Raw genomic sequence first — 72,089 nt, forward strand, 5'->3', positions numbered from 1 at the left:
CTTCTTTCGGCTGATGTCATTGAGCCTTGACTACCTGAAAGGCGCTGCGTGCCACTGGGTGACATTCCTGAGGCAGGCCAAAATACGACCTTGGAACTACGGTTCTCTCAGTCCACTTTATGGTGACGCTAAGAATTATAAGATAAGATAAGATAATCCTTTACTAGTCCAACAGTGGGGAAATTTCAGCATGTTACAGCAGCATAGTAATACAGATACAGGATAATACACAGTAATATATTACAGACGTAGACACACATATGCTGAGAAGAGAAGATATACTAGGAGTCCATAGCAGCTAAGGAACAGAAGAAGAAAGAAGGAAGACTTCATAGTCATAATCATTAGTTGCGGAGTGATCTTCACTTGGACTGATGTAGATTATACAGTCTGGTTGTGTTGGAAGGAAGGACCTGCGATAGCTCCTTCTCACACTTGGGGTGAAGCAGACAGTCACTTACGGTGCTGCCAAGTCCCATCAAGGTCTCATACATGGGGTGGGATTTGTTCTCCCGCATGGAGGTCACCACAGACAGTATCCTTCTGTCACCCACCACCTGTATTGGGTCCAGGGGGCTCCCCAAGACAGAGTCTCATAGTTGAAAAAGGCCCTAAGAAGTGGCCCCTGGACTCTGAAGGCCCAATTATAAATTATTGCCACTATTGTACTGAGAAATGGGCTGCAATTTTATAATTTTCATAGACAGAATAGATAGTATAGTTGCAAAGAGAAAATATCCATTTTGTGGGGAGAGATCATAGAGATTAATAATATAGTGTGTGAATTTTGTGAAAGTGAACTCTATGTCTATGTTAGGAAGGACTGGAAAAGAATACTTTGACTTCATTAAGGGAGGAGATTGGAGTCATGTTGTGTCCTGCCTGTTGCAAATCTCACAGATTGCACATACAGAGCATATGACTGTATATACTCCACTCTGAGCTTTTGCTGCATAAGACTAGAATTAAATCAACTGTTTTCCCTTCCTTTGCCAACTACTAATTACACCCAGGGATAGTGAATTACTAGCACTAGTATGGTGGTTGTATCTCTATATCAAGATTGGGTTTTTGTTCCATAACAGTTGTTAGTTATACTTTCATCTGCTTTGTTTACAAGTTACAACACCAAAAACTCCCCATGTATTCTATGGGACGCTTATACCACGGTTGTGAGAGATCATTTTATTGCCTAAGACATTCAGGCTACAAGAAAAACTGAACTCCAAAATGAAAGCCAAATGTTGGATCTCCTGCATAAAGAAGACACCCTGAGGCCTGTGAATGGACCTCAGTGGTCATGTGATACTTTGACCGAGATACAGGTATATAAAAAGGATTGGTGACCTGGCACCCTTAATAATGGAATACAGGGCTCAGTGTGGGAGCCCACTGGGGCAGCTGCAGCTCTTACCCACACACCAACCTACAGTGCAGGTGGTGGTGAGATATACGGAATTGAGGAAAAAAATTGGAATTGGTAGAACACTACTGCAGGTAAGAACTGGATTCCAGTTACGCTCTTTCTGGCATCCAGTTTTTACCTTCAGTAGCGCTCTACCATTTCCCGATTTTTTCCTCACTTTGACCCAGAGTTATCTCTAGTCATGGAGACATGATGAAACCATGTTATATTTGGAAAGGCTGCTTAATTTGGGATACATGTATCTTCACATGTCAAGACAAAAGAACACTAAAGGAAGACCTGTTATATATTATAGTAGCCCTTTTGCAACTTTGCTCAATCCTAGAGTGACCCCCACCCAACTATAGGTCATGGTAGGTAAGTTTGTCCTCGCTACAGGACACTCTAGGCAAATTTGACTGGTGGTTATGTATTGTGGGTTTTGCATTCTTTTCGCAGGTTTTTGTAAATTGTGTGGAAATTTTTTGTCTTTCAGATAAAATAAAATTTGTCCCTATTTATTTATTTCTTTAATAAGGTTACAATGGCCGCCCAAACCTCCTTATTTCTCAGACTGTAGACCAGAGGATTTAACATTGGAACCACAACCAGATAAAGCATCGATAGTAACATGTCCTGGTCTTTAGAGTCTTCAGATTCAGGTTTCATGTACAAGAATATAATAGGTCCATAGAATAATATAACAGTGATGAGGTGGGAGGTGCAGCTGGAGAAAGCTTTCATACGTCCTGCCGAGGAACGGATCTTCAATATGGCGGAGAAGATGAAGACGTAAGAGATTATAGTGAGCAGAAATTGGACAAAGGAAATAAGAATGGCTTCAGAGAACATGAAAACCTTCCTGCTTGTGATGTCTGAGGAGGAAAGAGCGACCACTGAGTTCAGATCACAGAAGAAATTATTGATATCATGTGAAAAACAGAATTGTAATATGGCGGTAAGTATTGTGAGCAATAGAGAATTTAGAGCGCTCACTATCCAAGAAGAGGCCGCCAATACAATGTAGACATTATTCCTCATTATTGTGTGATATAGTAAGGGCTTACATATGGCCACATAGCGGTCATAGGCCATTGACGTCAGCATAAAAATTTCACCATTGGCACATAAGGCAAAGAAAACCATCTGGGTCATGCAGCTAGAAAATGAAATCCTGTGATCCTGGGTCAACGTCATGGCAAGCAATTTAGGAATAATTGTAGAAGTAGACACCACATCCAGTATGGCAAGGTTACACAAGAAGAAATACATTGGTTTATGTAATTTGGGCACAAAACATACCAGAAAAATAATTGTCAAATTCCCCACATCTGCCATTAGATAAATGACCAATATACCCAAAAATAGCTCAAGTTGCTCCAATGGAGACACTGAGAAGGCGACAATGTAAAATTCATTTTCAGAGCTAGAATTTGGACAGTCGTTCATGTTCCTGGCCTGCAGACAGTAATGTGACATGTTTGTGGATATTAGCAATGCATTATGTATTAGGAATCAGGAAAAGATCTCTCTCCATAGAAAATAGTACCAGTATTCGTCAATACCATCTCCAGGTTTTACTCATTTCAAGTCCAAAGCCTTCAATAGTAAGAATATGGTTATGCAAAAATAGTGAGCCTTGTTTCTATAGAGCATGTAATACAACAATCCCTCACTGTCTATTGTAACTATTACATTGTCCTACCCCAATATTGTGCTATGTAAAGTGTTATGGATGTTAAAGCCCCATATACAGAACAACATGTAATACCTATACCTCAGAATCACGTAGAGATGATCTCCAGTCACTTCTCTTTGGCTTTCTGTCTTGGTGTGACCTTTGAGAGTCCATTTTATAATGCTAATGTGGTTGGGGAATTGAGTCCATTGAGAGGATAGGAAAATGCAAAGAGACAATTAACTTAATTTACATTAATTGACTTGGATAATAATAGGAACAAAATAGAATAGGAATAATATCTGTAGAATTTGAGGGGGTCTGTACTGAAACCTCCATATAACTCAATGGGTGAGAACATGAGAACAAACATATCATAAGCAACATGATCATGGAAACTAGAGATGAGCGAACAGTAAAATGTCCGAGGTTCGATATTCGTTTCGAGTAGCCCCTCAATATTCGACTACTCGAATCGAATATCTAACCCTATTATAGTCTATGGGGGGAAAATGCTCGTTTCAGGGGTAGGCAACGTTCGATAAAATTATACTTACCAAGTCCACGAGTGAGGGTTGGGCTGGATCCTCCGTGCAGTCTTCTCCTTGCAGCGTCCCTGCGGCATCTTCCGACAAGCGGACATGCGCAGTCGGCTCTGCCCAGGCCCGATGCCTGGCAGAGTGAATGAAGAGCCGGAAGACGCCGCGGGGAAGCTGCACGGAGAAGACTTCTAAAGGTAGGAGAAGAACCAGCATTGATTGGCCGACTGTGTAGAATTCGGCCAATCAATGCTGGTTCTGCACCGAACTTTTACATTCGAACAGCGAGTGGTACTCGATCGAGTACGAGTATCTCGAATACCGTAGTATTCAATCGAACACCTACTCGATCGAGTACTACTCGCTCATCTCTAATGGAGACCCTATGGCAGATCCTTAATAGTATCATAAATTATTGCTCTGACCACAGGATTACTGGTTTATGAAGTAATAGATTCCTCTAAAAAAGAAGATATCAAACCTGATGAAGTAGCATTCATTCCGAATTGCAGGAAAAATTCGATTCACGGAGAATCTGGATTTCCTCCCGCTTCATGGTAAAAAATTGTATTTTTTCCTAAAATGGCTGCTGCTCCTATTAGGACAGTCAGCAGTCAGTCAGCCCTGTGATGTCACATTTTCTATTGAACTTAGTGCAGGGAGAGATTTGTCAAAATGAATCAGGCGTAGATCAGCCATGATTTCTACCCACCAATGCCTGATGCATCAGATTAAATTGTCCATGCTGCCTCATCCAAGCTGTCACCTCTACGTTATGTCACCTTGCCACTCTGTGGCCTCTTCACTAGGGTTGAGCGATCGTGTTCAGAAAAGATCGGATTCCGATCGGCGATTGAGAAAATTTCACGATCGCCATCGGAATTCCGAACACAATCTTTTTAGATGGGATCGAGATCGGTGATTATTTCCCACAATGCATTGCTACTGGCCAAGCATTGTAGGAAAAGCTAACAATGTTAGCCTTCACACTGAGTATACGCTCCGCTCATTCATTCTAATGGGAGACTAGCTAACATCTCTAGTAGCTACTTACCTGCAGAGATGGCTGGTCCGGTGCCCGGTGTTCTCGTTCTTCTTCTCCTCGCTGGCCCTGCCTCCCAGGTTAGTATTTAAAGAGCTAGTAAGAAGGCAGGGCTTGTAGTTTAGGAGAGTGTGGGTGGGTACAGGGCGGGGAGACGTGACGTCTCCCCTCCCAGTACCCGCCCACACTCTCCTAACCCACGTGGATTCTAACAATTAAAGTGTTCAATTGTTAGATTCCATGCTGTATAGTGAATAGGATTGTTTTTAAAATCCTATCTCCGATTAGTAAAAAAATACCATTGACTTGCATTGGGATTGGAATTGGGATCGAGATCGGGTTCGAATGAAAAATGATCGGAAATCGGATTTCAAAATCGATCCTGAAAAGTCAAGATCGGCTCAACCCTACTCCTCATGCTGCTGGTACCTCCACATTATAACGCTTCTCATGCTGTTTCCACCCTCCCCATTCCATGACTGGGCCACTATTTTGCCTTTTTGGCTTGGTTCACATCATCGTTTATTTGACCCTTCTTCAGATCTGTCAGAAGGAAGGAAAAATGAGATGCACAACGGATCCTGTCTGTGAAGCAGCTGCAAGGCCTGTATGGTCCCATCAGAATTAGCTTATGAATTGGCAACCAAAAGCAGGAGTGGGTACAAAACCTAGAAGACATGCAAAGCAGTATGAATACTTTTGCAAGCCACTGTAGGCACAAATAGGATAGTTTGCATATCACTTTGTGACTTTTTTTTTTTTTTTTTAAATGTAGATTGTGAGCCCCACATAGAGCCCACAATGTACATTTTTCCCTATCAGTATGTCTTTGGAATATGGGATGGAAATCCATGCAAACATGGGGAGAACATACAAACTCCTTGCAGATGGTTTTCTGCCCTTGGCGGGATTTGAACACCAGGACTCCAGCGCTGCAAGGCTGCAGTGCTAACCACTGAGCCACCGTGTGGCCCCCGACATTTTGTCATGAAACTATGTTGTATTAAGAAAGGACACTTAACACTAGAACAACCGGAGGGGTCATTTTGACTCTGTTGCTATTTATTTTTCTTGTAACTTTTATTTATTCTTGCTAGTGTATTTTTTAGGACACAAAAATGAATTGTAAGTTTTTTTTTCAGGAGCCCAGATTGATTGAGCCTCAACGATGAAACAGCCATGCAAAGCGTCGTGACATCAAATCAAGCATTTACTGCAATGCATATCGTAGCGGCCAATTTAGTTAGTCTGAGATGAATCCCAAATTGTTGCTTGTTTTGTTATTACATTCTAGATTTGTAACAAATTCTACTTGCATTTCCTAAATAAACTCCCTCTGCGGGCTTTCCACCATGGCATCAAGTCTTTATTGAGTAGAGGAAGATGGATATAAGGTTGGTGTAGGAAATGTCCATCCGTGGATCCAAACTATCCCTTCGTCGTGCAAATTGGGGTGGTTCTGAAGTTTATAAGTTTATAAATTTATTGTTATAAATCAGGAATCTTATATTGTTGGCTTTGAAGTTGTAATCTTCCATAGTTCCCTGTACAGATCTCCCATTGCTGTTTCTCAGGCTGCTCTCTTGTCTGAAGCCCAACACAAAGGCATTTGGGTTCTTTGCACTAATTGCAATGTAATAGGATATTTACATAACTCATAACACCCGTATATTGAAACCATCATGGAAGGCGCCTACACAAGGACAAGAACACACCGGGCTGATACTCCTTTGGCATCATTATGCAACAACCAAATCTCCGACGTCAAAACCATTCTCTTGTTTAACACCAACGGCGTCTACAAAACAACAGCATCAAAACTCCAAAAATGTAGGCACAAACACAATACATGAGTCTTCACACACTGAAGCCCATTATTCTCAATGGTGTTGGCGCTCATACTAATGTGTCTCATGTACATCACACACATATGTTGATATCTAAACTGAAACACTTATTTTTCTTTGTGCCTCATTCTTAGTAGACTTAAAGTGGGCCATACACATTAGATTTTAGATGGTCAGGGGACGGAGCCTGACCGCTGACTGTGATGGCTGCCTAGACCCACAGCTCCATCACCACTGAAACTGTTGTTACCCATCAGCTACAAACACTCACCAAACTATGGTCAAAATCAGTAGAGATAGAGGTGGTGACCAAGCTGACCGCTCCAAAATGACATCTGAACAAGCAGATATGCAACGCTTCTTGAAGAAACACTCCACATGCTCCTCGGGCTTTCTTCTAAAATGGTGCCAGTTGAAAGACAAGGAGATGCTGACACTGACCTGGAGGTGAGGACTCGCAATCTGTCTGCCACTCATCTGCAATCACAAAAAGCTTTCTTCGTAGAGTCCTCTCGCAGGCTATTGCCCCTGTTCTCTCTGACCTAGCGAACCTGAAGTCCGACATGCAAACAGTGGGCAGAAGAGTGGATGCCCTGGAGAGGTCGCATGTTACGATGTGTTGTGCCCTGTTCAACATCCACCTGGGGTAACCCCTTTTACGTAATCTGGTAAGTATTTGTTCAGATTGAATGCGATAGTCCTGGTCATCCGAACATGGTATTGGTAGCCAAAAAATCTAAAAATGACAATTGTAAGGATTCCCTTTTATATTTTTCCACTCCATACACCCCTCAATATAATCAGATTGTAGTAATTGTGAAAAAGAATCTTCCTATACTAGAGACTGATTACGTTACCAGAAAAATATTGGAAAGAGGGATAAGCTTTGTCCCACGTAAAGGGAATGTACTATGCATGCAATTGTATGTGGATTGTTGTTATGCCCGAATTTGGCATTAATGGAGTTAATGGATACCGATGGGTGTGTTCTCCCTCCGACCCTTTATATTCCATTCGGGCATTTATTTCTATCAGGCTATGAGTAAGGGACCATAAACATTCCGGTCCCGAAACGCGTCAGCTATCTAGCTATGCTCCTGTTTCTCCAAATGGTGATGTAATATCCATGTTTTACCTTTTTATCAAGTAACATTTAAGTTTTATTATACATGGCTTGCTGGAAAAAACTTTTTTTGAGATTCATGGTTTATTAACCCCATGACAGTTGGGTGTTTCCTGCAACCTTATCAGGTCTCAATACATATTTTTTCCTTCCAAGTTGAGCAGTTTTTCTTATTGGTAATGGTAATTTAGTAACCTAGTCATCGAGCAAACTCTGACTCAGACTATACCAATCGAGAACATAGTATTAAAGGGGTTATGCCATAAGAAGCATTTATCCTCCTTCCATAGGATAGGGGATGGATTGCTAATTGGTGAGGGTCCTACCACAGAGATCACCCCCTACCTGCAATGCAAATATTTCAGATACAACTATAATACCCACAACTGTGGTTATCAAGAATACGGCGAGTAAATAGCTCAGCCTGGGCATGTAAACAATATTGGGCACTGCATGCTATTGGAAACAGCTGATCTGCGGGGTCCTAACAGTAACCCCTGCTGATCAGCTCTTTGAAGGGACCGTGGTGCTTTTGCAAGTGCCATGACGCTTTTACTATCAACATAGCACATTATATAATAACATTACACGACAGCTATAAAACAAGCAGCGATATAAATATTGAAGGGGCTCCACACAGTATAATATGCTCCCAGAAGCGGCTCCACATAGTATAATATGCTCCCAGAAGCGGCTCCACACAGTCTAATGCTTCACCCCACCCAGTATAATATGCTGTGGGTGAACATTTGTATTGGTATAATTATAGTGTGTATTTGACCTTTTGCCATTGACAAAAAAAATAAATTCTGGTATTATTATTATTATTTTTTTTTTTTTATTTTGCAGATTAAATAAGGCAAAACTTTCACAATTTGAGTCTTTACTGATGTGCCAATGCCAGTTATGTGCATTTATTCCCTTATTGAACCACTAAGGCCCGGGCACCATGTGGCGTAAACGCCGCAGTTTGGCGATGACAAATGCTGCGGAAAAAAACACTGTGTTTTATAGTCACAGCAAGGTGGATGGTATTCTAGAGAAATCCCGAGAATCCCTCCCAAATCTTATGAAAAAATACGCTCTGCAGAAACACTCCGATTTCCAAAACATGTAAATTATTCCTACGAAAATGCAGGTGGTTGAATTGAATTGAAATTTTGTAACAGCGCCCCATTCTTTGACCTCACGGTGTATGTATATCTTTCATTAATTTTACAATGGCCCCCCAAACCTCCTTATTTCTCAGACTGTAGACCAGAGGATTCAACATCGGAACCACAACCAGATAAAGCATCGATAGTAACATGTCCTGATCTTTAGAGTCTTCGGATTCAGGTTTGATGTACAGGATTAGAACTGGTCCATATAACAATAGAACAGTGATGAGGTGGGAGGTGCAGCTGGAGAAAGCTTTCATACGTCCTGCCGAGGAACGGATCTTCAATATGGCGGAGAAGATAAAGACATAGGAGACAATAATGAGCAGGAATTGTACAAAGGTAATCATGATAACTTCTAAAATCATTAAAATCTTCCTGCTTGTGATGTCTGAAGAGGAAACAGCGACCACCGAATTCAGATCACAGAAGAAATTACTGATATCATGTGAATTACAGAATTGTAATATGGCGGTAAGTATTGTGTGTGATAGAGCATGCAGAATACTAAATATCCATGCGGAGGCCGCCATTACGATGTAGACATTCTTCCTCATTATTGTATTATATAGTAAGGGCTTACATATGGCCACATAGCGGTCATAGGCCATGGCCGTCAGCATACAGATTTCACCATTAGCAAATACAATATAGAAAAACATCTGGGTCAAACAACTAAAAAACGAGATCCCGTGATCTAATGTCAATGTAATAGCAAGCAGCTTAGGAATATTGGTAGAGGTAGACCCAACGTCTAGGATGGCGAGATTACACAAGAAGAAATACATCGGACTGTGTAATTTTGGTACCAAATATACAAGAAAAATTATTGTCAAATTCCCCAAAACAGCCAACAGATAAATGACCAAAATCCCCAAAAATAGCTCAAGTTGTCCCACTGTAGACACCGAGAAGGCGACAATGTAAAATTCATTTCCAGAGCTAGAATTTGGACAGTTCTTCATGTCGCTGGTCTACAGACAGGAATGTGGCACGTTATGATACGTTATGTAGATATGGGCTATCAAAACCCTCCATACATTAGTAATATATTATTTTTTAGCAATCAGGAAAGGAACATCTCTTGAATCAACATCTGCATTAAAAAACAGCATGGAAAACCGCCAATAAATGCTGCATTTTCCCAAAGAAATCTATGTGGATCTACCAGACAATACCATCTAAGGTTTTTCTTATTTCAAGTTCACAACCCTCAATGTGAGGATCGTAGTCATGGAACAATTGTGTATAGTCATAATTACAATGTTTTACCCCAATATTGCGATCTGTAAAGTGTTTTGGTTGTTAATGCGCCATAGAAGGAATACAATGTAACATCTATACCACAGAATCACGTAGAGACGCTCTCCAGTCCTTTCTCTTTGGCTTTCTGTCTTGGTGTAACCCGAGAGAGTCTACTTTATAATGTTAATATGGTTGGGTAATTGGGTCCATGGAGAGGATAGAAAGTAGCAGGAGAGATAATTATCTTTATTACAATAATTAATACCTGTGTGGTAATGTGGGAGCGGGAACAGAGTAGGGTTCGTTTTAGAGATTATAATTGTGGAAGGGTTTACATTAGGAATTGAGATAGGCCTGTCTGAAAAGATGTGTCTTTAGTTTGCTCTTGAAGCTGTAGAAATTGGTTGTTAATCTGATTGTCCAGGGTAGAGCATTCCAGAGAAGTGGTGCAGCTCAGGAGAAGTCTTGTATACGAGCGTGGGAAGTTCTGATAATAGAGGATGTAAATGTTAGGTCATTGAGTGGACGAGGGCATGGGTTGGACATTAGACAGAGATGAAGGAGAAAATGTATAGAGGTACAGTATTATGGAGATCCTTGTGGATGAGGGTGATAAGTTTATATTGTATTCTTATTGTAATGAATAGGCAGCCAAGTCTATTGCCTTGTGCATACTGGCTATTTACTCTTTGCATTCTATTATATTTATACATATTCCCGACCTCTGGTTTACTTTTGACTATTCTCTTGGATTTTGATTCTGTACTGCGCTGCTCAACTGCTATTGACCACTTGTCTAGCTGACCTCCTTTTTGTTTTTGTTTGTTTTGTCTACTTTTTGCGTCATCACTTATATCTGAGAAGGGACTGTCATCCAGTTGTCTTCTGTCACCTAGGGCAGTGAGGCAAGTAGGCAGGGATAGGGGAGGGTTCAGCTTAGGGCTCACTGTCTTGTTGTGCCCCTCCTCCCAGGGTTCAGCAGCAGTTACTGGGGAATTGCATTCAGAATCTTTAAGAATCTTGTGAATACACAAGCTGCAAAGCTTTTTCTCTCTGCACAATAGAAATATGATACATGTGGAGGGAGGCAAAGCATCTAAATTTATAATGGCACAGATTATGAAGTTTAAGATCTCTGCATTCATCTACTCTATCAAAATTTCTCAGACACATTACACCGCTAAACAGAATCCCAAATGCTTCATCACTACTGATCGATGACATCTTAGGAGGAATGAGGAAGAGTTCAAGAAACAAGCTGGAACAAAATATATGACTGGTTTGTTGAACTCTTTGGTCATGGGACACTTTGACCCAGAATCATCTCTCAGTGAAGTCATGATGAAACCATGTTGTGTTTAGATAGGCTAATGAAACTGGGACACTTGTATCTTCACATGTCAAGCCAAAAGGACACTAAAGGAAGACACATTACATTTTACAGTAGCCCACTTGAAACTTTGCTCAATCCTAGAGTGACCACCTCCTCACTATTGGTCAATTCTAGGTAAGTTTGTCCTTGCTATGGATCACTCTAGGCAAATTTGACTGGTGGTATATATTATGGGTTTTGCACTCTTTTCACAGAATTTCGTAAATTCTGTGGAGATTTCTGGCCTAAAATTTGTGAAGTCAGGCACTCATGTAGAACTAGAAGGAATGTGTTTCGAGATGGAGGTGAGGACCACAGGACTGTATATACAGACCTATTGACTTCCTCAAAGTAAAACTCATTAACCCCATAGTACAGGGATCAGCAACATCCAAACCTCTAGCTGTTGTGACATTACAACTTCTTGAATGTTCCAGAGACTCGGGTCAGAGTTTCAAGAACAGACAAGTAAGTTTTCAGGTAGTTTCACAACAGCTGGAGGCTTGGAGGTTTTTTTGGATTAAAAGTTCAAACAATTTTTTCAATTTTTTCATCTTCTTATCCAAGAGCCAGAACTTTTTAATATGTCCATCAACATCACTCTATGAGGGCTTGTTTGTTGTAGGATGGGTTGTGTGTTTTCAATACCCAACATACAATATAACATATAACCTTTATTAACATTTTCTTTGGGGAATGTAATAAAACTACAATTCCACTTTTTTGTGTATGTGATATTTTGTATTATTTATCGTGGGTCACTATGATTATGGCATTATACAATCTGTTTTATTACCTTTACATGCCACTGTGAACATTAGGACTACTAACTATGAGCAACATTTATTCATGTTCCGTGTCCCATTAGATGAATCTAAAGTCTTAACAAACATGTGACCAAATAAAATAAACATGCCAGACATCTGAACCAGTTTATGGTTGTAAATATCTTGGCAAGCTTATTCCGACCTCTTATTTATTAAAAGATTTCTGACCTATCCTCCTCCACTCCCCAAGAACAAACAGATCTTGTCTCAACCGATCAATTTTTCAACTTCCAACATGATGAAACACCCAATTGTATCAGTCTTTAGTTGGTTTATCCCCCAGTCCTTGTAACATAACAGCGAATTTATGATTAATCTCACCTCCTATTGAATGTAAATGGTCTGACAATGTAAATTTTGAGGACTGGAATTGCACTTTCCCCTACCAAGAATTCTTCCATGAATTCAAGGTGTCTCAGCTACTCCCTTAAATGCTCTATGGTGATAAATATGGCGCCCGAGCAGGTCAAGGAAGTCTTGCTTTCTGGTTGCATTCTGCATTCTGTGTATGTGTGAGGGGACACATGTGGCTGCTGGATGTCCTGCACATAACACTCAGTTGTTAGTGTCCCCCATATTACCATGACCATAGGATGTTGCCCCAGGTCATCACACTAGCAGTTGGGACAACGTGTCTCTCTGCAACAAATGCTGTATCGTAGCACCCACCAAGAGGTTTCCATACTGAAACCTTACCAAAACGAAACCTGGATTAGCTTAATACGGTGTGGTTCCAGTCTGTAGAAGACCAAGTGTCTTGCTCACGTCAAGGGCATTTGAAGAAGTACTATAATGTCCTCTTGTATAAAGGCCCATTGTCTAATCAGACCAAACCTGTAATAACTTACATATCTGCCTGGGACAAAACTACACGCCAAGATCTAATGGCAATGGTCAATAAGTGTATTTATTTAATTAATGTTACAATAGCCCCCCAAACCTCCTTATTTCTCAGACTGTAGACCAGAGGATTCAACATTGGAACCACAACCAGATAAAGCATCGATAGTAACATGTCCTGGTCTTCAGAGTCTTCAGATTCAGGTTTCATGTACAAGAATATAATTGGTCCATATAACAATATAACAGTGATGAGGTGGGAGGTGCAGCTGGAGAAAGCTTTCATACGTCCTGCCGAGGAACGGATCTTCAATATGGCGGAGAAGATAAAGATATAGGAGACAATAATGAGCAGGAATTGTGCAAAAGTAATCATGATAACTTCGCAAATCATTAAGATTTTCCTACTTGTGATGTCTGAGGAGGAAAGAACGATCACTGAATTCAGATCACAGAAAAAATTATTGATATCATGTGAATTACAGAATTGTAACATGGCGGTAAGTAATGTATGTGATAGAGAATTTAGGACACTAACCATCCATACGGCGGCCGCCATTACAATGTAGATGTTCTTTCGCATTATTGTGTAATATAGTAAGGGCTTACATATGGCCACATAGCGGTCATAGGCCATTGATGTCAGCAAACAAATTTCACCATTAGCAAATAAGATGAAGAAAAACATCTGGGTCAGGCAGCAAGAAAATGAGATCTTATGATCCTGAGTCAATGTAATAGCAAGCAGTTTAGGAATATTGGTAGAGGTAGACGCCACATCTACAATGGCGAGGTTACACAAGAAGAAATACATCGGACTGTGCAGTTTTGGCACCAAACATACAAGAAAAATTATTATCAAATTCCCCAAAACAGCCAACAGATAAATGACCAAAATCCCGAAAAATAGCTCAAGTTGTTCCATTCTGGATATTGAGAAGGCGACCATGTAAAAATCATTTTGAATGCTAGAATTTGGACAGTCATTCATGTTACTGGTCTGCAGACAGAATGTGACATGTTTGTGAATATTTACACACAGGACATACAAACCAAGAATAATATGGGGCAACACGGTGGCTTAGGGCTCATTCACATCTGCGCCCGGTCTCCGTGCATACAGGTTTCTGTTTCCTGCACAAAACAGAGCAGGAGACGGAAACCTGCAGGACTCTTTCATACCCATTTATTTGAATGGGTTTGAAAGGTGTCCGGCCGTGAGCGCTGGTGAGCATTTTATGCACTCCGCCACAAAGCCGTTTTTTTAAAAAAATTGGACACAGAGTCGGACATGCAGTACTCTGTGTCCGATTTGAACAAAATGGTTTCGCGGCGGAGAGCATGAAACGCTCACCGGCGCTCATGGCCGGACCCGGTCTGATAACTTTCCGTATTTTGCATGCAGAAGACGGAAAGGTCAGAATGGACTCCGGGCGCTAGGTTGAACCTAGTGTTAATGGTTAGCACTGCAGCCTTGCAGTGCTGGAGTCCTGGGTTCAAATCCTGCCAGAAGCAACACCTGCAAGGAGTTTGTATGTTCTCCCCGTGTTTGTGTGGATTTCCTCCCATTTTATAAAGACATACTGATAGGAAAAAATGTACATTGTGATCTCTATATGGGGCTCACAATCTACATAAAAGAAACAAAAATAATAAGTAATAGTTATCCATCTTCTAATAGTTGTTGTCATGTCCTTACAATGGTCCATCAATTTTAGATTGGCCACATCTTTCTGCCAGGACCCAGCAGATTAACTATTTCTCAGAGTGTGCTACCATTATTTGTATGCGCTCCACACTTGCCATACTTTCAGCCTCACAGTAGTGTCCCATCTAAGTCTATGGGACACCACCATAGTGCCAATAACTGGCAAGTGTGGAGTGTATGTAAAGAAGGGGGAGAGGTGCATGCTTTGGAAGACAACTCAACCACCACTATTAAATTGCGGCAAGTAAGCAGCACCAAGCACGGCATGTAAATAAAGGTGGAAGCTGAGGGCTCCAGAAAACAGCTGCTCTGCAGGGGTCCCAACAAGGCTCCAATTATTGGGTGGTGGATAACTCAAAGAATACAGTATGTGAATTTACCCTTAATAAGCCAATTTTATCTTTGCATTTCACTAATTTAAAATTCTGCCATTTGAAGAACATAATCGAGAATAAAGTTCTGAAGCCACACTGAAAAGAGAAGCTATTTTCGAGACTCCTAGACCTTTTATTGTATCTCTTACGCGCAAAATATTTTAAAAATCAGACTTACAGTACTATGTCCAGGGCCCATCATCACTGGAATATTTCTTTCCATGGTTTCCACCATTGGGCAATCAAAATTTCTTGGTGACTACACATTATATTCTCCGCTTGTCACCTGCCGCTTATTGTAATAACAACATGTCTGATATACTGCATAGGACAGCTCCATAGCTATAGATGACCTCAGTGTAGGCCAAAGATAGGCTTGTACCAAAAATAGTTTCCAACAATTTTACTTGTCACTTGTCTGTACAGCACTGTAAGCCTTGCCCCAATATTGTCCTGCGTCAGGTGTTTCATTGGTTGATGCCCCAAATAAATAATATCGCCTACACCTTAGAATCATATAGAGATGATCTCCAGTCAGTTCTCTTTGTCTTTCGGGCTCTTTGTGGCTTGATGGAGCCAATTTTATAAGGTTACTGTTGTTGGGAAATAGAGTCTATGGAGAAGATAGGAAATAGCAGAGGGACAATTAACTGCATTTGCAGTAATTAATTAGGATAATAATAATATGACTAGGAGGAATAGGAATCATAACTGTACAATATGGCTAGTTTATACAACTCACAGGTTAGTTGTGGAGATGAACAAACTGGTTTAGTAACAAGTCATTCCAAATTCAAAAAATCTTGAGTTTGCGGCTTAATACAAAGAGTTTTAGGTATTGCAGCCATTAATCTATTATGCCGCATAGTCTCTTCTGATCCCACAGTACAGAGATAAACAGAGATACATGGGGAGGTTATTATGGTCTGCAATCTAACATAAAAAAAACCAAAATCTTGCGGAGCACAACTAGGCTCTGAGCCGAAGAGCTACCCTGGTGCGAATGAAGCCTGACAGTTAGCATCACTGCCAGGATACTCCACCATCTGGGTGTCTCTGTTAACCTCACAGAGACAGCCTCTGCAGCTCAGAGCAGCCGCTAAAGAAATAGAGTCTAGTCAGAACCTCTGAGCTAGACAAAGACCAACTCAAAGTGTATGTTACTACACTAATTTCTAATGCTAATTTCAGGGCATTTGTGAAACAAAGCAGCTTGCTGCCAGAGAACTAAAGGTGTGATTCTATCTGAGAGGAAATTCTAACTAAGGCCAACTACAAAACAACAGCACAGGAACCAAGCACACAGCAACTCATAATGAGGATCTGGAATGAGGCTAGGGCAGCAGACTAAGCCACCTGCCTCCTTAAATAGGGAACGGGCAGTCCCAACCAACCAGCCTAGCTGCCCACACCAGGCGTACATTGGCTGACACACTTGTCAGTCAGACAACCAACCACGCCCAGCTGCTGCAAGGAATTAACCCCTGCAAAGCAGGGCTGCCATCAAGTAGGGAAGGGTGACAGCCGGAAAAACGCAACAACAGAGGAGAGGGCTGCGACCCGTCCCCTCATCCCCAGCTGCCGCACTGTCCTAACTGAGGTGCTGTAAAATACTTATCAATGCTCACCTTTGTGAGGTCAAAAAGGTACAAAGCTTTGCAGCACTTGGAGACTGTAAATGTCTTGTTCCAGTTGGCAGATATCTCATGCCACAAAGATGACTCTTGTTTGGCATGGCTCCTCTTAGTCAATGTCTCAGCTTCTTCATTTAGAATACGTTCTTTTATTCACTTTTGGGATCTGCAGTGGAGCCTTTGTCATGTTCATCTAGTCCACATTTAAAGGGTTATGTTGAAAAAATGCAAATAAAATAACCAATGAGGCTCCATTTTCCCAGTGGTACATGTTAAACTTTAAGTTGTAGGTGAGATACTTCTTTTTTTTTTTTTTTTTTGTCCATTAGCTATTTTTTTTTTTTTTTTTAATAAAGAAATGATTTCCCTATTATAGGCATCTTATCTTATTGCGGGTTATCATCTCGTACTTGCAATGTTTCTGCTTCTTACTTGAAAAGGTAACCCAGTCACGTTAAGAAAATTGAGACTGGGTTAATGACAAGTCCGTGACCATAGAAAGTTACTGCATCCATGGATGTATCCATTGGTAACCTGTGGGATCGATTTTTCATAACAATACTAATATTTTTCTCCAAAAAGGACCAAGATCCTATGAAGATAGAGTACTAGCGTTCGATATGTCTTATAAGTCAAGACATTAAGATTCTTTCTAAAATCTTGGCAAATAGACTTCCATGCTACCCGTCTGGCCTGATTTCTGAAGTTCAGTTAGATTTATCAAAAGCAGGTCGAGGTTTAGGAACATATATAAGAATTTGGCAATCTAGGACGAGACCAGTCCAGGGACGCGGTTATAAGAAGGAAACAATGATATCTTTTGATGCTAAAAAAAAAACAGATGACCATGTGTCCTGAGACTGGCCGCTCCTTGTACTGCAGAAATTTGAACCTGTAAGGAAATGTTTGAAGTATCAGAACTTTATGGTGAATAAATGAAAAAGGGTAACCAATTGAATGCTGGCCTGTCTCGACTTGGAGGTCCTTTACAGTTCCATTCCTCATCAACAGGGATAGGGAGCTGTGGAAGATTTCCTCAAGATTTTGGAACACAATTCCTTTACTGTGGAGCTTTTGGTGTTTGTTATGGAACACAATTACTTCCTTCTTGATAGGAAAATCTTCCACCAGCTCAGGGGAGTTGCTATGGGGAGCCCCTATACCCTTACTTATGCAAATCTCTACCAGGGCTGGTAGGAGAGGGAGGTGGTCTTTACGGACACTATGGACCAGTAGACCTAGAGTATTCTCCTTTTGCTCTGATTCATTAACATATTCTTATTATGGGATGGCTCTAAAGATGATTTTCATCTTTTTGTATAGATTCTGTACACCAACAATCTGGGATTGTTCTTTACCTGGGAAATGCAAGAATATAACATGACTTTCTTGTATTTGACAAGTACTAAATCCCCTACTGGAAAATTGACAACAAATGTGTTCCTGAAGCCACTGTCACCAACTCTCTTTTATGTTGGGAGAGTTGTCAAAGGGCAGTACCTCCGAACACAATGTAATTGTACTAACATTTTACACTTACGAATAATGGCTGGGGATTTAAGAGGTAGATTCAGGAGATGAGAGTATCCTGAAGCGGTTCTTAAAAAGGCTTTTCATCATGCCCTTAGTTTGGACTGTACCCAGTTACTGAACCCCATAAATTGAGAGACCAACAATAACGATCCCTGAATAATTGCCACCTATGATTCTGGTACAAATGAGATGCAAAATATAATTTCAAGTTTTTGGGACATTGTAAAAAGTGACCCAGATATGGCGTTAGAAGCCAGACCTGAGCCTCCACTACGTGCACACTCCTGTGTTTGTACTGAGTCGGACACTTCCGGGTCCTTCATTGGGAAGACCAGAACCTCCACAATATTTTGCATGGGTTGCTGGTCTCCTCCTGGGCCCGGAACCCTGACTTCCGGGTTCAGGGGGTCAGGCAGCGAGCTATTTAATTCTGACTCTGGCTCCAGCTCGCAGCTGGTTATTCAGATTCCCTGGAATCAATTCCACTCTGTGTTATCCTGTTTGCCCCTGACATGTTTTCCAGCACTCTTACTGTTTACCTGCTGTTTGCCTCCCTGCTTGCCTTCCAGACCTCCTTTCCTTGACCTGCGACTCTGAACCACATGACATCCTGTGTATGACCCGGCTTGCTTGAAGACCACCTCTTCTTGACCTACGACTCTATACCTTGTGATCTCCTGTATATGACTCGGCTTGCTTGACTAGCTGTTTGCTTCATCGTTCTGTATCACGTGACCTTCAGTGTATAACCCGGCTTATTTCACTACCTCCTGTCTCCCTGGAAACTGTGTGACCTCCTGACTACCAACCCGTCTAGTACGACTACTCTGCACTGCATCTGCCATATTCTGACAAACTGCTATTACCGCACTCATCTCTGCTGACCAGCTTCATCTGTTTCTACACCCACTTAGGTCAGTGGTTTTCGGGTTTCTGGGTCCTGCTATGACTTGGGGTACGTTGTGCTTGTGACGTCCTCTGGACGGCTGCGGTTCTGGGTCCTAGAATTTACCAGTCCATCTCCACCATCAGGAGCTCTGGTAAAGACCTCTGGGGCCTGGTTCTACTCCGGTTTGGAGGGCGTTGGATGCTCAGTGCTGTTTTGCATCTTTTTGCAGGGGAGTCTGGTTGACCAGGACTAATTGTCCATTCTATACTGTATTTGGTTCCTAACATATGAGTTCTATGGTCTACACCAGCCATTACGTTTAGAAGAGTTCCTAATGTAAGAGACAGACTGGTGCACAGTCATTTGACGCCATCTTGTTACATCAGATGAGTAAAAGTCTAGTGGGTACCTATTCATATGGTAGCTATAAGGCTTGCAATTTTGTCTGTAGAGGTAAAACTTTTGCTTTCTAGATGACCGTCAAAATACACCATCTTAAAAGCTTTAACTGTAAGACTTCAGGTGTGGCATAACTCATCATCTGCTCATGCGGACTCCAGTATGAGGGTAAAACCATAAGGGAGTTCTGCAGGAGGATCAGGGATCACATTAGTGATTGCTGCAATATTCAATGGTATATAATCTGCTATTGAACCCACCTCTGCTTTGCTGTCTGAATTCTCCCTTCGATCATCTGCTGTAATATTTAGAGATGAGCGAACACTAAAATGTTCGAGGTTCGAAATTCGATTCGAACAGCCGCTCACTGTTCGAGTGTTCGAATGGGTTTCGAACCCCATTATAGTCTATGGGGAACATAAACTCGTTAAGGGGGAAACCCAAATTCGTGTCTGGAGGGTCACCAAGTCCACTATGACACCACAGGAAATGATACCAACACCCTGGAATGACACTGGGACAGCAGGGGAAGCATGTCTGGGGGCATAAAAGTCACTTTATTTCATGGAAATCCCTGTCAGTTTGCGATTTTCGCAAGCTAACTTTTCCCCATAGAAATGCATTGGCCAGTGCTGATTGGCCAGAGTACGGAACTCGACCAATCAGCGCTGGCTCTGCTGGAGGAGGCGGAGTCTAAGATCGCTCCACACCAGTCTCCATTCAGGTCCGACCTTAGACTCCGCCTCCTCCGGCAGAGCCAGCGCTGATTGGCCGAAGGCTGGCCAATGCATTCCTATGCGAATGTAGAGACTTAGCAGTGCTGAGTCAGTTTTGCTCAACTACACATCTGATGCACACTCGGCACTGCTACATCAGATGTAGCAATCTGATGTAGCAGAGCCGAGGGTGCACTAGAACCCCTGTGCAAACTCAGTTCACGCTAATAGAATGCATTGGCCAGCGCTGATTGGCCAATGCATTCTATTAGCCCGATGAAGTAGAGCTGAATGTGTGTGCTAAGCACACACATTCAGCACTGCTTCATCACGCCAATACAATGCATTAGCCAGTGCTGATTGGCCAGAGTACGGAATTCGGCCAATCAGCGCTGGCTCTGCTGGAGGAGGCGGAGTCTAAGGTCGGACCTGAATGGAGACTGGTGTGGAGCGATCTTAGACTCCGCCTCCTCCAGCAGAGCCAGCGCTGATTGGCCGAATTCCGTACTCTGGCCAATCAGCACTGGCTAATGCATTGTATTGGCGTGATGAAGCAGTGCTGAATGTGTGTGCTTAGCACACACATTCAGCTCTACTTCATCGGGCTAATAGAATGCATTGGCCAATCAGCGCTGGCCAATGCATTCTATTAGCTTGATGAAGCAGAGTGTGCACAAGGGTTCAAGCGCACCCTCGGCTCTGATGTAGCAGAGCTGAGGGTGCACAAGGGTTCAAGTGCACCCTCGGCTCTCCTACATCAGAGCCGAGGGTGCGCTTGAACCCTTGTGCAGCCTCAGCTCTGCTACATCAGAGCCGAGGGTGCGCTTGAACCCTTGTGCACACTCTGCTTCATCAAGCTAATAGAATGCATTGGCCAGCACTGATTGGCCAGAGTACGGAATTCGGCCAATCAGCGCTGGCCAATGCATCCCTATGGGAAAAAGTTTATCTCACAAAAATCACAATTACACACCCGATAGAGCCCCAAAAAGTTATTTTTAATAACATTCCCCCCTAAATAAAGGTTATCCCTAGCTATCCCTGCCTGTACAGCTATCCCTGTCTCATAGTCACAAAGTTCACATTCTCATATGACCCGGATTTGAAATCCACTATTCGTCTAAAATGGAGGTCACCTGATTTCGGCAGCCAATGACTTTTTCCAATTTTTTTCAATGCCCCCAGTGTCGTAGTTCCTGTCCCACCTCCCCTGTGCTGTTATTGGTGCAAAAAAGGCGCCAGGGAAGGTGGGAGGGGAATCGAATTTTGGCGCACTTTACCACGCGGTGTTCGATTCGATTCGAACATGGCGAACACCCTGATATCCGATCGAACATGTGTTCGATAGAACACTGTTCGCTCATCTCTAGTAATATTCAATGGTATATAATCCTGTATTTCACCTCTGCATGATTACTGAACTATATCCTAGCATTTCATCCAGGCTGTATATTTTTTGCACTTCCATGTCTTCTTATCTGCACTAGTGTCAGTCTTTTGATCATCAATGATTTTATTGCTGTTCTGGCCAAGTGTTTACTTGGATCCACACTGCCAGTCTCCTCATGTGTCACAGTTTGTAGATTAATTAGTTAACGACTTAAATTAGTGCTAGTCTGAAGCTGTGCTTTCCTATATAAGTAGATATAGCTTATGGGGTGCATCTCATATGCGGGGGCATCTCATCTGCAGCATGCATCTTAACCAAATTGCATCTTAACCGAAGTGCAGATTAACCAAAGTGCACTTATACATGGCACGGAACAGGCTAACCATGGCAGAACACCAGGTAAATTTCAACCTAAAACAACAAGTTTTACCACATGGTATCCTGTAGCTGCATTGTCTCTTACTATCTTAGCCATTGGCTTCCTGCAGATCTCTCCTTCACCTCTACCACCAGCACACACCATCCATATCAGTCCCTCTCTTCTTCCTTCTCCCATGTACAACTCTCACACACTTTTCACACTCTGTAATCACCCCTTTACTTCTTTTAGCAGTGACACCAAACATAAGCGCCCACATAAATCCCTGAACCACCTTCTGTCTCTGTCCATTCTGCTCCTCCTAGCTGCTGGGGACATCTCTCCTAACCCCGGGCCTCCTTCCTTCACTAACTCTTCTCCCTGCACACATAGAAGGCCTACAAACCTCATCAATATTTACCGTGTTCCTTCCCCTCATCTCTCCCCTGTCTCTTTTAACTGCTCTCTCTGGAACGCCCGCTCAGTGTGTAACAAACTAGAATACATTAATGACTTATTCCTTAGCAAATCCCTTGGCCTGCTCGCCCTTACTGAGACTTGGATCCAGCAGGCAGATACGGCCTCCCCTGCTGCTCTGTCTCATGGTGGCCTACAATTCGCTCACACCTCTAGGCCTGATAATAGGCAGGGTGGTGGGGTAGGCTTACTTCTGTCACCGCAGTGCATTTTTCAGTCCATTCCCCGGGTCCCCTCACTCACATTCTCCTCATTTGAAGTCCATGCTATCAGACTTTTCCGCCCACTCTCCTTACGTGTAGCCATGATCTACCACCCACCTGGCTCACCCTACCAATTTTTGGACCACTTTGCTTCTTGGCTTCCCCACTTTTTATCCAGTGACATTCCTACCCTCATCATGGGTGACTTTAACATCCCTATTGCCCCCCCTCACTCCTCGGCTGCCTCACAGTTTCTCTCATTAACCACTTCTCTTGGTCTCTCACAATGTTCTTCTTCCGCCACACATATAGATGGTAACACGATTGATCTAGTCTTCCATCGACTCCTCACAGTCTCTAAATTTTCTAACTCTTCTCTGCCGCTCTCTGACCACAACCTTCTATCTCTCACCATCAGTGCTCTCTCCCCTTCACAAGACGCCCCTACCCATCACACATATAGGAACTTGCGTGCTATTGACACCCAGCACCTCTCAGATACTCTACAGTCCTCCCTGTCCCCCATCTCTTCAATCTCCTGTCCCAATCTGGCCACCAGTCACTATAATGAAACCCTCAAAAATGCATTGGATGAGGTTGCTCCCCCCTCCACTCGTAAAGTCCCACATAGGAGGCAGCAACCCTGGCACACGCCACAGACACGATTTCTCCAGCGATGCTCTAGGTGTGCCGAACGTCTCTGGCGAAAATCACGCTCACCTGCAGATTTCCTCCACTTCAAGTTTATGCTTAAAACATATAGCTCTGCCCTTTACCTCGCCAAACAAGACTATTTCACCGCCCTCATCTCTTCTCTCTCCAGCAACCCTAAAAGGCTTTTTGAAACCTTTCACTCCTTACTCACACCCAAGGAACAGACGCCATTCACAGACCTTAGTGCTGATGACCTGGCCATGTATTTCCATGATAAAATTGATAAGATCCGTCAGGAAATTACTGCCCAAGCCCCAGGTGGCATTGACTCCCACACCTACGATAGTACTGATCCCCTCACCAGCTGCACTTCAGACTGTCCATTCTCATCTTTTGAACCTGTTACAGAAGAGGAAGTCTCCCAGCTACTTTCTTCATCTCGCCCCACAACCTGCAGTAGTGACCCTTTCCCCTCACACCTTCTCCAATCTCTGTCCCCTGCTGTCACTACTTACCTTACTAAAATATTTAACCTTTCTCTCTCTTCTGGAATCTTCCCATCCTCCTTCAAGCATGCTGTTATAACCCCGCTACTGAAAAAACCCTCCCTGGACCCATCCTGTGCTGCTAACTATCTGCTTGACCCCTTACAATCTGGTTTTCGCGCTCTGCACTCTACTGAAACAGCTCTCATAAAAGTCTCTAATGATCTACTAAAGGCTAAATCCAATGGTGACTTCTCTCTTCTTATTCTTCTGGACCTCTCTGCAGCTTTTGACACTGTTGACCATCAACTTCTCCTCACTATGCTCCGCTCAGTCGGCCTCAATGACACTGCACTCTCCTGGTTCTCTTATCTCTCAGGCCGCACTTTCAGTGTATCATTCGCGGGCTCTGTTTCCTCCCCTCTTTCCCTTGCTGTTGGGGTTCCTCAGGGCTCGGTCCTCGGCCCCCTGCTCTTTTCTCTCTACACAGCCCCCATTGGACAAACAATCGCCAGATTTGGCTTCAGGTACCATCTTTATGCTGATGACACCCAATTAAACACATCTTCCCATGACATCACCCCTGCACTCATACAGAACACCAGTGACTGTCTCTCTGCTGTCTCTAATATCATGTCCTCGCTCTATCTGAAACTAAATCTCTCTAAGACTGAACTACTACTGTTTCCACCATCTAACAGATCTGTCCCTGATATATCCATTGCAGTCTCAGGCCTTACTACACTCACCGGCCACTTTATTAGGTACACCATGCTAGTAACGGGTTGGACCCCCTTTTGCCTTCAGAACTGCCTCATTTCTTCGTGGCATAGATTCAGCAAGGTGCTGGAAGCATTCCTCAGAGATTTTGGTCCATACTGACATGATGGCATCACACAGTTGCCACAGATTTGTCGGCTGCACATCCATGATGCGAATCTCCCGTTCCACCACATCCCAAAGATGCTCTATTGGATTGAGATCTGGTGACTGTGGAGGCCATTGGAGTACAGTGAACTCATTGTCATGTTCAAGAAACCAGTCTGAGATGATTCCAGTTTTATGACATGGCATTGCATTATCCTGCTGAAAGTAGCCATCAGATGTTGGGTACATTGTGGTCATAAAGGGATGGACATGGTCAGCAACAATACTCAGGTAGGCTTTGGCGTTGCAACGATGCTCAATTGGTACCAAGGGGCCCAAAGATTGCCAAGAAAATATTCCCCACACCATGACACCACCACCACCAGCCTGAACCGTTGATACAAGGCAGGATGGATCCATGCTTTCATGTTGTTGACGCCAAATTCTGACCCTACCATCCGAATGTCGCAGCAGAAATCGAGACTCATCAGACCAGACAACGTTTTTCCAATCTTCAATTGTCCAATTTCGATGAGCTTGTGCAAATTGTAGCCTCAGTTTCCTGTTCTTAGCTGAAAGGAGTGGCACCCGGTTTGGTCTTCTGCTGCTGTAGCCCATCTGCCTCAAAGTTCGACGTACTGTGCGTTCAGAGATGCTCTTCTGGCTACCTTGGTTGTAACGGGTGGCTATTTGAGTCACTGTTGCCTTTCTAGCAGCTCGAACCAGTCTGGCCATTCTCCTCTGACCTCTGGCATCAACAACGCATTTCCGCCCACAGAACTGCCGCTCACTGGATGTTTTTTCTTTTTCGGACCATTCTCTGTAAACCCTAGAGATGGTTGTGCGTGAAAATCCCAGTAGATCAGCAGTTTCTGAAATACTCAGACCAGCCCTTCTGGCACCAACAACCATGCCACGTTCAAAGGCACTCAAATCACCTTTCTTCCCCATACTGATGCTCGGTTTGAACTGCAGGAGATTGTCTTGACCATGTCTACATGCCTAAATGCACTGAGTTGCCACCATGTGATTGGCTGATTAGAAATTAAGTGTTAACGAGCAGTTGGACAGGTGTACCTAATAAAGTGGCCGGTGAGTGTATAACTCCTAGGCAGCATGCCCGCTGCCTCGGGGTCATATTTGATGCAGACCTTTCCTTCACCCCTCATATTGAATCACTCGCACGTTCATGTCACCTCCACCTCAAAAACATCTCCAGAATACGCCCTTTCCTTACCAGAGATACATTAAAGACACTTATTGTCTCTCTGATTCATTCTCGCCTTGACTACTGTAACTCCTTACTAATCGGTCTTCCCCTCACTAAACTCTCCCCTCTACAATCTATTCTGAATGCAGCGGCCAGGCTCATCTATCAGGCTAGACGCTACAGCGATGCCTCTGGTCTGTGCCAGTCACTACACTGGCTGCCTATTCAATATAGAATAAAATATAAAGTTATCCCCCTCATCCACAAGGCTCTCCATAATGCCGCACCTCCCTACATTTCCTCCCTCATCTCTGTCTACCGCCCAACCCGTGTTCTCCGCTCACTCAATGACCTAACACTTACATCCTCTATTATCAGAACCTCCCACGCTCGTGTACAAGACTTCTCCCGAGCTGCACCACTTCTCTGGAATGCTCTACCCCGGACAATAAGATTAACTCCCAATTTCTACAGTTTCAAACGCAAACTAAAGACACATCTTATCAGACAGGCCGATCACAATTCCTAATGCACAAAATTGTCTGAACACTGTATAAGCAATGCCGCCCCTGCTACCTCTTGTGTCACCCCCTCTACCTCATAGATTGTAAGCTCTTGCGAGCAGGGCCCTCAGTCCCATTGTGTGAAATGACGTTCTTTGTTATGTATGTCTGTCTGTATCTGAACCCTATAAATTGTACAGTGCTGCGGAATATGTTGGCGCTATATAAATAAAATGTATTATTATTATTATTATTATTATTGATGTGTTGAGAAAAACCCCTCTTATGTTGCTCGCCCTGTATGTGAGAACACTGGTGATCCAAGACACTTACAGTTTCAAGTTATCAAAAAAGTGTATCCTGCACCTCATTGACAGGACTTAGCTCGCAAAGTTTTGCAGAGAGAGGCCCGTTGGATTTTTTTGTTGTACAACCTCAATCCCAATGGTTTGAATGAGAACATACCATTTACATCCTTCCTGCCTTGCCCTGTTGTGGGTGGTAGGAGGGCAGGCGCAGTATCAGCTCCATCATCAGCTACTAGACATAGAGCAGGAGTTGAACCAGCAGGTGGGGCATAGTTGGAGTGCACCCTGCAACCTGTCGTTGAAGATCCGCTGGACTATTGGGCAGCCAAACGGGATTTGTGGCCACAACTGGCCGAATTTGCCCTGGAAAAGTTGTCCTGCCTGGCTAGTAGTGTAGCATCAGAGCATATGTTTAGTGCAGCTGGGGCCATAGTTACCACAAGGAGAACTCGCCTGTCCACTCAAAATGTGGAGAGACTGACCTTTGTCAACATGAATCAGGCATAGATCAGCCAGGATTTCCAGCAACCAATGCCCCATGCATCAGATTAAATGATCCATGCTGCCTCACCCAAATCTTGACAGAAGAGACCAGCTAATATTCTGATGCCGCCACCCGCCTGATGCTACACATCTGATGCGAAGTGCTCCTTCTTACAGTGACCATCGTCAGCGAGTACTGTTTGTGCTGCCCACCTCCCTATTCTGTCACCCAGGTCACTCTATGGCCTCATTAGGCTGCTGTCACCTCCACATTATGTCACATTGCCACTTTGGGGCCTCCTCATGCTGCTGACACCTCTCCTCTCTATCACCAGGTTACTTTATAACCTCCTATGGCTGCTGCCACCTCCGCATTATGTCTCCTTTGACACTCTGTTTTCACCTAAGGCTGCTGCCACCTTCACATTACTCCATGACTGGGCCACTATTTTGCCTTTTTGGCCTGGTTTGGCTTTTTGGCCTGGTTTTGGCCTGTCTGTGCAGCAGCTGTAAGGCCTGTTTGGTCCCATCAGAATTGGATTATGATTTGGTTGCCAAAAGCAGGAGTGGGTACAAAACTCAGAAGACATGCAAATATTCCATTCACGTGTCATCTCTGTTTCGGTTCCACTCCTGTTTTTTTTGGCATCAGCAATACTGATGGATTACCGAACAAATCCTGACCGAGTGAAGGCAGATGCTCAACAGACAGGATCAGTTTTTTTTTTTTGGGGGGGGTTAGTGTTCTGACAGATGACAGAAAGGACAAAATAATCAGTGCTGTCAACACAAACTTACTACTGATACCCTCACCACTCTATCAGGGGGGGCTCTACTTGTATAAGCATTAGAGATGAGCGAACACTAAAATGTTCGAGGTTCGAAATTCGATTCGAACAGCCGCTCAATGTTCGTGTGTTCGAACGGGTTTCGAACCCCATTATAGTCTATGGGGAACAGATACTCGTTAAGGGGGAAACCCAAATCCGTGTCTGGAGGGTCACCAAGTCCACTATGACACCCCAGGAAATGATGCCAACACCTCTGGAATGACACTGGGACAGCAGGGGAAGCATGTCTGGGGGCATCTAACACACCAAAGACCCTCTATTACCCCAACATCACAGCCTAACAACTACACACTTTACACACTCAATACCACCTCTCTGACAGTAGGAAAACACCTTGAAACATGTGTATTTGGCACTTGCAGTGAGGAGAGCTTGTCACCAGCAGTGAATTTGGCCCTTGTAGTAAGTTGAGGTTGGCACCAACATTTGTTTTGAAAATCAGGGTGGATTGAGCCTCTAACCAGCAGAGTTTGGGCAAATTCATGGTGGAGGGAGCCTCTAAAAACCCCAGTTTGGACCAATTCATGGTGGAGGGAGCCTCTAAAAACCCCAGTTTGGACCAATTCATGGTGGAGGGAGACTCTAAAAACCCCAGTTTGGACCAATTCATGGTGGAGGGAGCCTCTAAAAACCCCAGTTTGGACCAATTCATGGTGGAGGGAGCCTCTAACCAGCCCAGTTTGGGCAAATTCATGGTGGAGGGAGCCTCTAACCAGCCCAGTTTGGACCAATTAATGGTGGAGGGAGCCTCTAACCAGCCCAGTTTGGACCAATTAATGGTGGAGGGAGCCTCTAACCACCCCAGTTTGGACCAATTCATGGTGGAGGGAGCCTCTAACCAGCCCAGTTTGGACCAATTCATGGTGGAGGGAGCCTCTAAAAAACCCAGTTTGGACCAATTCATGGTGGAGGGAGCCTCTAAACAGCCCAGTTTGGGCAAATTCATGGTGAAGGGAGCCTCTAACCACCCCAGTTTGGACCAATTCATGGTGGAGGGAGCCTCTAAACAGCCAAGTTTGGACCAATTCATGGTGAAGGGAGCCTCTAAAAACCCGTTTGGACCAATTCATGGTGGAGGGAGCCTCTAAAAACACCAGTTTGGACCAATTCATGGTGGAGGGAGCCTCTAACCAGCCCAGTTTGGGCAAATTCATGGTGGAGGGAGCCTCTAACCAGCCCAGTTTGGACCAATTAATGGTGGAGGGAGCCTCTAACCAGCCCAGTTTGGACCAATTAATGGTGGAGGGAGCCTCTAACCACCCCAGTTTGGACCAATTCATGGTGGAGGGAGCCTCTAACCAGCCCAGTTTGGACCAATTCATGGTGGAGGGAGCCTCTAACCACCCCAGTTTGGACCAATTCATGGTGGAGGGAGCCTCTAAAAAACCCAGTTTGGACCAATTCATGGTGGAGGGAGCCTCTAAACAGCCCAGTTTGGGCAAATTCATGGTGGAGGGAGCCTCTAACCACCCCAGTTTGGACCAATTCATGGTGGAGGGAGCCTCTAAACAGCCAAGTTTGGACCAATTCATGGTGAAGGGAGCCTCTAAAAACCCGTTTGGACCAATTCATGGTGGAGGGAGCCTCTAACCAGCCCAGTTTGGGCAAATTCATGGTGGAGGGAGCCTCTAAACAGCCCAGTTTGGGCAAATTCATGGTGGAGGGAGCCTCTAACCAGCCCAGTTTGGACCAATTCATGGTGGAGGGAGCCTCTAACCAGCCCAGTTTGGGCAAATTCATGGTGGAGGGAGCCTCTAAACAGCCCAGTTTGGGCAAATTCATGGTGGAGGGAGCCTCTAACCAGCCCAGTTTGGACCAATTAATGGTGGAGGGAGCCTCTAAACAGCCAAGTTTTGGGAAATTCATGGTGGAGGGAGCCTCTAACCAGCCCAGTTTGGACCAATTCATGGTGGAGGGAGCCTCTAACCAGCCCAGTTTGGACCAATTCATGGTGGAGGGAGCCTCTAAACAGCCCAGTTTGGGCAAATTCATGGTGGAGGGAGCGTCTAACCAGCCCAGTTTGGACCAATTAATGGTGGAGGGAGCCTCTAAAAACCCCAGTTTGGACCAATTCATGGTGGAGGGAGCCTCTAACCAGCCCAGTTTGGGCAAATTCATGGTGGAGGGAGCCTCTAAACAGCCCAGTTTGGGCAAATTCATGGTGGAGGGAGCCTCTAACCAGCCCAGTTTGGACCAATTAATGGTGGAGGGAGCCTCTAAACAGCCAAGTTTTGGGAAATTCATGGTGGAGGGAGCCTCTAACCAGCCCAGTTTGGACCAATTCATGGTGGAGGGAGCCTCTAACCAGCCCAGTTTGGACCAATTCATGGTGGAGGGAGCCTCTAAACAGCCCAGTTTGGGCAAATTCATGGTGGAGGGAGCGTCTAACCAGCCCAGTTTGGACCAATTAATGGTGGAGGGAGCCTCTAAACAGCCAAGTTTTGGGAAATTCATGGTGGAGGGAGCCTCTAACCAGCCCAGTTTGGACCAATTAATGGTGGAGGGAGCCTCTAACCAGCCCAGTTTGGACCAATTAATGGTGGAGGGAGCCTCTAAACAGCCAAGTTTTGGGAAATTCATGGTGGAGGGAGCCTCTAACCAGCCCAGTTTGGACCAATTCATGGTGGAGGGAGCCTCTAAACAGCCCAGTTTGGGCAAATTCATGGTGGAGGGAGCCTCTAAAAAACCCAGTTTGGACCAATTCATGGTGGAGGGAGCCTCTAATTAGCCCAGTTTGGACCAATTAATTGTGGAGGGAGCCTCTAACCAGCCCAGTTTGGACCAATTAATGGTGGAGGGAGCCTCTAACCACCCCAGTTTGGACCAATTCATGGTGGAGGGAGCCTCTAAAAACCCCAGTTTGGACCAATTCATGGTGGAGGGAGCCTCTAACCAGCCCAGTTTGGGCAAATTCATGGTGGAGGGAGCCTCTAAACAGCCCAGTTTGGGCAAATTCATGGTGGAGGGAGCCTCTAACCAGCCCAGTTTGGACCAATTAATGGTGGAGGGAGCCTCTAAACAGCCAAGTTTTGGGAAATTCATGGTGGAGGGAGCCTCTAACCAGCCCAGTTTGGACCAATTCATGGTGGAGGGAGCCTCTAACCAGCCCAGTTTGGACCAATTCATGGTGGAGGGAGCCTCTAAACAGCCAAGTTTTGGGAAATTCATGGTGGAGGGAGCCTCTAACCAGCCCAGTTTGGGCCAATTCATGGTGGAGGGAGCCTCTAAAAAACCCAGTTTGGACCAATTCATGGTGGAGGGAGCCTCTAAACAGCCCAGTTTGGGCAAATTCATGGTGGAGGGAGCCTCTAACCACCCCAGTTTGGACCAATTCATGGTGGAGGGAGCCTCTAAACAGCCAAGTTTGGACCAATTCATGGTGAAGGGAGCCTCTAAAAACCCGTTTGGACCAATTCATGGTGGAGGGAGCCTCTAACCAGCCCAGTTTGGGCAAATTCATGGTGGAGGGAGCCTCTAAACAGCCCAGTTTGGGCAAATTCATGGTGGAGGGAGCCTCTAACCAGCCCAGTTTGGACCAATTCATGGTGGAGGGAGCCTCTAACCAGCCCAGTTTGGGCAAATTCATGGTGGAGGGAGCCTCTAAACAGCCAAGTTTGGACCAATTCATGGTGAAGGGAACCTCTAAAAACCCGTTTGGACCAATTCATGGTGGAGGGAGCCTCTAACCAGCCCAGTTTGGGCAAATTCATGGTGGAGGGAGCCTCTAAAAAACCCAGTTTGGACCAATTCATGGTGGAGGGAGCCTCTAATTAGCCCAGTTTGGACCAATTAATTGTGGAGGGAGCCTCTAACCAGCCCAGTTTGGACCAATTAATGGTGGAGGGAGCCTCTAACCACCCCAGTTTGGACCAATTCATGGTGGAGGGAGCCTCTAAAAACCCCAGTTTGGACCAATTCATGGTGGAGGGAGCCTCTAACCAGCCCAGTTTGGGCAAATTCATGGTGGAGGGAGCCTCTAAACAGCCCAGTTTGGGCAAATTCATGGTGGAGGGAGCCTCTAACCAGCCCAGTTTGGACCAATTAATGGTGGAGGGAGCCTCTAAACAGCCAAGTTTTGGGAAATTCATGGTGGAGGGAGCCTCTAACCAGCCCAGTTTGGACCAATTCATGGTGGAGGGAGCCTCTAACCAGCCCAGTTTGGACCAATTCATGGTGGAGGGAGCCTCTAACCAGCCCAGTTTGGGCCAATTCATGGTGGAGGGAGCCTCTAAAAAACCCAGTTTGGACCAATTCATGGTGGAGGGAGCCTCTAAACAGCCCAGTTTGGGCAAATTCATGGTGGAGGGAGCCTCTAACCACCCCAGTTTGGACCAATTCATGGTGGAGGGAGCCTCTAAACAGCCAAGTTTGGACCAATTCATGGTGAAGGGAGCCTCTAAAAACCCGTTTGGACCAATTCATGGTGGAGGGAGCCTCTAACCAGCCCAGTTTGGGCAAATTCATGGTGGAGGGAGCCTCTAAACAGCCCAGTTTGGGCAAATTCATGGTGGAGGGAGCCTCTAACCAGCCCAGTTTGGACCAATTCATGGTGGAGGGAGCCTCTAACCAGCCCAGTTTGGGCAAATTCATGGTGGAGGGAGCCTCTAAACAGCCAAGTTTGGACCAATTCATGGTGAAGGGAGCCTCTAAAAACCCGTTTGGACCAATTCATGGTGGAGGGAGCCTCTAACCAGCCCAGTTTGGGCAAATTCATGGTGGAGGGAGCCTCTAAAAAACCCAGTTTGGACCAATTCATGGTGGAGGGAGCCTCTAATTAGCCCAGTTTGGACCAATTAATTGTGGAGGGAGCCTCTAACCAGCCCAGTTTGGACCAATTAATGGTGGAGGGAGCCTCTAACCACCCCAGTTTGGACCAATTCATGGTGGAGGGAGCCTCTAAAAACCCCAGTTTGGACCAATTCATGGTGGAGGGAGCCTCTAACCAGCCCAGTTTGGGCAAATTCATGGTGGAGGGAGCCTCTAAACAGCCCAGTTTGGGCAAATTCATGGTGGAGGGAGCCTCTAACCAGCCCAGTTTGGACCAATTAATGGTGGAGGGAGCCTCTAAACAGCCAAGTTTTGGGAAATTCATGGTGGAGGGAGCCTCTAACCAGCCCAGTTTGGACCAATTCATGGTGGAGGGAGCCTCTAACCAGCCCAGTTTGGACCAATTCATGGTGGAGGGAGCCTCTAACCAGCCCAGTTTGGACCAATTCATGGTGGAGGGAGCCTCTAACCAGCCCAGTTTGGGCCAATTCATGGTGGAGGGAGCCTCTAAAAAACCCAGTTTGGACCAATTCATGGTGGAGGGAGCCTCTAAACAGCCCAGTTTGGGCAAATTCATGGTGGAGGGAGCCTCTAACCACCCCAGTTTGGACCAATTCATGGTGGAGGGAGCCTCTAAACAGCCAAGTTTGGACCAATTCATGGTGAAGGGAGCCTCTAAAAACCCGTTTGGACCAATTCATGGTGGAGGGAGCCTCTAACCAGCCCAGTTTGGGCAAATTCATGGTGGAGGGAGCCTCTAAACAGCCCAGTTTGGGCAAATTCATGGTGGAGGGAGCCTCTAACCAGCCCAGTTTGGACCAATTCATGGTGGAGGGAGCCTCTAAACAGCCAAGTTTTGGGAAATTCATGGTGGAGGGAGCCTCTAACCAGCCCAGTTTGGGCCAATTCATGGTGGAGGGAGCCTTTAAAAAACCCAGTTTGGACCAATTCATGGTGGAGGGAGCCTCTAAACAGCCCAGTTTGGGCAAATTCATGGTGGAGGGAGCCTCTAACCACCCCAGTTTGGACCAATTCATGGTGGAGGGAGCCTCTAAACAGCCAAGTTTGGACCAATTCATGGTGAAGGGAGCCTCTAAAAACCCGTTTGGACCAATTCATGGTGGAGGGAGCCTCTAACCAGCCCAGTTTGGGCAAATTCATGGTGGAGGGAGCCTCTAAACAGCCCAGTTTGGGCAAATTCATGGTGGAGGGAGCCTCTAACCAGCCCAGTTTGGACCAATTCATGGTGGAGGGAGCCTCTAACCAGCCCAGTTTGGGCAAATTCATGGTGGAGGGAGCCTCTAAACAGCCAAGTTTGGACCAATTCATGGTGAAGGGAGCCTCTAAAAACCCGTTTGGACCAATTCATGGTGGAGGGAGCCTCTAACCAGCCCAGTTTGGGCAAATTCATGGTGGAGGGAGCCTCTAAAAAACCCAGTTTGGACCAATTCATGGTGGAGGGAGCCTCTAATTAGCCCAGTTTGGACCAATTAATTGTGGAGGGAGCCTCTAACCAGCCCAGTTTGGACCAATTAATGGTGGAGGGAGCCTCTAACCACCCCAGTTTGGACCAATTCATGGTGGAGGGAGCCTCTAAAAACCCCAGTTTGGACCAATTCATGGTGGAGGGAGCCTCTAACCAGCCCAGTTTGGGCAAATTCATGGTGGAGGGAGCCTCTAAACAGCCCAGTTTGGGCAAATTCATGGTGGAGGGAGCCTCTAACCAGCCCAGTTTGGACCAATTAATGGTGGAGGGAGCCTCTAAACAGCCAAGTTTTGGGAAATTCATGGTGGAGGGAGCCTCTAACCAGCCCAGTTTGGACCAATTCATGGTGGAGGGAGCCTCTAACCAGCCCAGTTTGGACCAATTCATGGTGGAGGGAGCCTCTAACCAGCCCAGTTTGGGCCAATTCATGGTGGAGGGAGCCTCTAAAAAACCCAGTTTGGACCAATTCATGGTGGAGGGAGCCTCTAAACAGCCCAGTTTGGGCAAATTCATGGTGGAGGGAGCCTCTAACCACCCCAGTTTGGACCAATTCATGGTGGAGGGAGCCTCTAAACAGCCAAGTTTGGACCAATTCATGGTGAAGGGAGCCTCTAAAAACCCGTTTGGACCAATTCATGGTGGAGGGAGCCTCTAACCAGCCCAGTTTGGGCAAATTCATGGTGGAGGGAGCCTCTAAACAGCCCAGTTTGGGCAAATTCATGGTGGAGGGAGCCTCTAACCAGCCCAGTTTGGACCAATTCATGGTGGAGGGAGCCTCTAACCAGCCCAGTTTGGGCAAATTCATGGTGGAGGGAGCCTCTAAACAGCCAAGTTTGGACCAATTCATGGTGAAGGGAGCCTCTAAAAACCCGTTTGGACCAATTCATGGTGGAGGGAGCCTCTAACCAGCCCAGTTTGGGCAAATTCATGGTGGAGGGAGCCTCTAAAAAACCCAGTTTGGACCAATTCATGGTGGAGGGAGCCTCTAATTAGCCCAGTTTGGACCAATTAATTGTGGAGGGAGCCTCTAACCAGCCCAGTTTGGACCAATTAATGGTGGAGGGAGCCTCTAACCACCCCAGTTTGGACCAATTCATGGTGGAGGGAGCCTCTAAAAACCCCAGTTTGGACCAATTCATGGTGGAGGGAGCCTCTAACCAGCCCAGTTTGGGCAAATTCATGGTGGAGGGAGCCTCTAAACAGCCCAGTTTGGGCAAATTCATGGTGGAGGGAGCCTCTAACCAGCCCAGTTTGGACCAATTAATGGTGGAGGGAGCCTCTAAACAGCCAAGTTTTGGGAAATTCATGGTGGAGGGAGCCTCTAACCAGCCCAGTTTGGACCAATTCATGGTGGAGGGAGCCTCTAACCAGCCCAGTTTGGACCAATTCATGGTGGAGGGAGCCTCTAACCAGCCCAGTTTGGACCAATTCATGGTGGAGGGAGCCTCTAACCAGCCCAGTTTGGGCCAATTCATGGTGGAGGGAGCCTCTAAAAAACCCAGTTTGGACCAATTCATGGTGGAGGGAGCCTCTAAACAGCCCAGTTTGGGCAAATTCATGGTGGAGGGAGCCTCTAACCACCCCAGTTTGGACCAATTCATGGTGGAGGGAGCCTCTAAACAGCCAAGTTTGGACCAATTCATGGTGAAGGGAGCCTCTAAAAACCCGTTTGGACCAATTCATGGTGGAGGGAGCCTCTAACCAGCCCAGTTTGGGCAAATTCATGGTGGAGGGAGCCTCTAAACAGCCCAGTTTGGGCAAATTCATGGTGGAGGGAGCCTCTAACCAGCCCAGTTTGGACCAATTCATGGTGGAGGGAGCCTCTAACCAGCCCAGTTTGGGCAAATTCATGGTGGAGGGAGCCTCTAAACAGCCAAGTTTGGACCAATTCATGGTGAAGGGAGCCTCTAAAAACCCGTTTGGACCAATTCATGGTGGAGGGAGCCTCTAACCAGCCCAGTTTGGGCAAATTCATGGTGGAGGGAGCCTCTAAACAGCCCAGTTTGGGCAAATTCATGGTGGAGGGAGCCTCTAACCAGCCCAGTTTGGACCAATTCATGGTGGAGGGAGCCTCTAACCAGCCCAGTTTGGACCAATTCATGGTGGAGGGAGCCTCTAAACAGCCCAGTTTGGGCAAATTCATGGTGGAGGGAGCCTCTAAAAAACCCAGTTTGGACCAATTCATGGTGGAGGGAGCCTCTAATTAGCCCAGTTTGGACCAATTAATTGTGGAGGGAGCCTCTAACCAGCCCAGTTTGGACCAATTAATGGTGGAGGGAGCCTCTAACCTGCCCAGTTTGGACCAATTAATGGTGGAGGGAGCCTCTAACCACCCCAGTTTGGACCAATTCATGGTGGAGGGAGCCTCTAACCAGCCCAGTTTGGACCAATTCATGGTGGAGGGAGCCTCTAACCAGCCCAGTTTGGACCAATTCATGGTGGAGGGAGCCTCTAAAAAACCCAGTTTGGACCAATTCATGGTGGAGGGAGCCTCTAAACAGCCCAGTTTGGGCAAATTCATGGTGGAAGGAGCCTCTAACCAGCAGAGTTGTGGGAAAGCAGGGTGGAGGGAGCCTCTAACCAGCAGAGTTGGTGGAAATCAGGGTGGAGGGAGCCTCTAACCAGCAGATTTGGGGGAAATCATGTTGGAGGGAGCCTAGTATTAGCAGAATTGTGCAACGCTTATGGTGGATGAGTATGAGGATGCGGAGGAATTGGAGAGGTTGAGTACAGACATGGAGTTTCATGTTGGGGTGCTTTACACAGGTGGGCACAAAAATGAAGGCTCTATCCAGTGGTGGTTCATTTTTATCAAAGTGAGCCGGTCGGCACTCTCAGCTGACAGACGGGTGCGCTTGTCAGTGATGATGCCACCGGCTGCACTGAACACCCTCTCAGATAGGACGCTGGCGGCAGGACAGGACAGCACCTCCAAGGCATATAGGGCAAGTTCAAGCCACAGGTCCAACTTCGACACCCAATACGTGTAGGGCGCAGAGGGGTCGGAGAGGACAGGGCTGTGGTCGGAAAGGTATTCCCGCAACATGCGCCTATACTTCTCACGCCTGGTGACACTAGGACCCTCCGTGGCGGCACTTTGGCGAGGGGGTGCCATCAAGGTGTCCCAGACCTTAGACAGTGTGCCCCTCGTTTGTGTGGACCGGTGAGAACTTGGTTGCCTACTGGAGGAACTGCCCTCCCTGCCGCCAACGTCACATGCTGGAAACATCTCCATCATATTCTGCACCAATTGCCTGTGGCAAGCATTGATGCGATTGGCCCTCCCCTCTACCGGAATAAAAGACGAGATGTTGTTTTTATACCGGGGGTCAAGGATAGCAAAGATCCAGTACTGGTTGTCCTCCATGATTTTGACAATACGCTTGTCGGTTGTAAAGCACCCCAACATGAACTCAGCCATGTCTGCCACAGTGTTAGTTGGCATGACTCCTCTGGCCCCACCGGAAAGTTCAATCTCCATTTCCTCCTCATCCTCCATGTCTACCCATCCGCGCTGCAACAATGGGACGATTCGAAGTTGCCCGGAAGCCTCCTGTATCACCATCACATCATCGGACAACTCTTCTTCCTCCTCCTCCTCCTCCTCCTCCTCCATTAAACGCAGTGAAGCGGACAGATGTGTGGACCTACTCTCCAGCTGTGACGGATCGGATGCTATCCCTAACTCCTCTGTGTGATCTGAGTTATCCCTGATGTCAATCAGGGATTCTCTCAGAACACACAAGAGCGGGATTGTAAGGCTCACCATCGCATCCTCAGAGCTCACCCTCCTTGTGGACTCCTCAAAGACCCGTAGGATGTCACAAAGGTCTCTCATCCATGGCCACTCATGGATGTGAAACTGAGGCAGCTGACTTTGTGGCACCCTAGGGTTTTGTAGCTGGTATTCCATCAAAGGTCTCTGCTGCTCAACCACTCTATTCAACATCTGAAACGTTGAGTTCCAGCGTGTGGGGACGTCGCACAAAAGCCGGTGTTGTGGCACATGCAGGCGTTGCTGGAGAGATTTTAAGCTAGCAGCGGCTACTGTCGACTTGCGAAAGTGGGCGCACATGCGCCGCACTTTCACCAGTAGCTCTGGAACATTGGGGTAGCTCTTTAGGAAACGTTGCACCACTAGGTTGAAGACGTGGGCCAGGCATGGAACATGTTGGAGTCCGGCAAGCTCCAGAGCTGCTACCAGGTTCCGGCCGTTATCACAAACGACCATGCCTGGGCCCAGGTGCAGCGGCTCAAACCATATTGCCGTCTCATCGAGGAGGGCATCCCTCACCTCGGAGGCAGTGTGCTGTCTGTCCCCCAAGCTGATCAGCTTCAGCACAGCCTGCTGACGTCTACCAACGCCAGTGCTGCAACGTTTCCAACTCGTAGCTGGGGTCAATCTAACAGCGGAGGAGGAGGCGGTGGCGGAGGAGGAGGCGGTGGCGGAGGAGGAGGCGGTAGAGGAGGAGGAGGAGGGGGGTGTTCTTCTCGTGTCCCTGCCAGGAATGTTAGGCGGGGAGACGAGGTACACCGGGCCAGTTTGGGAAGCAGTCCCAGCCTCAACTACATTCACCCAGTGTGCCGTCAGTGAAATGTAGCGTCCCTGTCCGCATGCACTTGTCCACGCGTCGGTGGTCAAGTGGACCTTTGTGCAAAGCGCGGAACTAAGGGCCCGCCTGAAGTTGAGTGACACGTGCTGGTGCAAGGCGGGGACGGCACACCGGGAGAAGTAGTGACGGCTAGGGACGGCATAGCGAGGTGCCGCAGTTGCCATCAGGTCCAGGAAGGCGGGAGTTTCAACAAGCCGGAACGCCAACATCTCCTGGGCCAGCAGTTTAGCGATGTTGGCGTTCAAGGCTTGCGCGTGTGGGTGGTTAGCAGTGTATTTCTGCCGCCGCTCCAATGTCTGAGAGATGGTGGGTTGTTGTAAAGAAACGCCTGATGGTGCCTTTGATGGTGCAGGAGAAGGAGATAAGACAGGACCAGGGGAGGATGAGGTAGAAGTCAACAAAGTGGCGGAGGCAGATGAAGTGGTGTCCTGGCTCGTCCTCTGGAGTGCATCGCCAGCACAGTCAGCAGTGGCAGTGGCAGAGGCAGAGGCAGTGGCAGAGGCAGTGGCAGTGGCGTGAACGGCAGGCGGCCTTTGTCCTGCCGTTGCTGCCTGCCACTGATTCCAGTGCTTGGATTCCAAATGACGGCGCATTGAAGTGGTGGACAGGTTGCTCTTCTCAGAGCCCCTAATCAATTTCGAGAGGCAAATTGTGCAGACAACACTATATCTGTCCTCGGCGCATTCCTTGAAAAAACTCCACACCTTCGAGAAACGTGCCCTCGAGGTGGGAGTTTTTCGGGGCTGGGTACGAACTGGAACATCTTGGGAGATTCCGGGTGTGGCCTGGCTTCGCCTAAGCTGCTGACCTCTGCCTCTGCCTCTAGCTACCCTTTTTGGTGCTGCACCTGCCTCAACATCCACACTACTTTCCCCGCTTGACATCCCCCCTGTCCAGGTCGGGTCAGTGTCCTCATCATCCACCACTTCCTCTTCCAACTCCTGTCTCATCTCCTCCTCCCGCACAATGCGCCGGTCAACTGGATGCCCTGACGGCAACTGCGTCACATCATCGTCGATGAGGGTGGGTTGCTGGTCATCCACCACCAAATCGAACGGAGATGGAGGAGACTCTAGTGTTTGAGCATCTGGACACAGATGCTCCTCTGTTAGGTTCGTGGAATCGTGACGTGGAGAGGCAGGTTGAGGGACAATGAAAGGAGCGGAGAACAGCTCTGGGGAGCAGGGACAGTTTGGGTTATTGTTCTGTAAAGCTTCGGAATTTTGGGAGGAAGGAAGACAAGACTGTTGGGTAATAGGAGGAGAGGAGGCAGAGTCTGACTGGCTGCTGGACAATGTGCTGTAAGCGTTCTCTGACAGCCATTGCAAGACCTGTTCCTGGTTCTCGGGCCTACTAAGGTTTGTACCCTGCAGTTTAGTTAATGTGGCAAGCAACCCTGGCACTGTGGAGTGGCGCAATGCTTGCTGCCCCACAGGAGTAGGCACGGGACGCCCTGTGGCTTCACTGCTACCTTGCTCCCCAGAACCATTCCCCCGACCTCGCCCACGGCCTCGTCCACGTCCCTTTCCGGGAGCCTTGCGCATTTTGAATTCCTAGTTAGAAATTGGCACTGTATACCAGTAGTAAAAATTGTGGGTGCACGTAACCCCAATATATTCTTTGAATTCCCAGTCAGACACTGGCACTATATGGCAGTAGCAAGAAATGAGGGTATTTGTATTCCCAATATACTCTTTAAATTCCCAGTCAGACAATGGCACTGTATACCAGTAGTAAAAATTGTGGGTGCACGTAACCCCAATATATTCTTTGAATTCCCAGTCAGAAACTGGCACTATATGGCAGTAGCAAGAAATGAGGGTATTTGTATTCCCAATATACTCTTTGAATTCCCAGTCAGACAATGGCACTGTATACCAGTAGTAAAAATTGTGGGTGCACGTAACCCCAATATATTCTTTGAATTCCCAGTCAGAAACTGGCACTATATGGCAGTAGCAAGAAATGAGGGTATTTATAACCCCAATATATTCTTTGAATTCCCAGTCAGACAATGGCACTGTATACCAGTAGTAAAAATTGTGGGTGCACGTAACCCCAATATATTCTTTGAATTCCCAGTCAGAAACTGGCACTATATGGCAGTAGCAAGAAATGAGGGTATTTGTATTCCCAATATACTCTTTGAATTCCCAGTCAGACAATGGCACTGTATACCAGTAGTAAAAATTGTGGGTGCACGTAACCCCAATATATTCTTTGAATTACCAGTCAGAAACTGGCACTATATGGCAGTAGCAAGAAATGAGGGTATTTGTATTCCCAATATATTCTTTGAATTCCCAGTCAGACAATGGCACTGTATACCAGTAGTAAAAATTGTGGGTGTATATAGCCCCAATTCTACTGCTAGGGGACTTGCAGGGTATTTCTGGGGTGAAGGTGGGGGGGCACACCGTTGGAACGGGTATCGGGGTATATATCGGGTATACGGGAATACACTGACAGTGTATTCCATTCAGGATCCTGGGAAAGCTGGGTTGCGGCGATTGAGCCCGTCAGTGCCACGTTACACTGACAAGCTTCTCCCTGGAATTTAGCTCTTACAAGAGCTGTTGTGGTTGTCTTCTCCTTCCTATCCTAGCCTGTCCCTGCCTACCCAGAATCTAAGCCCTAGCTAGCTGGACGGAAACCTCCGTCCCCGGTGAATTGCAAGCTCAGAATGACGCGAAGCTGGGCGGCGCTGTTCTTTTAAATTAGAGGTCACATGTTTTCGGCAGCCAATGGGTTTTGCCTACTTTTTTCAACGTCACCGGTGTCATAGTTCCTGTCCCACCTACCCTGCGCTGTTATTGGAGCAAAAAAGGCGCCAGGGAAGGTGGGAGGGGAATCGAGTAATGGTGCACTTTACCACGCGGTGTTCGATTCGATTCGAACATGCCGAACAGCCTAATATCCGATCGAACATGAGTTCGATAGAACACTGTTCGCTCATCTCTAATAAGCATTTAATGGAACAGGTTCTGTAGATATCTGTGTGGAATCTCGTGATTTTGCGGCCGCAACATCACAGCCGCAAAATAGCGCGGCGCATACGATCCCCGCTCCCATTGAAATCAATGGGAGCGTGAACGGGCCGTAAAAGGTCACGCGGCGTCTACGTGCCACATCATGCGGCACGTTACACCCTGTGAACCCTCCCTTAAAGTTTTGGGCCTGATATTTTTATATGGGGTTTGAAAATATAAGATAAGATAAGATAATCCTTTAATAGTCCCACAGTGGGGAAATTTCAGCATGTTACAGCAGCATAGTAATACAGATACAGGATAATACACAGTAAGGGTGAATTCACACTGAGTAAACGCTAGCTTATTCTGAACGTAAAACACGTTCAGAATAAGCGGCGTCTAAAGCAGCTCCATTCATTTCTATGGGAGCGGGGATACGAGCGCTCCCCATAGAAATGAATGGGCTGCTTCTTTCACTCCGTGCAGTCCCATTGAAGTGAATGGGGAGTGCCGGCGTATACGGCAAGCTCTGCTCATGCCGGAGCGTACACGCCGGCACTCCCCATTCACTTCAATGGGACTGCACGGAGTGAAAGAAGCAGCCCATTCATTTCTATGGGGAGTGCTCGTATCCCCGCTCCCATAGAAATGAATGGAGCTGCTTTAGACGCCGCTTATTCTGAACGTGTTTTACGTTCAGAATAAGCTAGCGTTTACTCAGTGTGAATGCACCCTAATATATTACAGACGTAGACACATATATGCTGAGAAGTGAAGATATACTAGGAGTCCATAGCAGCTAAGGAACAGAAGAAGAAAGAAGGAAGACTTCATAGTCATAATCAATCATTAGTTCTGTGTGCGGAGTGACCACCGGGGTCGGAGCACTTCTCCGTTTACTAACTATGTAGGTGTACTCTTTTTATAAAGACTGTGCGCCTTGAAAAAGCCACAACCAACTTCACCACAATTTAACATTTGCAAATCACCCTGTAATGGGCTCTCCTAGGTTGACAGCTGATGCTTCACATTATACATTGTGATCTTAGGCTTGTGTAGAGTTCTAAAGAGAAGATCTGATCTGATCAGTGGTGGCAAAGGAAGCAGGTACTTGTACCAGATGATATTATAGTGCCCATATTTATTTTATTAATGTTACAATAGACCCCCAAACCTCTTTATTCCTCTGGTGTATTATTATGATTAATACAATACTAACAGTGACCAACTAGTACAGTGGGATGGATGACCCTTACAATCTATGAGGGAAGAGGGATAGAGACAGTAGATGAAGGTGGAATGTTAGTGTTATTGGAGGTTGTAGGCCTTGCTGAGGTCTGCAGAGTGAGTCTTCAGGGCCTTCTTGAAGTTTGTGATTGTTGGGGTCAGCCATACGTCTCTAAGTAATGAGCTCCAGACTATGGGGTTGTACAGGAGAAATCTTGGAGGCGGTTGTGTGAAGAGGGGATAAGAACAGTGCGGAGTAGGACTTTGGAGGATCTGAGGCAATGGACCTGTGGGACTGGGGTAAGTGTGGTTCCCTTAACTTTGATAGATGGATCAGGAGTCGAGGGGCTGTACAGGGTGGGGCAAAGATGATGAACTCCGTCTTTTCCATGTTGAGTTTGAGAAAGCGGGAGGAGAGAAAGGAGGCTACAGCTGCTAAACAATCTGGAACTGGACAACAGAGAGGTAATGTCTGGTCCAGAGAGATATATTTCAGTTTCACCAGCATAGCAATGGTATTGAAAACCATGAGATTCTATGAGTTAGCCCAGGCTGAGGGTGTAGATGGAGAACAGGAGGGGTCCTAGGACGGAGCCTTGTGGGACACCTACGGAGAGAGGGCATGGCGAGGAGGTGGTATGAGAGTGGGAGACGCTGAATGTGCGGTTGGTGAGTTATGAGGAGATCCAAGAAACGGCCAGATCTGTGATGCCAAGGGATGAGAGTATTTTTTTGTATTCCCCTTATTGTAGCTCTGTGAGTTATAAAAATACATCACTTTACTGCTTTCATCTCAAGGAGAATTTAGGGTAAAAGTACCGTAAAATGTTGCATTTTGAATTACTTTCCATGGAATATATTTAGGACAGTGTCTAACCCCATAAAAGTTGTAGGAGATGAGGTCAAGCTATTTACTGCCCTGTCTACAGCCAAATACCAACTACTAGTACTTGACCACTATATATATATATATATATATATATATATATATATATATATATCGAAGACATATACAATTTCCACAGCCACATTACAGAGAATAAGGGGTTTCTCTAAAAGTTTCTATCCTTTAGCCAAACTCATACGACTATAAACATCAGTAGTAGTGACTATGAACAGAGTCAACATTTATTGGTCTTCTATGTTCGATTAGATGAATCCACAGTAGTAACATACATGTGGCCAAATAAAATAAAAATGGCAGACATCTGAGCCAGTTTATGGCTGTAGATATCATGGCAGACACATTGACAGACATATTCCAACCTCTTATTTAGTAAAAGGTTTCTGACCTGTCCTCCTCCAGTACCCAGGAATAAACTCATCTTGTATCAACCATTAAACTTTTCAACTTCCGACACGGTGGAACATCCGTCTGTGCCTGTTTTAATTCATTTACCCTCCAAGTCTTTGTAGCACAACAGAGAATTTATGGTTAATCTCAGCTCCCATTAAATGAAAAATGTAGAACTTTTTCCCAATCTCAAGAAATTGCATTGACCCCTCTTCCAAGCACTCTAGGTGTCCCAGCTGCTCTCATAAATGCTCAACAGTGATAAATCAGGCAACAGAACGAATCAAGGAAATGTTGCAATCTAGCAGACATTCATGGGAAACATATGCTGTGTGGGAAGGAGAGACACCACATGTGGCTACAGGACGTCCTGAACATATCGCTCAGGGCTCATTCACATCTGCGCCCGGTCTCCGTTTATACAGGTTCTGTTTTGGGCAGAAACGGAAACCTGCAGGCATTTTTCTAACCCATTCAAATGAATGGGTTTGAAAAGTGTCCGGCCATAAGCGCCAATGAGCGTTTTGTGCTCTCTACGGCGAAACCGTTTTTTTTTTTTAACCGGACACAAAGTCAGACATGCAGGACTTTGTGTCCAGTTTAAAAAAAACAGTTTTGCAGCAGAGAGAATAAAACGTTCACCGACGCTCACAGACGGACCCAGTCTGACAAATTTCCGTCTTCTGCCTGCAAAAGACGGAAACCTGAGTATGGAGACCGAATGCTGGTGTGCACCCAGCGTCAGCTGTTAGTTTTCCCCATATCACTAGAGATGAGAGAACAGTAAAATGTTTGAGGTTTGATATTCGTTTCGAGTAGTCCCTCAATATTCGACTATTCGAATCGAATATCGAACCCTATTATAGTCTATGGGGGGGAAATGCTCGTTTCAGGGGTAGGCAACATTCGATCAAATTACACTTACCAAGTCCACGAGTGAGGGTCGGGCTGGATCCTCCGAGAAGTCTTCTCCTAGCAGCGTCCCCGTGGCATCTTCCGGCTCTGAATTCACTCTTCCAGGCATTGGGCCTGGGCAGAGCCGACTGTGCATGCCCGCACTACAAGCGGACATGCTCAGTCGGCTATGCCCAGGCCCGATGCCTGGCAGAGTGAATGAAGAGCCGGAAGACGCCACGGGGAAGCTGCACGGAGAAGACTTCTAAAGGTAGGAAAAGAACCAGCGTTGATTGGCCGACTGTATAGCATTCGGCCAATCAATGCTGGTTCTGCATCAAACTTTTACATTCGAATAGCGAGTGGTACTCGATTGAGTACGAGTATTTCGAATAACGTAGTATTCAATCGAATACCTACTCGATCGAGTACTACTCGCTCATCTCTACATATCACTACTAGTACTGATGGTCATATTTGATGGTTCCCCAGATCATCACACTACAAGTTGGGAAATGTGTCTCTCCACAGCAAAGGGTGGATCGCAACACTCACCATGAGGTACGGGCAGAGACAAGGGCGTGTAATGAAGGTGACACCTGTGTCTGGATGGTGGAAAAAGTAGCAGGCCATCATGCTTAACAGCAGATGACACAATACTTACTACTGGCAGCCTGTTTGGGCCATCTGAGACTGTATGTGCATGTCCTCACGTAACCACAGCTGAATCGAACATTCTGCTTCCATCAGTCCAATGAGGTGCCCGCTTTCAAAGTCTTTAAACTGAGACAAATGTCTTTGAGTATGTTATAGAGGCATGTCTAGCCGTCAACTTTTTCTTACCAGGAGGTACAATGGCTAAAAGTAGCCCAAGAGATTTTTGTTATAGGGAACCGGCGGAAGTACTTCAATGTCCTCTTGTAGAAAGGTCTGGTGTCTAATTAGGCAAAACATATGATAATTTACATATATGCCTGCCAAGTTCTATAGCAAGCCAACATTTCTATCTAGGCGCTATATTCTTTTGTTGTTGTCAATAAGTGTATTTATTTAATTAATGATAAAATAGCCCCCCAAACCTCCTTATCCCTCAGACTGTAGACCAGAGGATTCAACATCGGAACCACAACCAGATAAAGCATCGATAGTAACATGTCCTGATCTTTAGAGTCTTCAGACTCAGGTTTCATGTACAAGAATATAATTGGTCCATATAACAATATAACAGTGATGAGATGGGAGGTGTAACTGGAGAAAGCTTTCATACGTCCTGCCGAGGAACGGATCTTCAATATGGTGGAGAAGATAAAGACATAAGAGACAATAATGAGAAGGAACTGTGCAAAGGAAATCACTATAACTTCACAAATCATCAAAATCTTTCTGTTTGTGATGTCTGAGGAGGAAAGAGCGACCATTGAATTCAGATCGCAGAAGAAATTACTAATATCATGAGAATAACAATATTGTAATATGGCGGTAAGTGTTGTGTGTGATATAGCATTTAGAACACCAACCATCCATGCGGCGGCCGACATTACTATGTAGACGTTCTTTCTCATCATGGTGTAATATAGTAAGGGCTTACATATGGCCACATAGCGGTCATAGGCCATTGATGTCAGCAAACAAATTTCACTATTAGCAAATACGATAAAGAAAAACATCTGGGTCATACAGCTAGAAAATGAGATCTTATGATCCTGAGTCAACGTAATAGCAAGCAGTTTAGGAATATTGGTAGAGGTAGACCCAACATCTATAATGGCGAGGTTACACAAGAAGAAATACATCGGACTGTGCAGTTTTGGAACCAAACATACAAGAAAAATTATTGTCAAATTCCCCAAAACAGCCAACAGATAAGTGACCAAAATCCCAAAAAAATAGCTCAAGTTGTTCCATTCTGGATATTGAGAAGGCGACCATGTAAAAATCACTCTTAGAGCTGGTATTTGGACAGTCATTCATGTTACTGGTCTGCAGCTAGAAATGTGACATGTTCATGAATATTATTATTATTATTATTATTATTATTATTATAGAATAATTGATGTCCTGTCCTTAAGATAGTCCATCAATTGTAGATTGGCAGGGTCTGACTATCAGGACCCAACAGATTAACAGTTTCTAAGAGCGTGCCACCATTGTCTTCATGTGCTCTACACTTGCCATAGTTTGGTCCTGCATGGTGTCCCATTCAAGTCTATTGGACACCTCCATAGTGTCGATCACTGCCAATATTAAAAGTATTGCAAGTTTGGAGCACCTGTAAACAATGGTTGGAGCTGCATGCTCTAGGAAACATACAAACCACCACAATTAAAGTCCGGCAAGTAAGCTGCACCATGCTGGCCCAAAGTCAGGCTATCAATTGTTGGAAGTTGGATAACTTCTTGAATAAAATCAATAACTGCAGTTTTTTCTCCAAAAAATACTATGTAAGAATTTATCCTTAATAAGTCAATTTTCTATTCACCTCTTGCTCACTGTAATAACAACATACCTCATGTACAGCATAGGACAGCTCCATAGTCACAGGTGACTTCTAAGGAATATATTTTCCAACAATTTTACTTGGCAGTATAGCACTACAAGTATTACCCCAATTGCTGTCAGATGTTTCAGAAGTTGATCCCCCCAAGTAAATAATATCGCCCACACGTTAGAATCACGTAGAGATGATCTCCAGTCAGTTCTCTTTGTCTTTCAGTCTCTGTGTGGCTTGAGAAAGCCTATTTTATAACGTTAATGTTTTGGGGAAATCAAGTCCATTGAGAGGATAGAAAATAGCGGGAGGGACAATTAAGTGTATTTGTAGCAATTAATTAGGATAATGATAATATGACTAGGAGGAATAGGAATAATAACTGTAGAATGTGGGGAGTTTGTACAGCTCAAGGGTTGGTAATGGAGATCAACAAACCATTTTGTCATAAGGCATTTCAAGTAGGGTTGAGCCGATCTTGGCTTTTCAAGATCGATTTTAAAATACGATTTCCGATCATTTTTCATTCAAACCCGATCTCGATCCCAATTCTGATCCCAATGCAAGTCAATCAGATTTTTTTTTATTAATCGGAGATCGGATTTTAAAAGCAATCCTACCCCCTGGTGTCCACTTACCTCCAGAGATGGCTGGTCCTGTGCCCCGTGCCTTCATTCTTTGCCTCGATGCTGCTCTACGCTGCTTTTCTTCCTTTGCTGCCCCCTCTCTGCCAGGTTAGGAGAGTGTGGGCGGGTTAGGAGAGTGTGGGCGGGTACTGGGAGGGGAGACGTCACGTCTCCCCGCCCTGTACCCGCCCACACTCTAAGCCACAAGCCCCGCCTACCTAGCGCTTTAAACACTAACCTGGGAGGCGGGGCAGTGAGGCAAGAAGAAGGAGGGCACCGGAGCAGCCATCTCTAGAGGTAAGTAGCTGCTACAGATGTTAGTTTAGCCTTCCATTCGAATGAATGGAGGCAGCCAGTGCGCAGGGGGTTAAGGCTGTGTGTCGGCTGCTTCCATTCATTCCTATGGAACTACAGCAGAGCCTTCACACTGAATATACAGCGTATACTCAGTGTGAAGGTTAAGCAAAGCATTGTGGGAAAAATCACCGATCTCGATCCCACATAAAAAGATCGTGTTCGGAATTCCGATGGCGATCCTGAAATTTTCTTGATCACCAATCGGAATCCGATCTTTTCCGAACACGATCGCTCAACCCTAATTTCAAGTCATTACAAATTCCAAAAAAATCTCGAGTTTGTTGGTGAATGCAACTTTGGTTTTTCTCCACTCATTATTCACTATTCTTTTGTGTAGTCTTTTCTGATCCCACAGTATAATAAACGAAGGCACAACGGCAGGTGCGGTAAAATACACATCGATGCTCACATTTCCGCACTTTCACTCTCAGCGTTTGTTGCTCAATTGTGGTCCTTTTCCGGCATTCTAGGTGTCATCAGTGGCTCACGGGAGAATAGTAACATGGGACGTGCTGTCTTCATGAGGCTTGCATGTTTCCTGTGGTCCATGACATCATATAGGAGGATGGAAGAGGCCAGAAAAAGACATTGATGGATCGTAGACATCACAAGGGAGTCCAGGAGAGGTTAGGGAAAATTAATATCAATGTTTAATACTTGACTGAAGAGACACCAGATGTAATAAGAGCACTTTTGCTTCAAACAAAACAAATTCAGTCTGAAAGATGCGGAAAGTTTCGACTCCAGACAATTGCTGCCTTTGGCTATGACTGTGCTGTAAAACATATCACTAAGTGCTGGTAATAAATCAGAGGAGAAGCTCAGACAAGATGGCCGCTTACATAATCATGTACAGAAAGTAGGATTTAAAAAATAATTACAATCAGAAAATAAAATCATTAGTAAAATGTGATATATCTCACAATTCGGTTTTAATAAATAAGAAAATAATCAATACATTCTGTTTGGAAACCTGATGCAACAGATAACTCAGTAAGTCCTGGGCTACTAGAATCTCCAATTGCTGAGGAAAAAACAGTCCTGGATGTGCTATGCTGTCCTAACTGGAGCAGAACCAGGCCCCGGAGTTCTTCACCAGAGCTCCTGATGATGGAGTTGGACTTGGTAACAGTCCAAGGTCTGGACTCACAACTACCCAGAGAGTGACACACACCCAGCGAAACCCAAGTAAGAGGACCCAGAAGGACCTAGACACTGACCTTAGTCCAAGAAGGCAGGAAGGAATGTAGTAGTAGATGAGCAAATCCATGGTCAAGCAAGTGAAAAATAAAACGACCTGGGCGCTTGCGCAGTAGCATGCGGCTTCTACTACGGCTACTGCGCATGCGTCCAGGTCATTTTTTTTTTCTCAAAATCCGTTTGCCAGCGCTGGAGGAGGACGGGACCGGAGGACATCAGAGGAAGAAGAGGCGTGGATGAAGATGAAGACACTCCCTGAATGCCCGCCCAGCGTGCACATTCGGTAAGTAGAGCACATTCTTTTTTAGGTTATTTTGTTAAAACGGGGGGGGGGGGGGGGGTAGTTTAATATAACATTTACGGTGCCTGAATAGCCTTTTTAAAGGCTATTCACGCATATGTGGGGCTCTATCAGCATGATTTTGCTGATAGAGCCCCTTTAAGCAAGATCATAATTTGGTTTACTCTAGTAATGGCTTTGTAAACACCGAGGTAAACAGTTCACCACCTGGAAGCTAAACAAATCCCTGAAGCCAAAAATATCAGTTGGAAGATTTGGTTGTAGCTAGAGATGAGCGAATGCCGTTCGATCGAATAGGTATTCGATCGAATATCATGGCGTTCGATGTATTCGTTCACAATCGAATACAAGGCCGCATACACAGTAAAAATTTGTGTCCCCTCCCACCTTCCCTGGCACGTTTTTTGCACCAATAACTGTGCAGGGCAGGTGGGACAGGAACTACAACAACGGAGGCAGTGAAAAAAATTGAAAAAACCATTGGCTGCCGAAAACATGAAACTGTTATGGTCAGCAGGATTTATTAAAAAAAAACTTAAATGAAAACCCTGCGGAGCCCTCTGGGCTATGGCTGCTAAAAACCTGGTGTGAACACTGACTAACAGTTCCTGTCACTGCCAGCTAAATTAAAGGACCAGGTGCGCTCTGTTAACATTCACAGAGGCCTGTGCAGTCAGCGCAGCCGCACAAATAAACAATCTGGCTAGCCTGAACTCCAGGACAAGCCAGAGACCAAGGAAACCCTGTGTGTGGTAGTTCCACCCAACCACCCAGGCAACTACTGCCAAGCCCACTCCCAGTCACCCTGTCTGAGAAGTAAAGCTAGCTGCCCCTACTGACTTTTACCACACACACAAGGCAGCATGCTGCCTGACTAATAATGGCATTGCTAGCTCAGGGGTCATTTACTAGCTAGGGCAAACTAATAATATTTCTGGCAGGAAACCAAGCGCACACACACATCAATTCAGGTTTTGGAATGCAATCATAGAGCGCCGAGCGTCCAGACCAGCCCCCTTATATAGGCAAGGGGCGGTCACCAGCAAATAGCCCAGCTGCCCAATCCGAGCGTCTATTGGTCAACTCCTATGTCGATCACCCCGTCGACCACGCCCCGCTGCTGCAAGACAGATTAACCTCTGCAACCCTGGATTGTGCAGAGTAACAGGCAGCGGCGCCCATATCATGGCCGCAGTTACTGCACAATCCTAACATTGACCTCCCATTCATAAGAACGGCCGCCGCCCTATTCGTGTCATTCCAGAGATTCAGTCAGCAAACAATTTACTCTTCCTCATCCTTCTCATCCTCCTCCTCCTTCGCCTACAACCCCAGCCCCTAATTCTGCATGTGAATTAATATATATATATATATATATATATATATATATATATATATAAATATTTCCATTATCTCCCCCAACCCCAGGGAGTTGCAACCTTTTAAGGCTCCAGCCCAAGGGGTTGAAATCTAATTTTTAGGGCTCACCCCCAAGAGCCTGAAATCTAATTTTTTAGGGGTCACCCCAAGGGCCAAAAAATGAAACACTGCTGCTGCATCGCTCTAGTCACCCCAAGGGCCAAAAAATGAAACACTGCTGCTGCATGGCTCTAGTCACCAAAAGGGCATAAAACACTGCTTTTTAAAGGCTGTACTCACTCCAAGGGCCAAAAACACTGTATTTTAAAGGCTCTACTCACTCCAAGGGCCAAAAACACTGCTTTTTAAAGGCTGTACTCACTTCAAGGGCCAAAAACACTGCTAGTGCAAGGCTCTACTCATGCCAACGGCCAAAAACACTGCTTTTTAAAGGCTCTACTCACTCCAAGGGCCAAAAACACTGCTGGTGCGAGGCTCTACTCATGCCAAGGGCCAAAAACACTGTATTATAAAGGCTCTACTCATGCCAAGGGCCAAAAACACTGCTTTTTAAAGGCTCTACTCACTCCAAGGGCCAAAAACACTGCTGGTGCGAGGCTCTACTCATGCCAAGGGCCAAAAACACTGTGTTTTAAAGGCTCTATTCACGCCAATTGCCAGAAACACTGTATTTTAAAGGCTCTACTCATGCCAAGGGCCAAAAACACTGCTAGTGCAAGGCTCTACTCATGCCAACGGCCAAAAACACTGCTTTTTAAAGGCTCTACTCACTCCAAGGGCCAAAAACACTGCTGGTGCGAGGCTCTACTCATGCCAAGGGCCAAAAACACTGTGTTTTAAAGGCTCTATTCACGCCAATTGCCAGAAACACTGTATTTTAAAGGCTCTACTCATGCCAAGGGCCAAAAACACTGCTAGTGCAAGGCTCTACTCATGCCAACGGCCAAAAACACTGCTTTTTAAAGGCTCTACTCACTCCAAGGGCCAAAAACACTGCTGGTGCGAGGCTCTACTCATGCCAAGGGCCAAAAACACTGTATTATAAAGGCTCTACTCATGCCAAGGGCCAAAAACACTGCTTTTTAAAGGCTCTACTCACTCCAAGGGCCAAAAACACTGCTGGTGCGAGGCTCTACTCATGCCAAGGGCCAAAAACACTGTGTTTTAAAGGCTCTATTCACGCCAATTGCCAGAAACACTGTATTTTAAAGGCTCTACTCATGCCAAGGGCCAAATACACTGTATTTTAAAGGCTCTACTCACGCCAAGGGCCAGAAACACTGCTGGTGCAAGGCTCTACTCACACCAAGGGCCAAAAACACTGCTTTCTAAAGGCTCTACTCATGCCAAGGGCCAAATACACTGTATTTTAAAGGCTCTACAAACTCCAAGGGCCAAAAACACTGCTAGTGCAAGGCTCTACTCACTCCAAGGGCCAAAAACACTGCTTTCTAAAGGCTCTACTCATGCCAAGGGCCAAAAGCACTGTAGTTTAAAGGCTCCACTTATGCCAAGGGCCAAAAGCACTGTAGTTTAAAGGCTCCACTCACTCCAAGGGCCAAAAACACTGCTGCTATAAGGCTCTACTCACTCCAAGGGCCCATAACACTGCTTTCTAAAGGCTCTACTCATGCCAAGGGCCAGAAACACTGCTGGTGCAATTCTCTACTCACTTCAAGGGCCAAAAACACTGCTTTTTAAAGGCTCTACTCACGCCAAGGGCCACAAACATTGTATTTTAAAGGTTCTACTCACACCAAGGGCCAAAACACTGCTGGTGCAAGGCTCTACTCACTCTAAGGGCCAAAAACACTGCATTCTAAAGGCTCTACTCATGTCAAGGGCCAAAAGCACTGTAGTTTAAAGGCTCCACTCACTCCAAGGGCCAAAAACCCTGCTGTTGCAAGGCTCTACTCACTCCAAGGGCCAAAAACACTGCTTTCTAAAGGCTCTACTCATGCCAAGGGCCAAAAGCACTGTAGTTTAAAGGCTCCACTTATGCCAAGGGCCAAAAGCACTGTAGTTTAAAGGCTCCACTCACTCCAAGGGCCAAAAACACTGTATTTTAAAGGCTCTACTCACGCCAAGGGCCCAAAACACTGCTGGTGCAAGGCTCTACTCACTCCAAGGGCCCAAAACACTGCTTTCTAAAGGTTCTATTCATGCCAAGGGCCAAAAGTACTGTAGTTTAAAGGCTCCACTTACTCCAAGGGCCAAAAACACTGCTGGTGTAAGGCTCCACTCACTCCAAGGGCCAAAAACACTGCTTTCTAAAGGTTCTATTCATGCCAAGGGCCAAAAGTACTGTAGTTTAAAGGCTCCACTCACTCCAAGGGCCAAAAACACTGCTTTTTAAAGGCTCAACTCACCCAAAGGGCCAACAATTTCTGCTGGTGCAAGGCTGAACTAAGTTAAAGGGCCTAAAACTCTGCAGGTAGAAGGCTGAAGTCACCTGAAGGGCCTCAATGTCTGCTGGTAGCTCAGCTTAAGGGCATGTAACTTAATTTGGAAGGGCTCATGTTAAGGGCTAGAGAAGTTAATTTTGGAAGGTCTTACCACATCACACACACACATCCACAATTACAGTTCAGGGTGGGTACTGAAGGATTTCCCATTGCCTATTCCATCTGTGGTTGTCATGGGCAACGTGATTTAAAGGGGTGCTTGTTAATGTTTGTTGAGCTTAAATTGGGGCTTTGTGTCCATCCATTTGGGGAGTAAAGAAGGTTTCCAGATATTTTCCCACTCTGATAGAGGTTTTTTTGAATGTGGAAGGTGTGTAGTTGTTAAGCTGTGATAGTGGGGTAATACAGGGACTTTGGTGTGTTAGATGCCCCCAGACATGCTTCCCCTGCTGTCCCAGTTGCATTGCAGAGGTGTTGGCATCATTTGCCGAGGTGTGATAGTGGACTTGGTGACTCTCCTGAGTCGAATGGTGGGATCCCCTGAAACAAAGCATTTTCTCAAATAGACTATAATGGGGTTCGATATTCATTCGAATAGTCGAATATTGAGATGCTATTCGGAACGAATAACAAACATCGAATATTTTTCTGTTCGCTCATCTCTAGTTGTACCTATTGGTTTATCAATTAGAATTCAAACTAAGGGTCCCTTAGGATAAGTGTGGTCCATCATGGCCCATATCAAAGAGATGATTCTAGCCCAGAATCTGGAAGCACACAACCAATGTGTGTAGCAAGGCATTCCTTACAGGAATGTGAGTGGTCCAAATTTTCTATTCTCACTGTATCATAAAAGGCAATTTGATCTGTAGGTAATTGGTTTATTAATCTGTAATAATGTACCAGTTGAGCTGTTTAGGATACTCCAGTATTAATCAATTTGCCCCACTGAGTTTTTGTACATTCTAAGGAATATTGCAGTAGATTACTTTGGATTTTAGATGGAAGAGGTGGAATACGTTGGGGAAAGATGTGAAGTACTTCATCAGATTTAAGGAGTTTATTGCCAAAAAGTTTTGCCTTGTACAGTTTAGAGGTCATGATGACACCTATTAACTTCTGGTCATTCCAATTTAGGGTAGCCAGATGCTCCATCTCCAGCTTGAAAAATGTTGGGCAAAAGGAGCAACCCTTAGAGTGTTCTACACTATGTTTTATAGATACTATCCTAGGAGCCCTGACAGTGTCATAAACTATGTTTTATAGATAGCATAGACTTTATATAGGAAAAAAGTGGGGGGCACTCACCCAAATGACGATAATTTTCTTAAAAAATTATTTAAACTTTTATTGAAGCATATTATTTAAAAACAGAGCCAGAAGGCAGAAGTGACCTTCAATGGCGTTGGCAACAGCCGTTTTGCACCAATACAAGTGCTTTCTCAAGCCTAGTATGTGGACACATATTTTTTAAGAAAAAGATCGTCATTTGGGTGAGTGCCCCCCACTTTTTTCCTATATAAAGTCTATGCTATTTTGTCTCTTTTTGGGATGTTGATCACCACTCTGAAGATCCTTATGTGACCAGTTATATATACATGATGTTGGACTGCTGGAATAAGGAGCGATAGTGCCACTGTTTTTTTCAGAACTATATATGTTTTATAGATAGGTTCCTAGAGCACTGACAGTGTTCTACACTATGTTTTATAGATAGGTTCCTAGGAGCACTGACAGTGTTCTACACTATGTTTTATAGATAGGTTCCTAGGAGCCCTGACAGTGTTCTACACTATGTTTTATAGATAGGTTTCTCGGAGCCCTGACAGTGTTCTACACTATGTTTTATAGATGGGTTCCTAGGAGTCCTGACAGTGTTCTACACTATGTTTTATAGATAGGTTCCTTGGAGCCCTGACAGTGTTCTACACTATGTTTTATAGATAGGTTCCTGGGACCCCTGACAGTGTTCTACACTATGTTTTATAGATAGGTTCCTAGGAGCCCTGACAGCGTTCTACACTATGTTTTATAGATAGGTTCCTAGGAGCCCTGACAGTGTTCTACACTATGTTTTATAGATAGGTTCCTAGGAGCCCTGACAGTGTTCTACACTATGTTTTATAGATAGGTTTCTAGGAGCCCTGACAGTGTTCTACACTATGTTTTATAGATGGGTTCCTAGGAGTCCTGACAGTGTTCTACACTATGTTTTATAGATAGGTTCCTTGGAGCCCTGACAGTGTTCTACACTATGTTTTATAGATAGGTTCCTGGGACCCCTGACAGTGTTCTACACTATGTTTTATAGATAGGTTCCTAGGAGCCCTGACAGCGTTCTACACTATGTTTTATAGATAGGTTCCTAGGAGCCATAAGAGTATTCTACACTATGCTTTATGGATAGGACCACTAAGAATATCCTATATTATGTTTCATAGATAGGATGCCTAAAAATATTTTACACTATGTTTTATAGGATGCCAATTTAAACCAACTTAAGGTGTGGTTCATACCAAATTTGGAACCTGAGTTGCCAAACCCGAACACAAAGTGACTCTTGAGAGGTTCGCCCATCTCTAATAATGAATTATAGTCATCAATCAATAACATTTTTAATTAATTTCTGTAAGATTCCGCAAGATTATATGACATCCTCTCTTAGAATACATGCTAAAAGCATACAATATATTGAAAATTGATTATTGATGGGGTTGAGCGATCGGAATCGGAAAAGATTGGATTCCGATCTGCGATCGAGTAAATTTCACGATCGAGATCAGAATTCTGATCCCGATCTTTTCCACCGGGATTGAGGTCGGAGGTTATCTCAAGATCGGCTCAACCCTAAAAGTGACTTTTCCCATAAAGGAGCATTGACTAGGGTTGAGGATCGGGATCAGAAAAGATCGGATTCCGATCAGAGATCGAGCAAATTTCACGATCGGGATTGGGATCGGCTGGAAAATGATCGGAAATCAGATTTTAAAATCGATCCTGAAATCTCAAGATCAGCTCAACCCTAATTATTGACAAAAACTGTAATGACTAGAGATGAGCGAACAGTGTTCTATCGAACTCATGTTCGATCGGATATTAGGCTGTTCGGCATGTTCGAATCGAATCGAACACCGCGTGGTAAAGTGCGCCATTACTCGATTCCCCTCCCACCTTCCCTGGCGCCTTTTTTGCTCCAATAACAGCACAGGGTAGGTGGGACAGGAACTACGACACCGGTGACGTTGAAAAAAGTAGGCAAAACCCATTGGCTGCCGAAAACATGTGACCTCTAATTTAAAAGAACAGCGCCGCCCAGGTTCGCGTCATTCTGAGCTTGCAATTCACCGGGGACGGAGGTTTCCGTCCAGCTAGCTAGGGCTTAGATTCTGGGTAGGCAGGGACAGGCTAGGATAGGAAGGAGAAGACAACCACAACAGCTCTTGTAAGAGCTAAATTCCAGGGAGAAGCTTGTCAGTGTAACGTGGCACTGACGGGCTCAATCGCCGCAACCCAGCTTTCCCAGGATCCTGAATGGAATACACTGTCAGTGTATTCCCGTATACCCGATATATACCCCCGATACCCGTTCCAACGGTGTGCCCCCCCACCTTCACCCCAGAAATACCCTGCAAGTCCCCTAGCAATAGAATTGGGGCTATATACACCCACTATTATTGCTACTGCCATATAGTGCCATTGTCTCACTGGGAATTCAAAGAATATATTGGGCTTACATATAACTTCAATTCCAGGGAGAAGCTTGTCAGTGTAACGTGGCACTGACGGGCTCAATCGCCGCAACCCAGCTTTCCCAGGATCCTGAATGGAACACACTGACAGTGTATTCCCGTATACCCCATATATACACCCCAAATCACCGTTCCAACGGTGTGCCCCCCCACCTTCACCTCAGAAATACCCTGCAAGTCCCCTAGCAATAGAATTGGGGCTATATACACCCACAATTTTTGCTACTGGTATATAGTGCCATTGTCTGACTGGTAATTCAAAGAATATATTGGGGTTACGTGCACCCACAATTTTTACTACTGGTATACAGTGCCATTGTCTGACTGGGAATTCAAAGAATATATTGGGGTTATAAATACCCTCATTTCTTGCTACTGGTATATAGTGCCATTGTCTGACTGGGAATTCAAAGAATATATTGGGGTTACGTGCACCCACAATTTTTACTACTGGTATACAGTGCCAGTTTCTGACTGGGAATTCAAAGAATATATTGGGGTTACAAATACCCTCATTTCTTGCTACTGCCATATAGTGCCAGTTACTGACTGGTAATTCAAAGAATATATTGGGGTTACGTGCACCCACAATTTTTACTACTGGTATACAGTGCCATTGTCTGACTGGGAATTCAAAGAATATATTGGGGTTATAAATACCCTCATTTCTTGCTACTGCCATATAGTGCCAGTTTCTGACTGGGAATTCAAAGAATATATTGGGGTTACGTGCACCCACAATTTTTACTACTGGTATACAGTGCCATTGTCTGACTGGGAATTCAAAGAATATATTGGGGTTATAAATACCCTCATTTCTTGCTACTGCCATATAGTGCCAGTTTCTGACTGGGAATTCAAAGAATATATTGGGGTTACGTGCACCCACAATTTTTACTACTGGTATACAGTGCCATTGTCTGACTGGGAATTCAAAGAATATATTGGGGTTACGTGCACCCACAATTTTTACTACTGATATATAGTGCCATTGTCTGACTGGGAATTCAAAGAATATATTGGGGTTACGTGCACCCACAATTTTTACTACTGGTATACAGTGCCATTGTCTGACTGGGAATTCAAAGAATATATTGGGGTTATAAATACCCTCATTTCTTGCTACTGCCATATAGTGCCAGTTTCTGACTGGTAATTCAAAGAATATATTGGGGTTACGTGCACCCACAATTTTTACTACTGGTATACAGTGCCATTGTCTGACTGGGAATTCAAAGAATATATTGGGGTTACGTGCACCCACAATTTTTACTACTGGTATACAGTGCCAGTTTCTGACTGGGAATTCAAAGAATATATTGGGGTTACAAATACCCTCATTTCTTGCTACTGCCATATAGTGCCAGTTTCTGACTGGGAATTCAAAGAATATATTGGGGTTACGTGCACCCACAATTTTTACTACTGGTATACAGTGCCATTGTCTGACTGGGAATTCAAAGAATATATTGGGGTTATAAATACTCTCATTTCTTGCTACTGGTATATAGTGCCATTGTCTGACTGGGAATTCAAAGAATATATTGGGGTTACGTGCACCCACAATTTTTACTACTGGTATACAGTGCCATTGTCTGAATGGGAATTCAAAGAATATATTGGGGTTATAAATACCCTCATTTCTTGCTACTGGTATATAGTGCCATTGTCTGACTGGGAATTCAAAGAATATATTGGGGTTACGTGCACCCACAATTTTTACTACTGGTATACAGTGCCATTGTCTGACTGGGAATTCAAAGAATATATTGGGGTTACGTGCACCCACAATTTTTACTACTGGTATACAGTGCCATTGTCTGACTGGGAATTCAAAGAATATATTGGGGTTATAAATACCCTCATTTCTTGCTACTGGTATATAGTGCCATTGTCTGACTGGGAATTCAAAGAATATATTGGGGTTACGTGCACCCACAATTTTTACTACTGGTATACAGTGCCAGTTTCTGACTGGGAATTCAAAGAATATATTGGGGTTACGTGCACCCACAATTTTTACTACTGGTATATAGTGCCAATTTCTAACTGGGAATTCAAAATGCGCAAGGCTCCCGGAAAGGGACGTGGACGAGGCCGTGGGCGAGGTCGGGGGAATGGTTCTGGGGAGCAAGGTAGCAGTGAAGCCACAGGGCGTCCCGTGCCTACTCCTGTGGGGCAGCAAGCATTGCGCCACTCCACAGTGCCAGGGTTGCTTGCCACATTAACTAAACTGCAGGGTACAAACCTTAGTAGGCCCGAGAACCAGGAACAGGTCTTGCAATGGCTGTCAGAGAACGCTTACAGCACATTGTCCAGCAGCCAGTCAGACTCTGCCTCCTCTCCTCCTATTACCCAACAGTCTTGTCCTCCTTCCTCCCAAAATTCCCAAGCTTCACAGAACAATAACCCCAAATGTCCCTGCTCCCCAGAGCTGTTCTCCGCTCCTTTCATTGTCCCTCAACCTGCCTCTCCACGTCACGATTCCACGAACCTAACAGAGGAGCATCTGTGTCCAGATGCTCAAACACTAGAGTCTCCTCCATCTCCGTTCGATTTGGTGGTGGATGACCAGCAACCCACCCTCATCGACGATGATGTGACGCAGTTGCCGTCAGGGCATCCAGTTGACCGGCGCATTGTGCGGGAGGAGGAGATGAGACAGGAGTTGGAAGAGGAAGTGGTGGATGATGAGGACACTGACCCGACCTGGACAGGGGGGATGTCAAGCGGGTAAAGTAGTGTGGATGTTGAGGCAAGTGCAGCACCAAAAAGGGTAGCTAGAGGCAGAGGCAGAGGTCAGCAGCTTAGGCGAAGCCAGGCCACACCCGGAATCTCCCAAGATGTTCCAGTTCGTACCCAGCCCCGAAAAACTCCCACCTCGAGGGCACGTTTCTCGAAGGTGTGGAGTTTTTTCAAGGAATGCGCCGAGGACAGATATAGTGTTGTCTGCACAATTTGCCTCTCGAAATTGATTAGGGGCTCTGAGAAGAGCAACCTGTCCACCACTTCAATGCGCCGTCATTTGGAATCCAAGCACTGGAATCAGTGGCAGGCAGCAACGGCAGGACAAAGGCCGCCTGCCGTTCACGCCACTGCCACTGCCTCTGCCACTGCCACTGCTGACTGTGCTGGCGATGCACTCCAGAGGACGAGCCAGGACACCACTTCATCTGCCTCCTCCACTTTGTTGACTTCTCCCTCATCCTCCCCTGTTCCTGTCTTATCTCCTTCTCCTGCACCATCAAAGGCACCATCAGGCGCTTCTTTACAACAACCCACCATCTCTCAGACATTGGAGCGGCGGCAGAAATACACTGCTAACCACCCACACGCGCAAGCCTTGAACGCCAACATCGCTAAACTGCTGGCCCAGGAGATGTTGGCGTTCCGGCTTGTTGAAACTCCCGCCTTCCTGGACCTGATGGCAACTGCGGCACCTCGCTATGCCGTCCCTAGCCGTCACTACTTCTCCCGGTGTGCCGTCCACGCCTTGCACCAGCACGTGTCACTCAACATCAGGCGGGCCCTTAGTTCCGCGCTTTGCACAAAGGTCCACTTGACCACCGACGCGTGGACAAGTGCATGCGGACAGGGACGCTACATTTCACTGACGGCACACTGGGTGAATGTAGTTGAGGCTGGGACTGCTTCCCAAACTGGCCCGGTGTACCTCGTCTCCCCGCCTAACATTCCTGGCAGGGACACGAGAAGAACACCCCCCTCCTCCTCCTCCTCTACCGCCTCCTCCTCCGCCACCGCCTCCTCCTCCGCCACCGCCTCCTCCTCCGCTGTTAGATTGACCCCAGCTACGAGTTGGAAGCGTTGCAGCACTGGCGTTGGTAGACGTCAGCAGGCTGTGCTGAAGCTGATCAGCTTGGGGGACAGACAGCACACTGCCTCCGAGGTGAGGGATGCCCTCCTCGATGAGACGGCAATATGGTTTGAGCCGCTGCACCTGGGCCCAGGCATGGTCGTTTGTGATATCGGCCGGAACCTGGTAGCAGCTCTGGAGCTTGCCGGACTCCAACATGTTCCATGCCTGGCCCACGTCTTCAACCTAGTGGTGCAACGTTTCCTAAAGAGCTACCCCAATGTTCCAGAGCTACTGGTGAAAGTGCGGCGCATGTGCGCCCACTTTCGCAAGTCGACAGTAGCCGCTGCTAGCTTAAAATCTCTCCAGCAACGCCTGCATGTGCCACAACACCGGCTTTTGTGCGACGTCCCCACACGCTGGAACTCAACGTTTCAGATGTTGAATAGAGTGGTTGAGCAGCAGAGACCTTTGATGGAATACCAGCTACAAAACCCTAGGGTGCCACAAAGTCAGCTGCCTCAGTTTCTCATCCATGAGTGGCCATGGATGAGAGACCTTTGTGACATCCTACGGGTGTTTGAGGAGTCCACAAGGAGGGTGAGCTCTGAGGATGCGATGGTGAGCCTTACAATCCCGCTCTTGTGTGTTCTGAGAGAATCCCTGATTGACATCAGGGATAACTCAGATCACACAGAGGAGTTAGGGATAGCATCCGATCCGTCACAGCTGGAGAGTAGGTCCACACATCTGTCCGCTTCATCGCGTTTAATGGAGGAGGAGGAGGAGGAGGAGGAGGAAGAAGAGTTGTCCGATGATGTGATGGTGATACAGGAGGCTTCCGGGCAACTTCGAATCGTCCCATTGTTGCAGCGCGGATGGGTAGACATGGAGGATGAGGAGGAAATGGAGATTGAACTTTCCGGTGGGGCCAGAGGAGTCATGCCAACTAACACTGTGGCAGACATGGCTGAGTTCATGTTGGGGTGCTTTACAACCGACAAGCGTATTGTCAAAATCATGGAGGACAACCAGTACTGGATCTTTGCTATCCTTGACCCCCGGTATAAAAACAACATCTCGTCCGGTATTATTCCGGTAGAGGGGAGGGCCAATCGCATCAATGCTTGCCACAGGCAATTGGTGCAGAATATGATGGAGATGTTTCCAGCATGTGACGTTGGCGGCAGGGAGGGCAGTTCCTCCAGTAGGCAACCAAGTTCTCACCGGTCCACACAAACGAGGGGCACACTGTCTAAGGTCTGGGACACCTTGATGGCACCCCCTCGCCAAAGTGCCGCCACGGAGGGTCCTAGTGTCACCAGGCGTGAGAAGTATAGGCGCATGTTGCGGGAATACCTTTCCGACCACAGCCCTGTCCTCTCCGACCCCTCTGCGCCCTACACGTATTGGGTGTCGAAGTTGGACCTGTGGCTTGAACTTGCCCTATATGCCTTGGAGGTGCTGTCCTGTCCTGCCGCCAGCGTCCTATCTGAGAGGGTGTTCAGTGCAGCCGGTGGCATCATCACTGACAAGCGCACCCGTCTGTCAGCTGAGAGTGCCGACCGGCTCACTTTGATAAAAATGAACCACCACTGGATAGAGCCTTCATTTTTGGGCCCACCTGTGTAAAGCACCCCAACATGAAACTCCATGTCTGTACTCAACCTCTCCAATTCCTCCGCATCCTCATACTCATCCACCATAAGCGTTGCACAATTCTGCTAATACTAGGCTCCCTCCACCCTGATTTCCCCCAACTCTGCTGGTTAGAGGCTCCCTCCACCCTGCTTTCCCACAACTCTGCTGGTTAGAGGCTCCCTCCACCCTGATTTCCACCAACTCTGCTGGTTAGAGGCTCCCTCCACCATGAATTGGTCCAAACTGGGCTGTTTAGCGGCTCCCTCCACCATGAATTGGTCCAAACTGGGGTTTTTAGAGGCTCCCTCCACCATGAATTTGCCCAAACTGGGCTGTTTAGAGGCTCCCTCCACCATGAATTTGCCCAAACTGGGCTGTTTAGAGGCACCCTCCATCATGAATTGGTCCAAACTGGGGTTTTTAGAGGCTCCCTCCACCATGAATTGGTCCAAACTGGGGTTTTTAGTGGCTCCCTCCACCATGAATTGGTCCAAACTGGGCTGTTTAGAGGCTCCCTCCACCATGAATTGGTCCAAACTGGGGTTTTTAGAGGCTCCCTCCACCATGAATTTGCCCAAACTGGCCTGTTTAGAGGCTCCCTCCACCATGAATTGGTCCAAACTGGGGTTTTTAGAGGCTCTCTCCACCATGAATTGGTCCAAACTGGGCTGGTTAGAGGCTCCCTCCACCATGAATTTGCCCAAACTGGCCTGTTTAGAGGCTCCCTCCACCATGAATTTGCCCAAACTGGGCTGTTTAGAGGCTCCCTCCACCATGAATTGGTCCAAACTGGGGTTTTTAGAGGCTCTCTCCACCATGAATTGGTCCAAACTGGGCTGTTTAGAGTCTCCCTCCATCATGAATTGGTCCAAACTGGGGTTTTTAGAGGCTCCCTCCACCATGAATTGGTCCAAACTTGGCTGTTTAGAGGCTCCCTCCACCATTAATTGGTCCAAACTGGGGTTTTTAGAGGCTTTTTCCACCATGAATTTGCCCAAACTGGGCTGTTTAGAGGCTCCCTCCACCATGAATTTGCCCAAACTGGGCTGTTTAGAGGCTCCCTCCATCATGAATTGGTCCAAACTGGGGTTTTTAGAGGCTCCCTCCACCATGAATTGGTCCAAACTGGGGTTTTTAGAGGCTCCCTCCACCATGAATTGGTCCAAACTGGGCTGTTTAGAGGCTCCCTCCACCATGAATTGGTCCAAACTGGGGTTTTTAGAGGCTCTCTCCACCATGAATTGGTCCAAACTGGGCTGTTTAGAGGCTCCCTCCATCATGATTTGGTCCAAACTGGGGTTTTTAGAGGCTCCCTCCACCATGAATTGGTCCAAACTGGGGTTTTTAGAGGCTCCCTCCACCATGAATTGGTCCAAACTGGGCTGTTTAGAGGCTCCCTCCACCATGAATTGGTCCAAACTGGGGTTTTTAGAGGCTCCCTCCACCATGAATTTGCCCAAACTGGCCTGTTTAGAGGCTCCCTCCACCATGAACTGGTCCAAACTGGGGTTTTTAGAGGCTCCCTCCACCATGAATTGGTCCAAACTGGGGTTTTTAGAGGCTCCCTCCACCATGAATTGGTCCAAACTGGGGTTTTTAGAGGCTCCCTCCACCATGAATTTGCCCAAACTGAGCTGTTTAGAGGCTCCCTCCACCATGAATTGGTCCAAACTGGGGTTTTTAGAGGCTCCCTCCATGAATTGGTCCAAACTGGGGGTTTTTAGAGGCTCCCTCCACCATGAATTTGCCCAAACTGGGCTGTTTAGAGGCTCCCTCCACCATGAATTTGCCCAAACTGGGGTTTTTAGAGGCTCCCTCCACCATGAATTGGTCCAAACTGGGCTGGTTAGAGGCTCCCTCCACCATGAATTTGCCCAAACTGGGCTGGTTAGAGGCTCCCTCCACCATGAATTTGCCCAAACTGGGCTGTTTAGAGGCTCCCTCCACCATGAATTGGTCCAAACTGGGCTGGTTAGAGGCTCCCTCCACCATGAATTGGTCCAAACTGGGTTTTTTAGAGGCTCCCTCCACCATGAATTGGTCCAAACTGGGGTTTTTAGAGGCTCCCTCCACCATGAATTTGCCCAAACTCTGCTGGTTAGAGGCTCAATCCACCATGAATTTCAAAACAAATGTTGGTGCCAACCTCAACTTACTACAAGGGCCAAATTCACTGCTGGTGACAAGCTCTCCTCACTGCAAGTGCCAAATACACATGTTTCAAGGTGTTTTTCTACTGTCAGAGAGGTGGTATTGAGTGTGTAAAGTGTGTAGTTGTTAGGCTGTGATGTTGGGGTAATAGAGGGTCTTTGGTGTGTTAGATGCCCCCAGACATGCTTCCCCTGCTGTCCCAGTGTCATTCCAGAGGTGTTGGCATCATTTCTTGTGGTGTCATAGTGGACTTGGTGACCCTCCAGACACGGATTTGGGTTTCCCCCTTAACGAGTATCTGTTCCCCATAGACTATAATGGGGTTCGAAACCCGTTCGAACACACGAACATTGAGCGGCTGTTCGAATCGAATTTCGAACCTCGAACATTTTAGTGTTCGCTCATCTCTAGTAATGACTATTTTTTTCAATTGAAATGAGATGGTTTATAGTAATTCAAGAAAGACACCTCAATGGAACTTTACGCTAATTTCCTTAAATAATCTTAGAGTAGCCCCCCAAACTTCTTTATTCCTCAGACTGTAGACCAGAGGATTTAACATTGGAACTACAGCCAGGAATAGCAATGATAGTAACATGTCCTGATCTTTTGTATCTTCAGATTGAGGTTTCATGTACAGGAATATACTTGGTCCATAGAATAATATAACAGTGATGAGGTGGGAGGCGCAGCTGGAGAAAGCTTTCATACGTCCTGCCGAGGAACGGATCTTCAATATGGCGGAGAAGATAAAGACATAAGAGATGATAGTGAGCAGGAATTGTAAAACAGGTATTAAGGCGGTTTCAAGCAGTATAAAAATGTTTCTGCTTGTGATGTCTGAGGAGGAAAGAGCGAGCACCGAATTCAGATCACAGTAGAAGTTACTGATATCATGTGACTCACAGAATTGCAGTATGGAGGTAAGTATTGTGTGCGACAGATAATGTAAAGCGGCAACTATCCATGAGGAGGCCGCCATTACTATGTAGACGTTCTTCCTCATTATAGTGTAATATAGTAAGGGCTTACATATGGCCACATAGCGATCATAGGCCATTGATGTCAGTGTAAAAATTTCCCCACCAGCGCATAAGACAAAGAAAAACATCTGGGTCAGGCACAAAGGAAATGAAATCCTGTGATCTTGGGTCAGAGTTATGTTAAGCAGTTTAGGAATACAAGTAGAAGTGGATGTGATATCTACGATGGCGAGGTTGCACAAGAAGAAATACATCGGCGTGTGTAATTTTGGAACTAAACATACAAGAAAAATTATTGTCAAATTCCCCAAAATAGCCAACAGGTAAACTATTAGTAGCCCTAAAAATAAGGTAAGTTGTCCCATTGAACTCATAGAGAAGGTGACAATGTAAAATTCATGTTCAGGATGATGGCTTATACAGGTATTCATGTTGTTGGCTGTGGACAGAATTGTGATATGTTCATGAATATTTACAGAACATACAATACATATTTTGCTGTAACAAACACGTCTTCTATAGAAATCAGGAGAGGACCAGTCTGCTGTGTCATTTTATGAAATACAAATAGCAACTAGAGATGAGCGAACAGTAAAATGTTCGAGGTTTGATATTCGTTTCGAGTAGCCGCTCAATATTCGACTACTCGAATCGAATATCGAACCCTATTATAGTCTATGGGGGGAAAATGCTCGTTTCAGGGGTAGGTAACATTCGATGAAATTATACTTACCAAGTCCACGAGTGAGGGTCGGGCTGGATCCTCCGAGAAGTCTTCTCTGTGCAGCTTCCCCGCGGCATATTCCGGCTCTGAATTCATTCTGCCAGGCATTGGGCCTGGGCAGAGCCGACTGCGCATGTCCACACTACAAGCGGACATGCACAGTCGGCTCTGCCCAGGCCCGATGCCTGGCAGAGTGAATGAAGAGCCGGAACATGCCACGGGGAAGCTGCACGGAGAAGACTTCTAAAGGTAGGAGAAGAACCAGCGTTGATTGGCCGACTGTACAGCATTCGGCCAATCAATGCTGGTTCTGCATCAAACTTTTACATTCGAACAGCGAGTGGTACACGATCGAGTACAAGTATTTCGAATACCGTAGTATTCGATCGAATACTACTCACTCATCTCTAATAGCAACCTATCGGATAAGCCTGTTTCAATTGCACTTGAGAAAGGGCTCAGCTCGAAATACGTTGTGCTTGATACTTAAAGTTGTTGAAATATTTCTGTGAATATTTGGGTTGTGCGCTCTACCCCAATCCTCCTAACCAAATTGGTCTAAACCCCCTACTGTTGATGTATCATTTTATATCATTAATAATTTTTATTCAAAAAAACTGATATACATTATTAATAAAATACATCATGATTTTTCCAAGCCCCTGTGGGGAAGGGAGCTCGCTAGCAGCAATGGTTCGGTCCCAACCAGTCAGAGACAGGGACCCAATGTCTGGTGCTAACAGGTTTATTTGGAAAAACAGCAAAATAAATAAACCTTTAGTTCAGGTACAGAATAAGCAAAATAAAATACAGCCTTAACTTCAGCCAAAAAAAAAAGTTAAACAAAATCCTGCTCGTCCGAGCACTAACTAAACAGTAAAAACTAACTATACGTTTGGCTTACTTCCAACCACATGAAAAAACAAAGTAGCACAGTACAGTCTCACCAGACTCTCATTATTTCAGGGCAGGCCCAAGTTGGTAAGACATTGCCAACTTTATTGCCTATAGTGTATAATGTAAGAATACCCCGATTTGACTTAAGGAACTACAAAATCATAAAAATATTGTCAATGGGCAACCAGTAGAGAGGCCGTTAATAGAAGTCACATAGCAAGGAAGAGAGAAACTGAGTTCTTGCCCACACGAGACACTGTCACAGAGTGTTCTTACATAGAAAAATGAGACAATAAAAAAACTTAGTGATTCAACTTTTTGTAAAATTTACTTGTAATATACAGTGTGGGTTGTAACTTGTAGACTATTTTCAGTTCTAGAAAAGTCCAGAATTAAATCCTATACAGGATTTATGACTAGAATCCGAGTTAAAGAGAAAAAATGACCCTAGGATTGCCTACCATGTTTGCAGAACTGTGAATAATATTTTTAGATAATTACATGACAATACCACCATACAATCGCTCCGACTCCCATCCATCCACTGTACCGAAAACAGTCTTATCTCTAAAATCCTCCTCACATTTGCAGATTTCAGAATTTCTCTCTTGTGGAATTCCTACTCTTATTTCCAAATCTTCGAATGGTGGTATAACGTGGCCTATAAAGAACCGCAACTAATATTCCAATACCAATGCATCGGGCATTGATAGAACTGTACACGCCATATATGTAAGAAATATCATTGCCTGTAAAGTATAAACATCCAATACAACAAATGTATTTACATATTATAAAATCAATAGAATACCTCAATATAACCTATAGATTGTCTCCTCTCCGCTCTCTTTCATCTCCAGTCCTGTTGGGCTTGAAGAGTCAGGTTTTATAATGTTATTGCAGTTGCGTAATCGAGTCCATTGAGAGAGAAGAAAATAGCGGAAGGGATCATTACATTTATTTACAATAATTAATTTTTACAATTATGTAATTGTATAATATTTCTTGTTGTTATTGAAACCTCGGTTCAAGTATTAAAGTATAAGGGAGCCTAAAAAAGGAATTGAGGGTCTTTGCTGGCCACTGCTGGGGATGTTTTTGGCAGTTGGCATGTAGTGATGTGGTCCCAGGTACTGCGGTCAGCACAGACTGTGTCAAAGACCTAAAGCCTGTTGGAGTTGGCGGTGGTGATAGTGCAGCCAGTTGAAGGTACCAGCGAATGATTGAAGGTGCCAGAGATTGAGGTCATGTCAGTGCATTGCTGAGAGAAAAACAGATCAGCCCAAGAAAAACCAAGTGTAACAAAGGGACTACTCCTCAGCGTGCGATTCCTATCTGTCGTGTTTCTGGTCTGTGGATCAGCCATCTTGGCTTGAGTTCTTCACGCTGAAATATCTGAAACTGAAGGAAGCCATCTCCCAATTATATCAGTTTCTCCTCTCCTTGTCAGAGGACCCTTGCCCTGGTTTTTTGTCATGATGGCAAAAGAATCTGGGAGTCTCCCCCTCCCCATACGACAAGAAAAGAATCTTAGCCAATGCCCATGTTTCTCGCGCTGTATCTAAACCAATGAGAATTCCTATAAACTTCTCATACGCTGGTATAAGGCGCCTTCTTGGCTTCATAGCATCAACCCCTCAATGCCTGATACCTGCTGGTGCTGCCTAGATGGGATTGGAGATTTCCTCCATATTTGGTGGGACTGTCCCCTGATCAAACCATTCTGGAACAAAATTCTTAATGCGATTGATAAGATTTGCTCTGTGACGATTCCCTGTAAACCAGAACACATCCTCCTCTGGCTTCACGCATGATGACTTTCGGCATTGTAGTGAAGATCTGGCCACCTTCCTTTTAGCCGCAGCAAAACTGCTGATTCCTCTTCTACACAGGAAAAATACCTCCCCTTCCTCCTTCACTCAGTAAGTCAACAAGGTCTCTAATATTTGTAGGATGGAAGAATTTGCTCATTGGAACACTTATATCCAGATCAGCCTACCTTAAAACGTGGTCCCCTTGGCTGGTACAGGATCTTTTGATACGAGTTCAAAAATTTATGGACAATGACAAACTCTGGAGATGCTAAGGTCAGTCTGGTACTCAATGACATATGTGGTGGTCTGCTATACAGGACATATAAGTAACATTGGACCCTCAAACATTACTCTTTCTCCCTTTATGATCTATCTTTTCCTTCCAAAGATTACTGGCCCTCTACGGACCATCTTATTACCCATCTCATAACGGCTGCCAAATCGATCATACCACAACTCAGGCTCCAAACAGTGTCACTATCTATACCTCTATGGGAGGCCAAAGTGCATCAAATAGCACATTTTGACCAGGAACTACTGAAGCTTACAGATGAGCGAACAGTAAAATATTCGATATTCGTTTCGAATAGCCGCTCAATATTCGACTATTCGAACGAATTTCGAACCCCATTATAGTCTATAGGGAAAAATGCTTTGTTTCAGGGGAACTCACAATTCGACTCAGGAGGGTCACCAAGTCCACTACAACACTTCAGCAAATGATGCCAACACTTCTGCAATGCAACTGAGACAGCAGAGGAAGCATGCCTGGGGGCATCTAACACACCAAAGTCCCTGTATTACCCCACTATCACAGCTTAACAACTACACACTTTCCACATGCCTGGGAGCAGGGCCGGCGTCAGCGCACGGCATAGTCGGGCAAGTGCCGGGGCCCACAGAGCCTCTGGGGGCCCCCCGGCACTTGCCTGTCACAATTTCAGCTCATCGGCGTCCGTCCGCCAATGAGCTGGAATACATACGCGATGCAGGAGCTGTGAGATCAGCTCCTGCTTTAAAGCTCCGGCCCGGCTTGCGTGTGTAGGCGCGATGACGTCATCGCATCACGCCTACACACGCAAGCCGGTCCGGAGCTAAGAAGGAGCTGATCTCACAGCTCCTGCATCGCGTATGTGATTGGAGGGAGAGAGAGAGGAGCGTCGGGGGAACGATGGAAGGTGAGTGATAGAAGGTGAGTGTGTTTGTTTTGTATTACATATTAAGGTGAAACATAATGAAGGGGGCCCATGAAACTGGGGGGCAAATGAAGGGGAGGGGGGGAATGGCATGACACTGGAGAAGATGAAGGGGGTGGGGAGAGAACGGCATGAAACTGGGGACAGAGATGGAGGGGGCCCAAAGAAACTGGGGGGCAAATGAAGGGGAGGGGGGAACAGCATGACACTGGGGCAGATGGAGGGGGGAGAACAGCATGACACTGGGGCAGATGGAGGGGGTGGGGAGAGAACGGCATGGAACTGGGGACAGAGATGGAGGGGGCCCAATGAAACTGAGGGGGCAAATGAAGGGGGGGGACGGCATGACACTGGGGAAGGGGCTGGGGAGAGAACGGCATGAAACTGGGAACAGAGATGGAGGGGGCCCAATGAAACTGAAGGGGCAAATGAAGGGGAGGGGGGGAACGGCATGACACTGGGGCAGAGACGGGGGACATTAAACTGTGGGCAGATGAAGGGGGAGAACGTGATGAAACTGGGGACAGAGATGGAGGGGGGACATGAAACTGGGGGCAGAGGAAGGGTGTATATGAAACTGGGGGAGAGATGGAGGGGGGCATATAATTTACGGGTGACTGTAGGAGGATTATACTGTGTGGGAGCACATTTTGCCCCTCTTTCTACTCTTTAAAAGATTGGGAGGTATGGCGTTGGTGACGCCACACTCCTGCATGACGTCACTCGCTTCATCTGCAACGCACAGTGTCTCGACTTGCCCACCTCCTTTACAAGGGGGCCCACTGAGGCTCTGTCACCCAAGGGCCCATAAAAACCTGGAGCCGGCCCTGCCTGGGAGCATCTAACAAGCCCAAGTCACAGTTTTACCTCACCATCACAGCCTATCAGCTACACACTTTCTACACTCAAAAACCTCTATCAAAGTGGGAAAATACCTGGAAACCTTCTTTCTTCCCCAATTGGATGGACAGAAACCCAAATTTAAGCTAA

At 45.8% G+C, this 72,089-nt stretch overlaps 3 protein-coding genes across 3 annotated transcripts; all 3 read right to left on the reverse strand.

Moving 5' to 3' along the window:
* Positions 1-1,927: 1,927 nt before the first annotated feature.
* LOC142204462 (olfactory receptor 5AR1-like) lies at positions 1,928-2,884 on the reverse strand. The gene has a single exon (XM_075275774.1). The coding sequence runs from the start codon at positions 2,882-2,884 to the stop codon at positions 1,928-1,930; it is 957 nt and encodes a 318-aa protein (XP_075131875.1).
* A 10,261-nt stretch (positions 2,885-13,145) lies between these two features.
* On the reverse strand, positions 13,146-14,027 carry LOC142204778 (olfactory receptor 5AR1-like). Its single transcript, XM_075276099.1, has one exon. It carries the CDS (start codon positions 14,025-14,027, stop codon positions 13,146-13,148), a length of 882 nt encoding a protein of 293 aa, XP_075132200.1.
* Positions 14,028-65,954: 51,927 nt separating this feature from the next.
* Positions 65,955-66,899, reverse strand: LOC142204463 (olfactory receptor 5AR1-like). Its single transcript, XM_075275775.1, has one exon. It carries the CDS (start codon positions 66,897-66,899, stop codon positions 65,955-65,957), a length of 945 nt encoding a protein of 314 aa, XP_075131876.1.
* Between the last annotated feature and the right edge of the window lie 5,190 nt (positions 66,900-72,089).

This window comes from Leptodactylus fuscus, chromosome 5 (assembly GCF_031893055.1).
Source record: "Leptodactylus fuscus isolate aLepFus1 chromosome 5, aLepFus1.hap2, whole genome shotgun sequence".
Classification (NCBI taxonomy): domain Eukaryota; kingdom Metazoa; phylum Chordata; class Amphibia; order Anura; family Leptodactylidae; genus Leptodactylus; species Leptodactylus fuscus.

Excerpts from the sequence above, each read along its gene's own strand:
- LOC142204463 (XM_075275775.1), bottom strand. The coding sequence starts at position 66,899 with ATGAATACCTGTATAAGCCATCATCCTGAACATGAATTTTACATTGTC.
- LOC142204778 (XM_075276099.1), bottom strand. The coding sequence starts at position 14,027 with ATGGTCGCCTTCTCAATATCCAGAATGGAACAACTTGAGCTATTTTTC.
- LOC142204462 (XM_075275774.1), bottom strand. The coding sequence starts at position 2,884 with ATGTCACATTACTGTCTGCAGGCCAGGAACATGAACGACTGTCCAAAT.